General features: G+C 54.4%; 3 protein-coding genes, 1 long non-coding RNA gene and 2 other non-coding genes across 12 annotated transcripts in view; 3 read left to right on the plus strand and 3 right to left on the minus strand.

The window, feature by feature from the left end:
* The window catches only part of EIF5 (eukaryotic translation initiation factor 5), an 8,043-nt gene extending 1,781 nt beyond the window's left edge, over positions 1–6,262 (minus strand). The window contains exons 1-12 of one of the 2 annotated variants that reach the window (XM_047080028.1): positions 6,247–6,262; positions 5,902–6,112; positions 4,741–5,020; positions 4,555–4,636; positions 4,110–4,282; positions 3,688–3,799; positions 2,717–2,859; positions 2,298–2,456; positions 1,612–1,773; positions 1,164–1,328; positions 761–895; positions 1–418 (exon numbers count right to left, since the gene is read on the minus strand). The exon at positions 1–418 is cut by the window's left edge and continues 1,781 nt beyond it. In XM_047080028.1, coding sequence (XP_046935984.1) covers positions 329–418; positions 761–895; positions 1,164–1,328; positions 1,612–1,773; positions 2,298–2,456; positions 2,717–2,859; positions 3,688–3,799; positions 4,110–4,282; positions 4,555–4,636; positions 4,741–4,812 — 1,293 coding nt within the window. In that variant the 5' untranslated portion in view covers positions 4,813–5,020; positions 5,902–6,112; positions 6,247–6,262 and the 3' untranslated portion in view covers positions 1–328. Of the gene's footprint in view, positions 419–760; positions 896–1,163; positions 1,329–1,611; positions 1,774–2,297; positions 2,457–2,716; positions 2,860–3,687; positions 3,800–4,109; positions 4,283–4,554; positions 4,637–4,740; positions 5,021–5,901; positions 6,174–6,246 lie in introns of those variants that run through there. The other variant, XM_047080029.1, reaches the window with a different exon arrangement.
* LOC124512704 (small nucleolar RNA SNORA28) lies at positions 3,227–3,350 on the minus strand. Its single transcript, XR_006962221.1, has one exon. It is a non-coding gene; the product is annotated as a small nucleolar RNA SNORA28 (small nucleolar RNA).
* Positions 6,263–18,407: 12,145 nt separating the features above from the next.
* On the minus strand, positions 18,408–18,710 carry LOC124512232 (thioredoxin-like). 2 transcript variants are annotated; one of them, XM_047079730.1, is made up of 2 exons: positions 18,561–18,710; positions 18,408–18,512 (listed from the first exon to the last, which is right to left on the minus strand). In XM_047079730.1, exons 1-2 carry the CDS (start codon positions 18,708–18,710, stop codon positions 18,408–18,410), a joined length of 255 nt encoding a protein of 84 aa, XP_046935686.1. The 2 variants fall into 2 exon arrangements, with proteins under 2 accessions (XP_046935686.1, XP_046935685.1); XM_047079729.1 differs by having other exon boundaries at positions 18,408–18,710.
* Positions 18,711–32,904: 14,194 nt separating this feature from the next.
* Positions 32,905–49,617, plus strand: LOC124512495 (uncharacterized). Of its 5 annotated transcripts, XM_047080031.1 has the most exons (13): positions 32,913–33,230; positions 34,721–35,034; positions 37,163–37,724; positions 38,205–38,325; positions 40,228–40,320; positions 41,223–41,323; positions 43,041–43,133; positions 43,474–43,606; positions 45,125–45,238; positions 45,501–45,656; positions 46,090–46,214; positions 46,784–46,878; positions 48,950–49,617. In XM_047080031.1, exons 2-12 carry the CDS (start codon positions 34,806–34,808, stop codon positions 46,857–46,859), a joined length of 1,803 nt encoding a protein of 600 aa, XP_046935987.1. In that variant the 5' UTR covers positions 32,913–33,230; positions 34,721–34,805; the 3' UTR covers positions 46,860–46,878; positions 48,950–49,617. The 5 variants fall into 5 exon arrangements, 2 of the variants coding, with proteins under 2 accessions (XP_046935987.1, XP_046935988.1); XR_006962118.1 differs by lacking the exon at positions 46,090–46,214 and having other exon boundaries at positions 32,907–33,230; XM_047080032.1 differs by lacking the exon at positions 40,228–40,320 and having other exon boundaries at positions 32,914–33,230.
* LOC124512738 (U6 spliceosomal RNA) lies at positions 33,785–33,891 on the plus strand. The gene has a single exon (XR_006962248.1). It is a non-coding gene; the product is annotated as a U6 spliceosomal RNA (small nuclear RNA).
* Positions 49,618–49,903: 286 nt separating the features above from the next.
* LOC124512301 (uncharacterized) lies at positions 49,904–50,959 on the plus strand. Its single transcript, XR_006962097.1, has 2 exons — positions 49,904–50,208; positions 50,442–50,959. It is a non-coding gene; the product is annotated as an uncharacterized LOC124512301 (long non-coding RNA).
* The last annotated feature ends 17,188 nt before the right edge of the window (positions 50,960–68,147 follow it).

Below are 68,147 nucleotides of genomic sequence, written 5' to 3' on the forward strand. Positions count from 1 at the left end.
GTCATTCAGAGCCAAAATCTTAAGAATGACCAAAATCAAATCTTTATTTTTTAACTGTATAAATGTGATCCAAATGTGTCCACCACTAATTTTTCAAAAAGAAACATGCTATAAATAAGCAAACTATATCTGCTCACTGGTATGTGTATGGACTCCCTAGATGTCTTGTTGGGCTTAATTACAGACCACTCACAGCAATACATTTTTAGTAGAAAGTGTAGCATGATGTTAAGCCATTTTAGCTTTTGCACATACATGTTGCACTTCTGGCTGATGATGCAGAAAGATTTGCAGCATTACACTGTTAAGCTGGGCTGCACCCACCCCTTTAAATGGCATCAATATCAATGTCATCATCCTTGTTGTCAGACTTCACAGCTTCAACTTTAGGTACACTGGCAGTCTTCGAATACACCACCTGATAAAACAAATTTTTCACTGTAAATTTTTATCCCAATAAACCTATTTATAAAAGTAATAATAGTAGTACAAATCGATGGTCAATAAGAAAAAAAAACTACCCAAACACAGCCTTTATTTTTTCTAAGTTTTTGTCATGTGAAAACCAAGTTCTCTCTCTCTATGGCCTAACATTTGAATTTTCATACACAATTAGCCCCTCTATACTCAACCTGCTGTTACCTTTGAGCATTCATAGATTATTGCCAATCAAATCGAGAGATTTCACTTACCAAAGATTTTCAGTTACCCAAGACTGCCATTCTAAACTTCCCAAACCCCCACCTCTAACACTATTTACCTCAATATTCTCATCTTCATCATCTTCTTCACCACCAGAAGATTCCTCCTCTGCTTCCTTCAACCATTTTATAAACGGTTCCGCTTTGACACGAATCTCTTTGGCAAGGTCTTTTGAAACATATTTCTTAGACGCCTAAAAAATGTTCAATACAATTTCCTTAGTTGAGGAATCTAAAAAATAATTTTTGAGTCACTTATAGAATTGCCCACATTCAGCTCTTTGAAGGGACTGGGTCACATCCTAATCTGGACTCAACGCCAGGTGGGAATCACCTACGGGTTATCCCAGGGACAGTATTTCAGTGTAGAAGTATTAGAAGTTACTTCTTCCAAAAGAGCCCCCCAACAGCGGTCGACACTTCTCATCTTGAAGAGACTGTTTATGTATCTACACTCCCCACCTTTTCTGACCAGCTGATGATGACTTCTTCTTCCAACAGATCTGCATCATACATCTCCTTCAAGATATGGGGAATCTTGGAAATGAGCTGAGCTTGATGCATTGCTACCACACACTCCAAACCGTGAAGAAGGTACCGTTGAGCTTTTTTGTTGTTGTGACAAAACTGGAAATAAACACGTTGGCATTAACAATTTTTCAAAGAAGCACTAAAAGTACAGTAATCGTCCCAGTATCATTCCTTAAAGCTCTGGCCTTCAACAGTGATTCAGTCAACCCTTAAAGATCTGTGTGTTATTTTATCTATAAGGGGCTAGGTACAGCATTTTCCAGATACTCCCGTGCTTGTGAGGTAGGTCAATCATTTCCATTTTTAGTATGACAGAGAACAACGTTCCCAGGGTCACCCAGCTCTCATCTTATTTATGAACCTAAAATAATTTGCTTACTCGTAGGAAATGGCGCCTGTATTTCTTAATTTGTTCTCTAATCTTCTCATTAAAAAGAACTTCAGTCAAAACAAGAGGGCCCATGGCTTTTACATCCAATCTTTCTGCTTCAGCAACAATTTCTTTGTCTGATGAGTCAATAATACCTTCTTCTTTCTTTTTCTACAAACAAAAAGGAAGCAGTTCAGTGCACTGGAGACATATCTTGCTCCAGAGATGCTAGTTAGTAGTTCCAACTTTCAAGGACCTTTTTCCTAATTTATTATAGTTGCAGGACTTACTTATTCACATTTTAAAAATTTATCTACTTTGATAAAGTGCAAGCGGGGATAGGGGGAGAGAGACAGAGACAGAATATCTCAAACAGGCTCTGCACTTGAACTCATGAAAAGATCATGACTTGAGCTGAAGTGGAACGCTGAACTGAGCCACCCAGGCACCCCAGTTTCAGTACTTTTCAATGATTATGTGCACGCCAAAGATAGTACCTGGAACCACTTTCAAGAAGTTTTTGAGCAAAACATGGAAAAAATAAACCTGGCACTGGAGTATTCGAAAGACAGCTTGAGAAAAAATTACTCGCCAAGTAACCAGCTTAGTCATAGATACCTTAAAACCCAAGGCTGGAAAAAATTGATTTCTTGATCGTGTAATTGTTTAACTGCTCTTGAAGCAACTTGCTTTACCTTAACAAAATCAAACAGGATATTGACCCGCTCTTCAACAGTCCTTTCCAAATCATCACTGAGTGTCAGAACTTTCGCATGGTCACTGATTTCATCCATTCTGCGTCTTTGAGCTTCCTCAGTTGTATCCTCCCCCCAATCATCATCCTCCTCTTCTTCCTGTTAAAAACAAGTATGGTTGGTCAAATACCTTAAAAATACAAAAAAAAAAAAAAAAATGCCAGATTTCTAGTCATGTTAATGGCATCAGGTTCATTTTCCACAAACACACATCAGGCTTTTTTAACCACAGGATCAGGAACCTAACATACTGTCGCAATGTTGTAACTATGACCAGTTTCATTCTCTTTGCCCATGTCACCCAAGCATTGTATTTTACACAACTTTAGCGCCTACCATACCATCAACTGTGCACTCACCACAGCATGTGGAGGAGGACTGATCTCATTTGGTGGTGGTGGTGGTGGGGTCTCACTGCTGGACATGGAACCATTTTCCTTGTCTTTGCCCTTCCTGTTTTTCTTTTCCTTTTCTTTCTTTCCTGTACCACTGTCACTATTCTCTACAGGAAAACCAACAAAGAAGTGAAAAATTACTACTACAGTGCGTACAACACTCCATGGTGTCTCATGAACATTTAAAACCTTGCCCCCTTTTGCTTTGGAACGTTCCCCTCAGAAAACCATACACAAACACAATGCTACTTAATAATTCTAAAAGGACTCATAAACCAAGTTCATCTACCATTATTTCATATGTGAAAACACTCAGGGTAAGAAGAGAATGTCCCCCAAATACTAGAAAAGATTAAGATGTAGTGCCTCAGAAAGAACAGGTAATTAAGTGAAAGTTGGCACTCCTGACCCTCTCTCCCCCCATGAACCTGAACAAAGGCTTATCTCAACCGCACTTTAGTTAACGGTTAGAACGCTGTTTAAGTCTATATAACAGTCGGTCTCATGGAAGAGACCACTGGAATAGGTTAGACTTTCTTGCTATAGCAAGCTCAAATTGTATCAGACAACTTGGATCATCTGACACAGAGTGTTGCTTGCAATGTTCTAAAGCCACTCAAGCTTAAAAAGCGAAGACCCCAGTTCACAAAACAGTATTCCAGAAGTAGATCTTTTGCTGGGATCCCAACAGTTTCTTTTATAGTATCTACTTCTCCCGTTCCAAAAGAACAGATCTTAAAAACCGACAACAACAACAACAAACCGAACAAAGAGTTTAACTGGCAGTCTTTCAAACTCATAGATTCCACGTAACACGGTACAAAGATTAGAAATCCCTTATATTTTAATTTTGTAACACCAAGAAAGCTTCAGTTTTGTTTCCAACATCAGTTGCTTTTAAGCTAAAATCTTAGAAGTTCATCATGAACACTTACCAGGTGGGTTTTTGAGAATGAACGTGCAGAGTTTATGATGTGTGTCAAGCATGCCTCGATAGCCACAGGCTTTACAAGAATTACCTATTGTTTGCTTCTTTGGATTGACATGCTGCCAGAAAGGAAACAAAGATTAAAAACAAGTATGTCATCTATGATAAAAAAGCAGAAATTCTTCAAGTAACAAGGTGTTGAAGTATCTGATGGTAACTCCAGCTTAACATAAAAACAGTATCTTTTACGAAAATAATCTACGTACAAGAGTATGAAAGTATTTTAAAAAAATGTGTTGCTTCTGGTTTTTACTTCCAATGAAGTTGTTTTGCCTTCTCAGGAACAGAACTTGGTGGAATCACAGAACTGATCAGAAAAGCAGATAGGTGACTTTTTCTCTTATTGACAAAACCCTCAAGAACACTCACCAGATCTGTTTCAGGATTCTCACACTCAGGACAGAGAACAAATTTTTTAATGAATCCATCCAACATGTCTTGCAGCTTATTCGCCTCATGAGATCCATTGACAATGTAACGGTCATTCTTAACATCAAACTGGGTCTGTGCTCCCAGCTCACAACCAAAATATTTGGTGGGATCTATGGGGGGAGAAAAAGTTCTGTTAACTAAATCTTTGGCTACTCATTCCTCCTTATACAAATGTCACTCTTTACACTTTTATGTGGAGTTAAAATGTGTTGCTTGGGTAATTTTATCTCCTAACAGCAACTAGTAAATCAGTTGTTTTTCACCCCCAGGATTCCACTTAACCCCGAAACTAATTAACATACAACTGAAACAAGACACCCACAAAGTTTGTCATTTCCATATTGATGTTTTTTTCACACTCCTCCTAAGAGGCATTACTTACACGTTGGAGGCCGATTAAGCGCCTTTGCAACGTCAACCATGTTGACTATAACTGTCTTGATACCATTTCCTTTGCCCTCAACCTAAAGAAAAAAAGAACTTTAATTTTGCATTATCTGCCCCAGAAGCTGCAATCTTTCAAAATCTACAAAAAGAGCTCAGGCCTCATTACGAAGATCGGGATTACCTTGGCAATCAGACGGGGCATCTTGTAGCGATAGAACTGGTCTGACACACTGCGGTTGACATTGACAGACATTTTGGCTTATTAGTGGCTTTATCAATAAGATGAAGAGATCTTTGATTGCAACTTTTTGGTATCTTCTGTCTGGAGAAGAAGGGATGACATAAACGACTGCAAGAGTTCTCGGTCTCTGACATGAAAAAATTTTCGCCACTGAGGCTGTAAGCTTCTTGTTTGTATGCTATGTTTCCCCAATACAGGTACCAATGGCTGCGCAACAGCTCTGAAAGAGAAAGAGAACACACAACCCCCCCCCCGACGTTTAACGGGATTCCCGCGCGAGGACACCTCCCTTCGCCTAATTCTGCTACATGAGCGCACCCAGCTCACGTGGGAAGCGGCCAGCACCCCATCTAACACAGAACACCTGTGGCGGCATAGCAGGCCTCCACCTGGACTAGGGTGGGAGACGCCGCGCTGCTCCAGCGGCCGCGGGCTCGCACCACGCCGAACACACGGCCCATCGGAGGTCCGCTTCCGTGCAGCGGCCATATTTCAACTGCCGGGAGACCGAACCGAGGCCTGCGCTCTGCAAACCTAGCCCGTCTCGCGAAGAAACTTCTCAGGTTCCCTCCCCCACCCCCCACGCCGAGACGGAAAACTACGGACTCGTCCTCCGGCACCGGGCGCTCGCTCCACCCCCACCGGGAAGCGCGCGCTCGCGGCCGTGCGCGCGGACTGCGAGGCGGTGACCGAGCGCGACCTCGACCTCTCCTCCCCGGCTCCGCTCCGGGCCCCGCCGGCCGCGCCGCCGGCCTGCCATGTGCGCCGCCCGGCCTCGGCGCGGCGGGGGAAACGAAACCGGCCGAGGGGCGCCGGCCCGGGCCGCCCCCGCCCCCGAGCGAGCGATGACTCATGAATGCAGCAATTAGGCCTGACTCAGCCCGCGCGGCGCGCTCCCGCGGGGCGGAGTGGGGGGCGGGAGAGAGGAAGGGGGGAGGGAAGCGAGGGAGGAAGGGGGGCGGGGGCCGGGGCGGAGGGCAGGGCGCGGGGGCGCGGGGGCCGCGGGGGCCCGCCCGAACTGCGCCACACGCGCGCGGGTCACGCGGCGCGCCGCCATCTTGTGCGGCCGCCATCTCCCCGCCGGCCCGCCGGCGGACTCACCGTTTTCGTCAAATAAAGACATAAACCCAACGCTGCTCGCCCGGGACTGGGATGAAGTGAGGCGCGCGTGAACCCGAGTCCGAGGAGGGGCGGCGGAGGCGGCGGAGCAGCGCAGCGAGCAGCGGCCGGGCCAGGCGCCGCCGAGCAGCGGGGAGGGGCTGTCCCAGCGACGTCCGGGGTCCACACCCTTCAGCGCCCGGGGCCTGGCGACCTGGCGCGGAGAGACGGCGCCGTGAGCCGCGGGCGTCGGGGCGCCTTCCCCGCCAGCCAGCGGCCCGCGGGGGTCGAAGGGGCGGGGAGGACTGGGGAGGGGGCGCGGGGCCGCCGCCCCTCCACCGGACTCACCTCTGGAATGTTCTCGCTCTGACTGAACAACGCCGCCGCCGCGCTCAAGCTACCCTCGGCCCCTGCGCCCGCCCCCCGCGCCAGGCCGCACGGCTCATTGGCCCGAGGTGCGCCCGAGCTCGCTCATCATTGGTCCACGTGCCGCGTCAATCGCGTCTTTCTCCGCCCCTCCTGCTTCCTGAGGCTCCGCTCGCCGCCTCAGCCCGCCCCCATCTCCCGGGTTCGGCGTTCCTTCCTCTGTCCTCCCCTCCCCCCCGCCTTTCCCAGAGGTCTTCGCGGTCTCGCGAGAGCAGGCTGGCCGCGGCTGGGGGCCGGCCGCGGGGCCGCGCTTTGTCGGTTTGAGCGACGGGGAGGGGGAAGATGGCGGTTGACTCCCTTCCCCCGCCCTGGCTTCGCGGTGTTCCCACCGAGTTCCCCTCGCGGCGGGTGCGCGGCCTCCCCAGTGGGTTCCTAGCTGCCCTTTCGGTCCCCTGGGGACGCCCGTCGTCGGTCCTCGAGGCGGAAGTTGTTCCTCCTCCCTGCTCCTTTAGGCCAGGGCAGATGGTGATGATTGGGGGGCCTGGCTCTTTCATCGCAAGTGCTGTCTTTTAAGGTCCGATGCCGGGGTCCATGTACCCGCGGCGACGGTGACTCGCCAAGACACCATTACAGGGTCGTGCGGCCCGTAGCCCGCCTTTCTCGCTCACTCCACGGCTCCCCAGTCCCCGGCACCAAGCCTGCTGGGGCTAGGCACACCCGCACACCCGTTTTCTAAAGAGGGAAACACCAAATTAGTTCGTGACTCCGAGACCCTCCGGAAAGTGCGTCTCGGAGAGGTCTCCGTGTTCTCGTGCTCCACTGTAACTTTGCTCAAAACGAGTATCACATTGGGTTACCACTCCTGGAATCCACTCCACAGTTTATAAATTGTGACTTCCTTGCTAGGCAAAGCATAGCCCAAAGCAGGTGTTCCTAATGAGGTTCCAGAGCGGTCCCTCTGGAATGGCTATTTAGAGCTTCTCATGTTTTCCTCCTTTTGAAGTGATTACAGAAACTCTCCCATTCTTTCAAAAACTTAAATTGTGCTTAAAAGTTTCAGTTGCTACTGTAAAAGCGATCGAGTCCATCCTGAAATTTGCAAACATAGTTGTTGTTAGCCAAGAGCCAAATAATGGAGCCACGGGCTCTAATCTGCTTTCTGTGGTCTCCCCCATCTGAATAAAGTAGCTACGTTGTTGACATGGTGAGGTGGATAAGAGTCTGCCCTTTGTTACAGAGCTGTCAAATATGCAAGAAGGTTGGCACTGAAAGGTATGTTGATTTTTATTAAAGTAAATCATGATTTACAAGCTTCATAAACCATTACAAAATTTTTTTAACATGTATTTAATTTTGAGAGAGGGAGAGAGAGGATCCAAAGCGGGCTCTGCACTGACAGTAGAGAGCCCAGTGTGGGGATGGAACTCACCAACCGTGGGATCGTGACCTGAGCCGAAGGCAGACGCTTAACTGACTGAGGCTTTAAAATTGACAATGTGGGTGAGGAGGTTAATAAAGGGAAGATCCAGAGTTGAGAGAAGTGATCTGTGTCCTTGGTGCCAGAGCTTCTGTTATAACCACCCAGTGTATATACATGGGGGTATGATTGTTAAAAGAAATGCATAATGCTTTATGGGTACCAGGTTTCCCATCAGGTAAATGGAAAAGGTAGATCCCAAACAAGCTGCTTCTGGTTCAACATGAAATATGCCTTAGCAGCATTGAAACATCGGGGTTTTTGCATAGCTGCACGCGAATGACCTTATTTTAGAAACTGTTGGAAAAGATGGGCGTGAAACTAGTCTGAGTTAAGAGGCCTGCCTTCTCAGAAGTATTTTTTTTAAGTTTTTATTTTTTTATATTTAGTTTTGAAAGAGAGAGTGTGACATGAGCGGGGGAGGGGACAGAGGATCAAGTGGGCTCCGTGCTGACAGCAGGGAGCCCGGATGTGAGGCTCCAACTCGGTGAGATTATGACCTTAGCTGACCCTCAGAAGTATTTTTTAATAAAGCTAAATACGAAGTGATTTTCTTTTTTGCCATGTTTGATGGTTTCGTATTTAATTTCATTGAAAAAAGTTTGTACTAATTTTAACTTTAATTTTTAGCAGGTGTACCACTCATTTGTATCTAATCAGGGACAGCTCTATTTTTATTTTTTTGAGAGAGAACAAGTGGGGAAGGGGCAGAGAGAGAGGGAGAAAGAGGATCCAAAGCAGGTTCTGTGCTGACAGCAGAGAGCCCAATGGCGGGGCTCGAACTCATGAACTGTGAGGTCATAACCTGAGCTGAAGTCGGACACTTAAACAACTGAGCCACCCAGGTGCCTCCTGTATTTTTATTTTCTCAGGCTCCACACCCAATGTGGGGCTTGAACTTATGACCCAAAGATCAAGAGTCACGTGCTCTACTGACCAAGCCAACTGGGCACCCCAGAATTTTACTTTATTTTTTAAATTTACTTTTTTAAAAGTAGACTACATGCCCAACATGGGGCTTGAACTGGGGATAACTTTGTAAAATTATTCTTGGGGTGCCTGAGTGGCTTCGTTGAGTGTCCAACTCTTGATTTAGGCTCAGGTCATGATTCCAGGGTTGCATGATCGAACTCCAAGCTCAGCGTGGAGCCTGCTTGAGATTCTCTCTCTCACCCTCTTTCTCTCTCTCTCTCTCTCTCTCTCTCTCTCTTCCTCTGCCCCTCCCCCACTCACTAGCTCTCTTTAAAAAAAAAAACAATTATATGGGGCGCCTGGGTGGCGCAGTCGGTTAAGCGTCCGACTTCAGCCAGGTCACGATCTCGAGGTCCGTGAGTTCGAGCCCCGCGTCAGGCTCTGGGCTAATGGCCCAGAGCCTGGAGCCTGTTTCCGATTCTGTGTCTCCCTCTCTCTCTGACCCTCCCCCGTTCATGCTCTGCCTCTCTCTGTCCCAAAAAAAAAATAAACGTTGAAAAAAAAATTATAAAATTATTCTTTTTTTTTTAATTTTTTTTTAACGTTTATTTATTTTTGAGACAGAGAGAGGCAGAGCATGAACGGGGGAGGGTCAGAGAGAGAGGGAGACACAGAATCGGAAACAGGCTCCAGGCTCTGGGCCATTAGCCCAGAGCCTGACGCGGGGCTCGAACTCACGGACCTCGAGATCGTGACCTGGCTGAAGTCGGACGCTTAACCGACTGCGCCACCCAGGCGCCCCAAAATTATTCTTAACCATACCTTTGAATGCTTCTTAGAGCCTAAGAATTTGCTAAGTGCTTTGGATACACTATCTTATTTACTTCTTAGTCCCTATGAAGAATTTTTGTCCTTTTTTAAAGAGTTTTTGGTTTTGTACTCGATACAAGATACCTTTCCTAAAATTTTTTTTTAAGTTTATTTATTTTGAGAGGGAGCAAGAGTGCACATGCACACAGGGGAAGGACGGGCGGGGGGTGGGGGGAGAGAATCTGAAGCAGGTTCCTCCCATTCAGTGCAGAGCAAACTGAGGCTTAGAGGAAAAAATTTGCTCAAGATCATATACTAGTAAGTGGCAGAGCTGGAAATTAAACTGAGATCTGTCTGACCCCAGAGTCTGTTCCCTTAACCATTACATGACACAGCCTTCCCAGGTAAATACAAACATACACAAAACTAGGCAATTTACATGTGAAGTCCCATTTAATCCTTTGACAATCACGTGAAGTAGTGTTGTTATTCCCATTTTACAGATGAGGAAACAGAGTCAGGAAGGTTAATTTTCTCCAAGTCACCTGCCTAATAAATGGTGGACAGCGTTTGAACTCGAGCTTGACGCCAAGCTCATTGCACAATTCTGCTTCCTACTTCTGGCTCTCCGCCTCATCTGGCTGTATTTACCCCAACCAGGTGCTCGCAGTTTGCTAAGTAATGGGCAGCTGGTGCCTATGAAATCTTTGTCAAATGAGTGCCTGAATGATGCCTTTCAGCACTTGCCTTGAAGGGCAGACATGAATAGCTGCTGAGAAGGTAAATTGGTAAACTGGCCTTCTGGTTCAGATATGGGTGTCTGTTTTGTTTAGCATGAATTTGCCCCTCGAGAAGATCAAGTCTGCACGGACCAAGAACCTTGGTGTTTCTGAGCTGTGGGCCACGGAGGGGCCCAGGACATTGCCCTCTGTGATGAGCCATCTGGTTGGACAGCGGGCCTCTATGACATCCTACTCTCGGCTATCTCTAGCCTCCATCGCACCGTTGGAGCAGAGCTTAGTTAGGCAAGTTCCTGTCTCCCCTGCTGGAGTAGGAGCTATAGGGGATTATGCGTTGTTTTTCTTCTGGCAATAGCCTGTCACAGGGGTGTGCATAGAGCAGACATTCAAAGCTGCTAGGAGGGAACTGAAGGTTATCATGAGTACAGAGGTGGTAAAGGCGTTGGCTATGTTGAAAGCTAGTGTCCCAAACCAGGGTAATCTAAGGCGCCCAGGTTAATAAACATTTTTGAGTTGCTGGGATACAGGCCCCGCCCACATCACAGGCCCTGCCCAGGGGCCTTCTGTAAACAAATAGCAGCTCTCTGACTCCCACTGAAGCTCGTCCCCACTCCTGAAATCTCTGACCCTCTGGGCAGGATGTCTCCCTGCCTTTGTGACAGGCCCCTCCCACCCAATGCTTCCACCGCACCTCTGGCTTTCAGATGGCACTTTGTTGCATCTGCCTGTTTACTGGTCTGCCTCCCTCATTAGGCTGAACGGCTTGTGGTCAGGGGACCTGTCCTTGAGGAGCGCACGGAGTCAGCTACAAAGGGGACAGAGGCAGGAGGCAGAGGTGTCTACGAGGAAGAGATGAAGTGAGGTGTCACTGGAGACGGACATGATGTCGTCTTGCTCCCGAGCATCTGACTCCAAGCGGAGCCTATCTTCTGTCGTTCCTGGAAAGAGAGAAAAAAGTACACGATTGTATTGATTCAGTAGATGGCGGGGAAATGTGGATGACTTGGAGAACAGGCTCTGCTCTTGGGTTGCTTGAGTCTTGGTCGCCGGGAAGCCACACACAGTACAGGGCGGCAGCTATGCTGGTCTCGTCTGGCTTGCCTCAGGTCCTGTCTTCGGGGAAACAAAGTGTTTGGCTACCTAGCTGCACCCTCACCTGCTCAAGTCCGGTGGCTGCAGGAAAGGCCTTTGCTCAGACTTCGGGCCCTGCTGTGGGAGGGCACCACAATAAAAGGCCTGGGGGAGGCCGAGGGGCGTCCTGCGGCCAGTTGTCCCGCCGGAGACCCTGCGATTCCCGCTGACTCCTGACAGCCGTCTGCAAGCCTTTGTGAGGGGGCATCTTTGCATGTTCCCACCTCTGCCACACGCTGTCCTCTTTAGTTGTGAATCTGGCACATCTTTTTTTTTTTAATTTTTAAAAACGTTTATTTATTTTTGCGACAGAGAGAGACAGAGCATGAACGGGGGAGGGGCAGAGAGAGAGGGAGACACAGAATCGGAAACAGGCTCCAGGCTCCGAGCCGTCAGCCCAGAGCCCGACGCGGGGCTCGAACTCACGGACCGCGAGATGGCGACCTGGCTGAAGTCGGACGCTTAACCGACTGCGCCACCCAGGCGCCCCAAGACCTCCTTTTTTTAAAGTAGGCTTTACACCTAGCATGGAACCCAATGTGGGCCTTGAACTCACAACCCTGACATCAGGACCTGAGCCGAGATCGAGTTGGACACTTAACCGACTGAACCAGGCAGGCGCCCCTAGACCTAATTTTTGAGTACAAATGATCTATCCTACGTTCCAGACTCTGTATTTTTTTATTAAAATTTTTTTTAATGTTTATTCATTTTTTGAGAGACAGAGTGTGAGTGGGGGAGGGGCAGAGAGAGAGGGAAACACAGAATCCAAAGCAGGCTCCAGGCCCTGGATGGACAGCACAGAGCCCGATGTGGGGCTCAAACTCACAAACCGCGAGATCATGACCTGAGCCAAAGTCGGACACTTAACCCATTGAGCCACCCAGGTGCCCCCTGGACTCTGTATTTCTTAAAGGATGCCTCTCTTGCTTATCTGTGCAGGACTTGGTTTCCCGAAGCCCGTGGTTCTCAAATAGAGGTAAGGATCAGAATCTCTGGAGGGCTTATTGAAACACAGATTGCTGGGCCCTCCCCAGAGTGTGAGAGAGTAGGTCTGGGTGGGGCCCAGAATTTAGATTTGGAACCAGATCCCCTGGTTCCGCAGGTGCTGCTGGTCCCCGGACCACACACAGCCCTAAGGCCAGGGGACCACATGACTTTGGAGCTCAGGTACCTCTTTTCCTTCACCATGGATTCAGCAGCTTTCTTTTGAGTAATCCCCCGAGCCCTCATTCAGACAGTTTGTCTGGGAATCAAAGTCAAGAAGAACAAAATCGGTGTCTCAGTGACTGTGTTGCCGTTGTGGTGCCCAGGCCGCTTGGAGAAGTTTCGGGGCCGGCTGTCGGAGACTTTGTGTTGTATGCACCACGGCCAGGGGCCTCACAGTGGTTGTCCCAGTGACACTGTGCCGCTGTCACAATGCGGCCACCCATGTTCTCTCACTGGCGTGCCAACACCTCATGCTGTCCCCTCCTCTTACGGTTGGGGAAACCAAGGCTTAGAGGGAGGATTTGTCTCAAGGCTGGGGCTGGGGTGCTGATGTCCAGCTGTAGGGTTTTTCCCACTGTCTAGGACCTCATTATCCTGTTTGGCATATCCCAGTTCTAGAGTTTGCTCCCCTTCCTTTGGCTGGATTTTAATTGCTCCAATGCTCCTTTTTAGACACATGAGAGGAGGCGGGACCCAAGGGCTGAGGGTGTATCTCCTCAGGACGCTGACCTGCTTCAAGCAACCACTGTGTATCGCGCCTGCGGCCGAGCAGGACATTAGAGACGCAGGGGGCCCCTGCAGGTGCTGTACCCACTTGTACGCGTATGGTTGTTTGTGGGCGCTGGGGAGATGTCACCTGAAAATCTAGATTTCTGATTCTGCAGGAAATAGGAAGCCCTGGCAATGCTGGGATATACCCGTATGTGGCCACGCCTCTGTCGTTCAGAGCCGAAGGTGGGGCATGAGTGCTCGCAGACGGCAGCCACCGTGTCTCTGTGCAGGCGTGCACGTGGCCCATACCTGTCCCGTTCACTCCTGTTGCCTGCCTCACCTCCGCGCTGGCGTTCGCGCCTCTGCTCGTTTCTTTCTTCCTCCAGCGAACGTGCATCAAACGCCATCTGTGTGCCAGCTCGAGGGAAGTTAGACGTTTGAGACCTTGCCCTAGTGTTCTAGGGCCGCTGGAACCAAGTAGCACAGACCCGGTGTGAGACAACAGGTTTCTTCTCCCCTGGTTCTGGAGGCCAGAAGTCTGAAATCAAGGTTCCGACAGGGCTGTGCCCTCTCTCTGTGCCTGGCGATGGCCAGCCGTCCTGGATATGCTCTTCCACTTGCTGTTGGTTGGACGCAAGCGCTGTCTCTGGAAGGCGACCCTCTTCCCTCTGCGTTGTCGCAGGGCGGTCTCTCTGCGTGTGCCTGTCTCTGTGCGTCTTCTCAGAAGGATGCCAGACATGTTGGACGTAGGGCCCGCCCTACACCCTGGCCCAGTATGACCTCCTCTTAACTTGATTTCATTCGCAGAGACCCTGTTTCCAGATAAGGACTCATTCACCTCATTCAGGATCCGGACTTCCACGTATCCTTTGGGGAGATAGAGTTGAACTTGCGGCTGACATTTAAAGAAGGACCCCAAACAACTCCAAATGTAAAACCTGGCCCTGGCTCATCACTCATGTTTGGGAGACAAGACTCCCGAAGTGTCAGCAAGGACCCGGTGGCTGTCTGCCTTCCTGGAGCACGAACAGTGAGAGAGTCCCGTGGCCTCAGTGCTTCATGCACACCGACCACTTAATCCCTAACACAGCCCTCCTAGGGAGATTCTGTTGGCCAGTGGAGAGGCCAACTAACTGAGGTGCAGAGAGGTCATACAGCTTTGCCAAAGTCCCTGGGGAGCAGAGCTGGGGGTGTGTGTGTGTGTGTGTGTGTGTGTGAACGACAGCGAGTGCCAGCAGGTTGTTTCCCGTTCTCTTTAGACCCTTGGCCCTTGTGATGGGGACAGGTGAGGCTAACCTTTGTCTCAGCTGCCATCACAAAACCCAGTGCTTACCTCCTCTATCATCCCCCTGGGGCGTGTGCTGCTCTGTGACTTCCCAGGGCGATTGCAGGGGGCTTTGGGCATGATGTAGAAAAGGTCTGATTACTTTCTTGATCCCTAAACTCCCACTTGCACAAGATTTAGTCCATATTTAGGGTCAGTTTCCTGCATCTACTGGCAGATGGAAGAGCCATCCAGAACCCATAACAATATGCTCTAAATAACGTTTATTTTGTGGTACTGATCCATCTGAGTAAATATAGTTAGTACCAGATGGGACTTTTGCAATCTAGAGTTCTGAAGGCAAGAAAGGATTCGTTTTGAGTTTCCTTAAATTAGGTGAGCAGTTTTTTTCTTGGGCTATCAACCCCCACGTTCAACATTCCCAGCGTGACATTTTGTACTGTTATACTTGGTAAGTAAAGCTTAGCTATTCTGAGGTTTATGTGCCAGGAGCCTGTGCTCAGAGTTCCCTTTTTAGTTGCGCTCATAAAGGCTGCTCACATGTTTGGGTATTTCGTGCAGAAAGAAGTCTTTCGGGCTAGGTCATTCTCGGTTAGGTATTTACAAAGTTCACGGCTATTTTTAACACACACCTCTGCTGCCTTAAAACCACAGTCAGCATTTAAAGCCATGACTGGCTTCTCTCACTTGGCATGATGTCTGCAAGGTTCACCCATTGTGCTAAGTGAAAGAAACCAGTCACAAAAGGACAAATGCTGCATAAGTCCACTTAGATGAGGTTCCTAGGGTAGGCAGATTCATGGAAGGAGAAAGTAACGGTGGATGCCAGGGGCTGGGGGAGGGGGTAATAGGGAGTTAGCGTTTCCCAGGTAAAGAGTTTCAGGTCGGGAAGATGGAAACATTCTGGAGATGGATGGTGGTTTTGTAACAGTGTGACTATACTCAGTGCCACTGAACCGTATACATAAAAATGGCTAAAACGGTAAATTTTATGTTGTGTATATTTTACAAAACAAAAAAAAATCCTATAATAACCTAAGCAACTCTATGTAAATGGATACAAGTGATACAATTGATAGAAACCTCACATGCCTGCGATTAAATATGATGCGTATCATAAATACTGACAATCATGCGTATTTATATGAAGTTTCTTTTCTGTTTTGTGCTTTTCTTTATTTTTCAATTTAAAAAGTTCCCCAGAAGATATAAATTTTAGCTAACTCTGTGACACTGAGCCCGTCTTAGCATTTTGAACTGCGATTCTCCTGTAAAACAGGTGGGGGGGGGGTTAAAGACAAGAAATTTACTCTGCGGAACAGTAGAAACCAAAGTAGATGGAAGTCACCCCTCAGTAAGATTCAAGTGGTAACAGAATCAAGTGCAACACCTTCAACTCCTCAGCCTCCCAGGGCAAGAGTTGTCAACCCAAATCCTCCCAGGGCAAGAATCCTACACCCACATCCTCCCAGGGCTCTCCAGCCACCCCCCTCCCCCCCTCAGGTGATCACAGCAGGGCTTCAGGGCTGTGAGAGGCACTGAGGAACCACAGGGACTCCGGGAATAGAAATATAAAGGCATCCACATTCAACTAAGGAAACAAAACAAAACCAAACTCCATGCAGGCCAAACAAAACTCAAAGGGATTGTGTCTGGCCTGTGGGCCACCAGTTTGCAATTTCTGCTTCAGAGTGAGAGACTCTTGGATCTGGGAGGGACACTGGAGGACTTTTTGTCCTCATCCCTGCTTTTCCAAAGAAGAAACCATGATGAAGTTATGCATTGCTTTAGAAAGACCTGGCCTAGAATTAGCTACATCTTAGACAACAATTTTAGGGCTCTCTTCTTCCTCAATGCTGGCTAGAAATTTTTTTTTCTCATTTCTTTATTTCAAATTTTTATTTTTGAGGGAGAGAGAGAGAGAGAGGATGTGCGTGTGAGTCAGAGAAGAACAGAGAAAGAGAAAGAGAGAGAATCCCAAGCAGGCTCTGCACTGTCAGCACAGAGCCCAATGGGGGCTCAAACACATGAACAGTGAAATCATGACCTGAGCTGAAATCAAGAGTCAGATGCCTAACTGACTGAGCCACCCAGGCACCCCATTTTCCCCCCCAGATAGTATATCATTCCAAGTTTGAATTTGAATCTTTTCCTTAAACATAGATAAATTGATTTAATTTCATCTTACTGCACAAATGAAGTTCAGTGCCTAGTATTTTTCTGTTTGAGTGATAGCTGCCACTTTCCAACAAACTCCAGCACTTAATGGCCAGCAGAAATTTTGATATGCATACTATGTGTCTCCCAGCCTTTTCAAAATTGCAGTTATTTGCGTGTGGGCCTTTGGATAAAAATGCCAAAGGAAGTTATCAGTGGACGTTTTCATATATCTGATACTGCTGACCTTCTAAGATATATAACAAGTTTTGAGAAGGTAGATTTTTCTTTGGCTCTCTTGTTAACATCCGTTGTGAGAATTTGGATTACGTTAGGAGAGCTCTACACCAGGGCCATGAACTCGCAGACCTAGGATGAATACGGCCCCTGTAGATGTGTTATGCTTTGATCATCATTGTTTTGGGAGGAGGGGGATGAAATGGCTTTAGGTCATCATGTGCTCTGGAAGCTCCCCCAAGTAATGACATCTTCCTCTTTGAGGAACATACAGCCCCTTCCTGGCCATTGAAGACATGTGAGGTAGCGGTCCATCTTATTTGAGGGAGATCACAGTGCAGTGCTATCAAAATGAGGTTCTCCGGGACACGTGTTCAGAAGTTGAGTGTATGGGGCACCTGAGTGACTCAGTTGGTTAAGTGTCCGACTTCGGCTCAGGTCACGATCTCACAGTTCGTGGGTTCAAGCTCTGTGTCGGGCTCTGTGTTGACAGCTCAGAGCCTGGAGCCTGCTTCGGAGTCTGTGTCTCCCTCCCTCTCTCTCTCTCTCTGCCTCTCCCCCTCTCATTCTCTCTCTCTCTCTCTCTCTCTCTCAAAAATAAAGAAACATTAAAAAAATAAAAATAAATAAAAAGAGTGTTGCCTGACCTTGCCGGGTTAGCCACGTGTGCGGTCAGCAGACTCTTCCCTTTGGACAGGGGATAGGTCTGTTTAGCTGCCCTGCATCTGGCCACGTGCAGGAGTGTCTTGTGGCCCTTCAGCCCAGAACATTGGGAAGCCATGTCCTTGTGGAAGGGGTGAGCCCTGATGAATGGCAGACGAGACCCCCATACATCTAGAAATGGAATTCACAACCGTACCAGTCCAGCCCAGTAAGCATACGTGGAGACACCCCCACTGGCCCTGCAGGGGTCATCACTGAAAGTGATGATAAGGACACCATAGTCTATTTGTCCAGCATCTGCCAGGCAGTAGGTTCTGAGCAAAGTTCTCACGGGTAGGAGGTCAGAGGCCATGTTACTAACAAGCGCTGGCTCTGAGGGGGAGTTCGGGTGACCCCCTCGGCCCAGTTTGCTCAGAACCTCCCTGGTTTTAGCAGTGAAAATCCCTTATCCTGGGAAACCTCTCAGTCGCAGGCAAACTGGAACAGTTTGTCACCCTGGGGAGGGGCACACGTTTTACCTAAATTACTTGGTATAATATAAAGTGGGATGGGGAAAAATATGGGCCAAAAGGACTATTGAGATCAAGTTCTGGGAAGTGCTGTCCACCCTCCAGGCAGCAACCAGAGAGCATTTGCTTAAATTTTACTTTTTATCTCTCTCTTTTTTTAAGATTAAAAAATGTTTATTTAGAGAGCGAGAGAGCACACACATGAGGGAGGGGCAGAGAGAGAGAGGGAGAGAGAGAATCCCAAGCAGGCTCAGTGCTGTGAGCGCAGAGCCTGACGCGGGGCTCGATCCACGAACCGTGGGATCATGACCTGAGCAGAAATCAAGGGTTGGACGCTTAGCAGACTGAGCCAGCCAGGTGCCCCATTTTTTTTTTTTTTTTAGAATTAATATTTTATTGTCACTTATAATCAGATGGCAGTTGGGTATATAGTCTTCATACTTGATCTTTCCTTTTTGTAAATAAGAAAATATCACAAGTTGTCAACATCCAATGACTGGTTATGTTTTCAGAAAACATAATCAGATTAATTCATTAATGGTAGCTTCAAGTTTCTCCTTATCAGCTCCAGAAAATTCACCCACCTTCTGTTCCTTTTTTAAAAACGGGAGGGTTGACTTCACACTCTGAAGCAACCTCTGACAGTCACCCACGTCTACTTCAAGGCACACCACGTTGGGATCCTTCTCAGAGAGGGGATGAGAGATGGACTTGACCATTGTGCAAGGCCCACACCCTGTGGCAGAGAAGTCAACTACTAAAGTGTTCCCCTCACTGTTCAAGGCTTCCTGAAAAGCGTATTTGCTCTCGATCTGCTTCACCATTTTGGCGGCTGGGGTCTGACAAACGACCGTAAGGACCTATGGAAGTGGATCCTAAACGCGGCCAGAGCTCCAGGCGCCCCACGTTTTACCTTTCGGGAGCAGCTTTAGACTCACAGTGAAACTGAGCGGAAATTAGAGATTTCCATCATGCCCGCTGTCCACACACAGGCACGCCTCTCCCAGTGTGGACATCCCACCAGGTGGGACATTTGTTTCAATTGATGAGCCCACATCGACGTGTGGTCATTACCCACGTAGGCCGTAGTTCGCTCTGAAGTTCACTCTTGGGGCACATCCTACACAGAAGAGCATTTTTAAAAAGTGAGATGCAGCAGAAGGAGCAGAGTGACCACAGTCCCGTTCTGTGAGCTGCATGTGTGCACGTACTGGCTGTCACGGAGAGCGCTTCCCTAATTGGCCTGGGGTGACAAGTGGTCACGAGACTCTGCTTGGGTGTTGAAGGGACACGTTGCGTGTCAGTTTGGAGAGAACCCAAGGGCTTTGTGGGGTTGTAAGGAAATCCGAGATTGAATGGAGAGTCAGGAATATGGCGGGAGGCCCTGGGCCTCCTGCTAAGGGACACTTGGCTCTTTCTCTCTCTTGCCCAGTGGAAATTGCCCAAGGTGGTCCCAGCACGGTGTCAGGATGCCTTCAGGAGTCAGGCTCTGCCCTTGGCCACTTTCTCTCTCTCTCTGTTTTTTTTTTTTTTTTAAAGTTTATTTATTTTGAGAGAGAGCCAGATGCAGGGCTTGAACTCACAAACCATGAGACAGACCTAAGTTGAAGTCGGGCACTCAACCAACTGAGCCATCCAGGTGCCCCAGCCACTTTTTCTTTTAAACCCACGGAACACAAAGTGACCAGGTGACATCATTTTGGCTGGTTGAGCTTGGTTGCCTTGGATGGGGCTGCCGCCCTCCTGAATACAGGATCTCTGCTGCCCCCTGGTCCGGCCTGGATGCCGTGCATTCTTCCGATGATGTTGTATGCTTTCTCTCTGGCCTGCTGTCCCTTCCTGCTCTGGCCATGTCCCTCCTGGAAAATGCCTACACCCCATCCCCTCCCCTCCAATGAGCCTTCTTTTTGTGCCTGTTTATGGACTGTCTTTGGGGAGCCCCACACCTGCCTGGTGGTTTCCTGCTGTTCCTTTGGGAAACACAATTGCTGATTACCCTCCCAGCCTGAACACTAGAATTTACTGCTTCGAGAGAGACGCATACCTTTGAAAACAAAAAAAGCCTATTTGTCGTGCTTTGTCCTCCCAAGGGCAAATAGGGTAACAAAGGAAAGGAAGGACCTTCTGCATCTTTAACAGGTTGCTCTGCCCTGCGTTGGCGCTTTGTTGAGTGATGAGTGTTGATGAGGTTTTGGGGTGATGGTGGGGGGTCCGGAGCTGACGACGTAGAGAGAATTCTTGAAGACATCTTTGGTGCAAAAAAGGTGATTTTATTAAAACGGGGGGACAGGATCTGTGATGTGCTAAGGAAGACTCCTAAGATGCCCGAGGCCTTGCTGTTGTCCAGCTAAGGTGGTTTTCCCTCTAGTAAGGCGTTAGCATCAGGATGTTCGCAGGTGCCTGGAGAAATGTTCTACTCTGTCTTGGTCTGAAGTATCTGTCAATGGGCTGCAGGTTATGAGGAAATTTAATTTTACCTGCCGTTTCCTTCTGGCCTTTGTTTCCCCTGTCACTATGGAGGGGTGATGTTGGGGCTCCTCTGAGAAGCAGCGGGGACTAAAGGTTTGCACGAGGGAGATGTCCGTGGGGGAGAAAATAGGGGTGCAGGTGCCGAGGGCGGGAAGAGCGGGGACAGCCATGCACACTGGACTCCGGGGTAAGGAGGGAAGGCTGGTGACTTGGAGGGCCTGTTGCCTCAGCAAGGTCTGGCGTGGCCATCAGAGGAGGCCTCGTGTCCTAGGAGCGGGCCTGCCCGCACATCCTTGCTGCGCTCGGTCACGGCTGGTGGCAGCCATGGGAAGCTTGGATCTCAGAGCTCGGCAGCTGTGCCCTGGACCAGTCACCTTCCCTGGATTTCAGGGTCTGCGTCCTTACAGCCACCACATTCTTCTGGGCATGACCGGCCTGGACCTGTCCCCTCGCCCCACCTCTGTGATTACAGATGCAAAGATGAAGGAGAACAGTGCCCCTGACCGACGCGTTTGTCACAAGCCCCCGCCTGCTTCTGTGCCTGTGTCCTCTGCTTTGGAGGTCAAGCCCCTGTTTGACGGGTGTTGGGGCTAAAGAGAAGGTGGTTCTTTTGCTGCCGTGTAGGTCCCAGCAGAGAGAAAATGGAAAATCAGGTCATGAGATCTAGGAAAGAATGTAGGTCAATTAAAGTTTAAAGCAGAGACGTTTCTGCAGTGGCTCCGTGAGTCAGCATCGAGTCTGGGGGAAGTGCCACAGGCACCTGAAGGCTGATGGGGTCTCGCGTGGGGCCAGGGCCTCCGGCGGGTGCCGGCAGCGTTGTCCCCACTGGAGGGAGCAGCCCAAGGTTGCTTGCAAGTTTTCATGCTTTTAAGCTGAGTTGAAATTCATCACCGAACACCCTTGACTGCCTGGGGAGCGTCCTAACTCAAGCTGGGAATCTGGGCCAGCTGTTTATAAGAACAGTATTTGCTGAGTGAAGCCAGCAGGGCAGACAGGGAGTGACTTCTTGGAGGGCAGGAGGGGGTGGGAGGGAAGGGATCTGGCCACGAGCTCATACTTTCGACAACCTGCTCTGTGCCGTGCCGTAATTTTTGCTCTCTGGCGCTGTGGAAGCCTCCCCGCACCGCACAGAAGGGCAGCCCAGCTCTGCTCCCGGAAAGGCTTCCCCGTGGACAGGGCAGCATGGCAATGACAGGAACCCATCGCATGGGTGACTTAGCTGTCACCTGCAGCACTTGTGGCCAACCTCTGCCCCACCCAAAACACACAGAAACGCACAGGGACGATTTGTCTGAGCTGGGCCTGGGTTCTCCGCAGCGGCTCTGGGAGGCCCTGCTCCGGGCCACGGCCACGGCTCGGCCCGGGTTTGGGCTCTGCTGTGGGCTGGGCTGTGTTCACATCTACCAGGCTTCGGGACACCTCACGTCCCAAAACGTGGTAACAAAGGAAACAAAGGAAAGGAAGGACCTTCTGCATCTTTATCAGGTTGTCTTCTTTCTGTTTTTTAAGCACCAGCATCTATGCTATGGGCTGAATTACCTCCCTCCCCAGATGCACAGGTTGAAATCCTAACCCCCAGCACCGCAGAACGTGACTGTATTTGGAGATGGGGTCCACACAGGTGTGGTCAAGTTAAGAAGGGGTCATTAGGGTGAGTCCTGATCCGATAGGGCCGGTGTCCTTATTTGTTTATTTTTTTTAGTGCTTATTTTTGAGAGAGAGAGCACGAGCAGGGGAGGGGCAGAGAGAGGAGACAGAATCTGAAGCAGGCTCCAGGCCCTGAACTGTCAGCACCCAGCCTGATGCAGGGCTCAAACTCATTAACCACAAGATCATGACCTGAGCCAAAGTCAGACGCTTAACCCACTGAGCCACCCAGGTGCCCCAGGACCCGTGTCCTTATAAGAAGCAGAGATCAGGACGCAGACATCAGGACACAGACATGTACAGAGACCATGTGAGGACATGGGGAGAAGATGGCCATCAACGTGCCAGGGAGAGAGAGGTGTCAGGAGCAAGCCACCCTGCTGAGGCCCCGAGTGGATTTTTGGCGTCCAGAACCGCTAGCATACGAACTCCTGTTGTGTAAGCTGCCTGGTCCGTGGTGCCTTAGGTCAGTCCTGGGAAACGAATGTAGCCCCCGTGTCTTGGGTAACTTAATGAGCATCCGTGGAATGAGCGAAGGTAGAAGTGATCTTGAGTAAAACTGCTGAATGCTGGGTGTCACTCTGTAGAGGAGGCCCTGGGGAGAAGTCACTCGTCTAACGTCAAACTTGACATTCACAGCAGAGCTCACGTCCATGGGGACCCCCTCCTAGGCAGAAGCTTCTCCCCAGGTTTCTTTTTTCCTGGGCAAGGGAAAGAGGTTGACCTGAATCCTTGCTTTCCACATCTCCCTCCAGTAGAAGTTCTGGTCCACGTTGTGGGGGGTGGGGGGGAGAGCGGATTTCAGCATGCGTGAAATAATGCTGTCCTCACTCTCCATGACAGGTGTCCTCACCGTCTGCTAGTGTTGGAAAGAAAGCACTTCTTCTGTGTGCCAGGACTGAAGAGTTACCATATTACTGGGGGTTTTTAAAAAATTTTTATTTATTTTTTAAGACACACACACACACACACACACACACACACACACAGAGTGTGAATGGGGGAGGGGCAGAGAGAGAGGGAGACACAGGATCTGAAGCAGGCTCCGGGCTCTGAGCTGTCAGCACAGAGCCTGACACGGGCCTCGAACCCACAAACTGTGAGATCATGACCTGAGCCTAAGTCAGACGCCCAACCAACTGAGCCACCCAGGCACCCCTATTAGGGTTTTTTTAAATTAATTTTTAAAAAAATATTTTATTTTTGATAAAGACAGAGCATAAGTGGGGGAGGGGCAGAGAGAGAAGGAGACACAGAATCCGAAGCAGGCTCCAGGCCCCGAGCTGTCAGCACAGAGCCCGACCCGGGGCCTGAACCCACGAACCGTGAGATCATGACCTGAGCTGAAGTCGGACGCTCAACCGACTGCGCCACCCAGGCGTCCCTAAATTAATTTTTTAATTTGAGTGTAGTTGACACAATGTTACATTAATTTCAGGTGTGCATGTCGTGACTGGACAACTATACATTATGCTATGCTTGGCCACAAGTGTGGCCACCTGTCACCGTGCATTGCTATTACAACACCACTGACTACATTCCCTATGCTGTGCCTTTTATTCCCATGACTTACTCACTTTGTAACTGGGAGCCTATGTCTCCCTCTCCCTTTCACCCATTTAGTCCATCTCCCACCCTCCTCTTCCTGGCCACCATCAGTTTGTTCTCAGTATTTGCAGGTCTGATTCTGCTTTTTGTTTGCTTATTCATTTGTTTTTAGATTCCACATGTGAGTGAAATCATATGGTATTTGTCTTTCTCAGCATGACTTACTTCACTTAGCATTATACCTGATAGATCATTCCATGTTGTTTCAAATGGCATGATGTCATCCCTTTTTATGGCTGAATAATAGTGTGTTTGTGTGTGTGTGTGTGTGTGTGTGTGTGTGTGTGTACATGCACGCACACCACACATCTTCCTTATCCATTCATCTATTGATGAATTCTTAGGTTGTTTTCATATCTTGGCTATTGTAAATAGTGCTGCAATAAATATAGAAGTGCATAGGCATTTTGAGTTAGTGTTTTCATTTTCTTTGGGTAAATATGCAGTTGTGGGATTATTGGATCATATGGTATTTCTATTTTAATTTTTTGAGGAACCTCCATACTGTTTTCCCCAGTGGCTGTACCAGTTTACATCTACTAGGGAATGTTTTGCTTGTAATTATGCAATGGAAGTATTTACAGTAATTAAATGTATAGTTTTAAAGGTTTAAGAGTTTTTACTTGACCTCCCTTGTAAATGAGACTAAATACCAAAGACCCCTTGTGATTGTGAAAATTGACTGGATTTATTTAATTTATTTTAATTTTTCTAATGTTTATTATTGAGAGAGAGACAGACACACAGAGCATGAGCAGGGGAGGGGCAGAGAGAGGGGGAGACACAGAATGCGAAGCAGGCGCCAGGCTCTGAGCAGTCAGCACAGAGCCCGACACGGGGCTTGAACTCACAGACTGTGAGATTATGACCTGAGCCAAAGTCGGTCACTCAACCAACTGAGCCACCCAAGCGCCCCTAAAAACTGACTGGATTTATAAACAGCATAATAAGATTTTTAAACTGTTTATAGTCAAAAACCAGGTTTTAAAATGTAGTATTTTAGCACATTGAATATTTGTTTAAAAAGCAGAGTAACTGTGCCTAGTCATGTGTGCGCACCACAGTCATCTTTAAAAACTCCCAAACCTTTTGCGATGGTGTGCCCAGGCCACTGGTGGGGGAAGTGGCTCACTGCAGCTAAGGGGGGGGTGGGTCTTGGCAGGGGAGGGGTGGTGGCTGTCCAATTTGGGTACAAATTCTTCCACTGACTTTGGTTTCCCTGCAGAAGGAAATGCTTCTGGCCCTGTCACCTAAGGCAATGTCTTCAAACTGGGGCCTCTGACTCATTAGCAGGCTGTAATATTGGGTTGCAGTATTGTAACCAGCATTAAACAAATGGAGTAGAATTAAGGTTTCCAAGCAAAATACAGGACACCCAGTTAAATTTCAATTTCAGTTGCAAAACAAATATTTTTTTTTACTGTAAATATACCCTAAATATTGTGTGGGATGTACACATACTAAAAAAAAAAAAGTCAGTTATTTATTTATCTGAAATTCAAATATAACTGAAGTCCTGTATTTTTTTTAATGGGCCAAAGATCTTTTTTATTTATTTAAAAATTTTAAAAGTGTTTATTTATTTTTGAGAGAGACAGAGTGGAGCGGGGGAGGGGCAGAGAGAGAGGGAGACACAGAATCCGACAGGTTCCAGGCTCTGAGCTGTCAGCCAAGAGCATGATGCGGGGCTGGAATCTGTGAACCACGAGATCATGACTTGATCTGAAGTCAGATGCTTAACCGACTGAGCCATCCAGGTGCCCCTCGGGATCCTGTATTTTTAAATGTTTGTTTGTCTGTTTATTTTGAGAGAGGAAGAGAGAGTGGGGGGGGGGAGGGGCAGAGAGAGAGAATCCCAAGCAGGCTACATGCTGTCCGTGCAGAGCTGGACACGGGGCTCGATCTCATGAAGTGGTAGATTTCATGAGCTGAAATCAAGAGTTGGATGCTCAACTGAGGCCACCCAGGCAGCCCAGGAGTCCTGGTTTTTTTTTTTTTTTTTTATTACTAAATCTGGCAACCCTAAGTAGCATGGAGTAGAAAATACCAAAGGGGGCCATATACATGTATATAGGCAAGTATTGGGACACATTGGAATGTAGTTCCTCCTGTGAGCTGGAGCCTGCGGTGGGAAAGCCCTGTCCTGGCACTTGTGCGTGTTACCTGCGGGACAACCGCAATGGCGTTTAGCAGGGCCTGCTGTGTAAGAGGGGGCACCTGGGCTGCTATAATGACCACCGTCATTCTGTGCTCTGCCCTTTTTTTTTTTTTTTTGGAAAGGATTTTAATTGAAAGAACTCAGAGCCTTCAAATGTTTATGGAAACATTACTCAGAAAATGTCCCCCGTTGATCAGGCTCTCACCTGTCTTCTGAGGGGAAGATCTCAGTCCCGCTCTCCGGGTCTCACCTGGGTCGAGTCGCCACCAGGTGGGCAAAGCGCCAAACGCCAGCGGACGCTCCCAGCCCCGGCCACCAGGTGGCGGCACGCGGCCGCCGTCTCGGCGGAGATCGGGTGTCCGCAGACTTCGCTTCCCGCTCGTGTCTCCGGTATTACTCGCGGCGGCTCCGGGCCGAGGCCTTTTCTCATCCGGATTCTGCAGCCGGCCGTGCAGCGGCCCCGACGTGTTCCCGAACCCGGGAGGGAAGCGCGGTGGGGGGCGCCAGTCCCGCGGGTGCGGCCGCGCGGCCGCGGCTCCCGGGGAAGCCAGCGGCGCCGCACCCGCCAGCCCGAGCCCGGCGGCTGCGGCCCGCGACAGGTGGCGCCCCGCGGTGCCCAGGCCCGGAGGGCCTCCCCGCGCTGCGCCCTCGCCCTCGTTCCGAACCCGCCTCCGAGGGTTCGCAGCTTCCTCCCCACCCGCCGCCCCTTTCCCTTGACCTTACTTTTGAACTTAAACTCTTCACGCGGTTGGTGGCCCCCAAATGGGTAGACTCCTCGACACTGCCGAAGGGGGTCCGTCTCGACGTAACGTTGTGCTTTTTGCCCCGGGGAAGAGGCCATCGCCCCTTCCTCGTCTCCTGAGTATGGGGTCCCAGCCTCCCCGCCCCCCCACCCCTTCTCCCCCACCCCCCACGTCCTCTCTCCTGCCCTGGTGATGAGTGTCAAAGCTGTTGGACTGTCTCCCAGTGGAGGAAGAGGAGGTGGGGGGCTTCCGGGGTGGGTCTGTGCGGGTGCACTTCGAGGCTGCTGGGGACCAGGAGTGGACACTGCGCCCGGGGGAGGCCACAGCCTGCGCCCACACCGGCCCTCTTGGGGGCTCCACAGGCACGGACAGCGAGCTCTTCCTCCCGGGAGCGAGGGTGGGTGAGGACCGCAGCGTCTGTCCCCATCCTCTGGGCCCCACGCTCTGTTTCTTTAGGGTTCTAGGAGAGAGACCAGGCGTTGCCGCAGCCTCCGGCCACAGGGCCTGAGCCGGATCCGTCGGAGTCAGAACAGTCGAGGGAGAGCTTTCTTACTCCAGGTTGGACAGACTGATCCTGGGCTCTGTGGGGTTACTTCCTGTGTTCCCACATGCACATGGCCTCCTCTCCCCCCAGCCAGCTGCTCACGCGTGGCCCCCTCGAGTGGCAGGTGGCCGGCCCACCTCAGTCAGCAGACCCCTGGAGGGGAGGGAGTGGGGACAGACACAGGGGCAGGTTCTGAAAGGGCAAGTGGGCATCTCGATGAATAGGAGGATTTTACAAGGGGGACGCGTTGCACGATTTTGCTGGCTTCCTGGGAATTTAGGATGTGGGAGAGATTATCCCAAAGTCATTCTGCTTCTGCGGACAGTGGGGCTCCGAGGGGCACCTGAGGGAGGGAAGACCCTTCTCTTCTGGCCCCAGCCCCGCTTAGGCAACACCCATGGGAGCAACCCACCACGAAGCTTCGTTTTTTGTTTTTGTTTTTTTTTTTTTCGTGGAACTATGATTGCTCATGGGGCAGAGGCGGACACCACTGGTCAGGCCCACTGCTCCAGAGAGGGGGCTAAGCCTGGGGAGTCGCCCAGCCCCAGAGGCAGAAGGGCTTGAGGGGCCCCGGCCCGGCCCCCACTCCAGCAGGAGAGGTGCTGTGGGAAGGCACACACCTTAAGAGGGGCCTCGGAGACTCTTTGATCCACATGTTCATTCATTCATTCATTCATTCAGCCAGTCTCTGCTGAACCCTGAATGCACGAGGCCCTGCCGGGCACCAGGACTCAGGAGCCAACCCAGGCCCGATCTCACACAGCTGACGAGTCTTTGGGAAGAGGGACGCTGAACGGGTAGAGGTAGAGGTCAGGGGCCACGAGGCACACATCTGGCTCTTGCGCTCTTGTCTTGGGGGCCTCCTGGAGGAAGAGGGGGAGAGTGAGGGAAGGGGGCGGGCAGGAGCTGTGTGGCTGCAGCGCCGAGGGGGGCAGGTAGGCAGGGAGGTGGGATGGGCCAAAAGGTCTTCAAGACTTCAGTCCTCTAATAAATGTGACTGAGTCCTTGGGCGACAGGAAGCTGGCTGAGTAGGGGTGAGTTGACCAGATCTGCATTTGAACAACAAGACCAGCCCTGGAAGGGAGCAGGAGAGAGCCTGCCTGCTGTCACGGATCTGCAGTTAGGACGCTTGGATGGGGCAGTGGCAGGAACAGAGGCAAGCAAGCAGATTTCATACGCTTTGGGAGGGAGGATTTTTTTAAGTTGTATTTATTTATTTTGAGAGATGGGTGGGGGGGGGGAGGGAGAGAATGAGCCGGGGAGGGGCAGAGAGAGAGAGAGAGAGAGAATCTCAAGCAGACTGCACTGACAGCTTGGAGCCTGAGGCAGGACTTGAACTCATCAACCATTAGATCAAGACCTGAGCAGAAATCAAGAGTCGGATGCCTAACCGACTGAGCCACCCAGGTGCCCCGGGAGGGAGGATTTTGTATCAAGGGGTGTGATTAGCAGCACTGGGGACTGGCCGGCAGGGTATCTCTGTCCAGAGTCAGATGGGAGTGTGTTTCTGTCCTTGACGACACCCTCATCTCTAGGATTCCCTTCAGCACTTGTTTTATCCACTAGTGAAGTCTTTTCTATTCGGAAACCTTTATTCTGTGGGTCAGGGAGCCAGTGTAGAATTTGCTGCTTACTAAAGATATTTGTTTCAGCTGTATAATCAGTAGCTGGTAAATGTTCAAGGGTGTGTTTGGGATTCCACTGGGCTTATTGTAAAGTGGATTCAAGAGAAAATTCCATTTATTTCCTCACAGAAGGGAACGGTTGAGTAGGCCGTGGTCCGTCCTTGGAGGGCTAAAGAGGATGTACCCACGAAAAGGAATGGGGACTCTCCCTGTAGATGACCACAAGTCAGCCTTTAGGATGCACTGTTTTGGTTGGCAGAGTAGTAACGGTCAAGGCGTAAAGATATTCTCGCCCTAATTCTTGGGACGTGAATGTGCGACATGGAGAAAGGGACGGTGCAGGTGTGATTAAGGGTGTCCAGTGGCATCATGAGTCCTTCAAGGTGGACAGCCTTCCCCACCTGTGGTCGGAGGGAGAGAGGTGATGACAGGTTAGGGATGCGATCCTTCCGGCCTTGAAGACAGAGGAAGGTGGGCCGCCAAGGTGACCTCTAAAAGCTGTGTGCGCGCTGCCCTTGGCTCTTTTCCTTGAGTTGTGCGTCTCGAGGTGAGCCTCATCGCCGTCAGTGGCTGCGGGAGTTCCAACCGGTCTGACTGCTGTAGACAGTTTATTAGGCTGGTTCCTTCCAGGTGCGTTCCAGCCTGTACGTGGCTTCAGCTTTTATAAAGGCGCTGAGGTCCGGATTGTGGGGGGGCATCTGGATCTGTCAGGATATTGAAGTTTTCGTAGTGGAATTGCTAGGGCTGAGGGTGCGTGCATTTAACACCTTCATGGGTCTGGCACATCCCCCTCGCCCCCCTGCATGGGAACCACGCGTGGACGGCGGGGTTCTAAGCTCCACCATCTGGTGCTAGAAAAGGAGGGGCGCATCGCTCCGATCTGTCTGGTGAAGCTAGTTGGTAAAGGGAGAGAACAGGCCCCGGAGGGTTGGGGGGAAGGGGGAAGCCCTCAGGCTCGTGGGGACGGCGCCCAGCTGGAGTTTTTGCAGCGGCTGCCGCACTCTGTCCTGAGCTCCCCTGAGCTGTGGCCACGCCGGTGGGGTTCTGAGCAGCTGGCTCAGGCTGGGGCTTTCCTGGGACCCCTTCGGGGTGGTGCCCAGCAGTGTGGAGGCGAGGGGACCTTTAGAGAAAGCCTGCCTCTCCCTCCCGGGGGTGCCAGTGTGAGCTGGAGTCCAGCAGGGGCCTGTGTAACCTGCCAGGCGCCCCCTTGAACTAGAGAAGAGGGAGGGGACATTCCACTCGGGTGGGCAGCTGTGCTGGGACCCTGGGTAGTCTCGTAAGAGGCTGGAAACCCCATGAAGAGGGCGTTTGTTGCCTCACATGAACTCATCTACTAGGATGTGATTTGAGGGGGTGGGGGAGACAAAGGGAACTTCCAAATGGTTTCTGAGAAACTCCAGAAAAACAGGAAAAGCGAAACAGAAAGTGAAACTTTGGGATTCTTCGAGATTTCTCTCCAGCCTGGCAGACCCACCTTCTGTCCCCAGGAGGCTCCTAAGCTGGGAGTTGGTCAGTTTACGGACATTGTACGGACTTCCCTTCAGGCCGTGGGAGTATCTTTCTGGTTCTGGATGCTGGATACAGCATGCTTCATATTCAGAGCCCAAAAGTCTTTGCATCAAGAAAAAAAGGATTCTCTGGGAGCACCCCCCCCCCAGCATTTCTAGGAGGAGAAGCTCTGGAGTTGCCTGTGGGGCTGGCTCCCCCGTTCTAGCACCTTCCAGCTGCAGGGCCTCAGGCCATCTCCTTGTCTCACTGCATATCTACAAAGTAGCACCTGCCTCATGGCACCGGACAGGGACCCTGTTTTGCAACACGTGGGGAGGGGGATATTGTGGTGTGTGTTTAGGGCAATGCCAACATCTCTGCACGCTCGCTGTGTTCTGTGAGCTCTGTGTCCCTTAGTTCAGTGTGGATATGCGTGTGTTTCCGTCTCTGTGAGCAGGAAGTAGGAACACAGGGAATGGCAAATGAGCCAGATGGTCCTCGGAAACCAAGGCGCTGTCCTAGAAATGGAGGACTGTTCTAGAATGTTGAATTGAGTCCCTAAGGACAAGGCTCGTGGGAGTGTGCTGTGGAACCGGGTTCAGAGAAACATGGGACCCGTCCGACTGGGTGGGGGAGGGGATTTGAAGGGGCGAGGGCGATCGTGTCGCAGGGAAGAAAGAATTCTTCTCTACCTCGGGGATCTTCCAGCTCGACTCAAGACTAAGCTTGGGGCGCCTGGGTGGCGCAGTCGGTTAAGCATCCGACTTCAGCCAGGTCACGATCTCGCGGTCCGTGAGTTCGAGCCCCGCGTCAGGCTCTGGGCTGATGGCTCGGAGCCTGGAGCCTGTTTCTGATTCTGTGTCTCCCTCTCTCTCTGCCCCTCGCCTGTTCATGCTCTGTCTCTCTCTGTCCCAAAAATAAATAAACGTTGAAAAAAAAAAAAAAGAAAAAAAAGAAAAAAAAAGACTAAGCTAACGTGAGATGGGTCAACAGGACAAAAAACCCAAAGTTTTGTTCTGTGTGCACGGAGGCCTAATATAAAACTGAGACCTAAGGAAGAGACCCAGACGGGTCTCTTTTAGACTTTCTGTACTTTTAGACAGAGAAGCACTAAATTTTGAGAAGTTGGCAGGATAAAGAAAACAGGTGTTTGGGAGATTTGCTTATTTGTTTGTTTGTTTGTTTATTTATTTAAATTTACATCCATCCAAGTTAGTTAGCATATAGTGTAACAATGACTTCAGGAGTAGATTCCAGTGATCCAACCCCTACATATAACACCCCGTGCTCAACCCCACAAGTGTCCTCAATGCCCCTTGTCCATTTAGCCCGTGCCCCCAGCTACCTCCCCTCCAGCAACCCTCAGTTCTCTATATTTAAGAGTCTCTTCTGTTTTGTCCCCCTCCCTGTTTTTATATTATTTTTGCTTCCCTTCCCTTATGTTCATCTGTTCTGTGTCTTAAAGTCCTCATATGAGTGAACTCATATGATATCTGTCTTTCTCTGATTAATTTCGCTTAGCATCATACTCTCTAGTTCCATCCACATAGTTACAAATGGCAAGATTTCATTCTTTTTGATTGCCGAATAATACTCCATTGTGTATATATACCATATCTTCTTTATCCATCTATTGATGGACATGTGGGCTCTTTCCAGACTTTGGCTATTGTCGACAGGGCTGCTATAAACATGGGGGTGCGTGTGCCCCTTCGAAACAGCACACCTGCATCCCGTGGATAAATGCCTAGTAGTGCAATTGCTGGGTCGTAGGGTAGATCTATTTGTAATTTTTTTGAGGAACCTCCGCTCTGTTTTCCAGTGTGGCTGCCCCAGTTTGCATTCTCACCAGTGGTGTGAAAGGGTCCCTCTTTCAGTGTCTGGGAGCTTTGACTAGTAAAGAATTCTAAGTGGAATTTGGACCGAGGTACGAGATCAGCAGAATATAACATGGTTGTCGCTACGGCCTTCTTGGCTCTAGATTTTCTGTCTCTGGTGATAAGGGTGTTGTTTTGCTTCTCAGTACCGACGGGACACGTTTCATGTGGGAGGTTTACATCCTGCTTTCTGGGGACAGGGGAGGGTCTCAGTGACCTTATACCGGAAGCTTCCCAAGCAGCTTCAATGTAAAATAATCAACACGCCATTTTGGCGGCCTGCCCTCGGCCACTAGAGCGTGGAGATGCTGAGTGCTTTGGGAAGTCACCCCGTGAAGCTGAGGAGAGAGGGGAGGCTGTTCCCAAGGGGGTGTGCTGTAGGCAGAATAGCGCCCCCCAGCGATGCCCGCCTGACGGCTCCCCCTTCCACCGCAAAGGGGGAGCGGAGGATGCGACAGAAATAAGGTTGCTGATGAGCTGACCTCACAGAGGAGCCCACCCTGGCCTGTCTCGTGGCCTGATGCCATCCCAGGGTCCCTACCGGGGGGAGAGTGAGGCAGAGCTGAGACCAGATGAGAGCCAGCCACTGCTGCATCTGCAGACTGGAGGAAGGGCCTGTGAGCCTAAGAGCGCGGGCAGCATCAGGAGGGTGGTAAAGCAGGAAATAGGTTCCCTCCCAGGGCTGCGGGAGGAAGGAACACACCCCAGAGACGCCCAACCAGATCTCTGACCTCTGGAACAGCAGCAAAGAAAACTTGCAACTTGCATGGTTTAGGTCGCTAAGCTGGTGGTAATTTGTTACAGTAGCAACAGGAAATTCCCATGGGATACATGGGGTCCAGGTAGGGGACTCTGAATGTATCCTCGGAGCTCTCTGGCTAGTGGTTAAAGCTGCCATCTGGGTTGCTGCAGATCCAAGTTTCCATGTTGGATGCAGGAGACAGAGCTGGCCTGTCAAATCAGGGCACGGGGGAGGGGACACTGTTTGGTAACCACCACTAGAAAGCAGGTTCTCCCCACGGAGAAAGACGGCACCGGATCCCTACCTCACACCACACTGGACAGAAGCCGCTCCAGGGTTTGGGCGATGCCGCTGGCAGCAGTGTCCCCGTGAAGCCTCCTGGGAGGCGAGCGGTGGCTTCTCGAGGATGCCACCCACCTACTCGGGCAGTGAGCACGTCCAAGGTACGTGAGGCTTTCGGAACCACAGCGGGGATACTTCCTCTGTCGGTGAAAAAGAAACCAGAGCTACAAACTGAGAGCAGGGACTTGAACAGACACGTGCACACATGTGTCCAGAACACCATCATTCACAGTAGCCAAAAGCCACCCAAGGGTCCACGGACAGATACGTGGACAAACAAAGCGGGTCTATCCATACGATGGAGCATGATTCTGACACCTGCTACGTCAAGGATGAAACTTGAGGACATTAGGCTAGTCACAGAGGGATAAACACTGCATGGTTCCACCTATGTGAGGTCCCTAGAGTGGTCAGAATCACAGACACAGCAGGTAGGGTGGTCGCCGGGAGCCGGGGCCGGGGGAACAGAAGTTCACATTTAACGGGGGCCGTTTTCGTTTGGAATGACAAAAAAAGTCCTGGGGATGGATGGTGGTGATGTTTGCAGACCTTACTGGAAGGGTGTTGCTCAATACCCCTGACTTGTACACTTACAGATGGTTCGAATGGTAAAGTTTATGTTGTCTGTGCTTTGCTGTAATAATAATGAAAAAAAGAGCTCTCACTTCAGCTGCACATGCATTAAAATTGGAATGACACCGAGAAGATGAGCAGGGCCCCTGTGCAGGGATGACACAAATTTGGGAAGTGTTCCGTATTTTTAAAGCCTGTTTAAAAAAAAAATAGCTATGAGTAATTTCTTTGTTAATGACAGACTTTTTTTTCAAGTTTGTTTATTTTGAGAGAGAGAGAGAGAGAGAGAGAGAGAGAGAACACAAGTGGGGGAGGGGCAGAGAGAGAGAGAGAGAGAGAGGGAGAGAGAGAATCCCAAGCAGGCTCACACTGTCAGCACAGACCCTGAAGCGGGGCTTGAACTCACAGTGAAATCATGACCTGAGCCGAAACCAAGAGTCCAATGTTCAACCGACTAAGCCACCCAGGCGCCCCAAATGACAGACTTTTAAAAAATCTGAACAAGTGGGCGCCTGGGCGGCTCAGTCGGTTAAGCGTCCGACTCTTGATCTCGGCTCAGGTCACGATCTCACAGTTTGTGGGTTCGAGCCCCACGTCGGGCTCTGTGCCGACAGCATGGAGCTTGCTGGGGATTCTCTGTCTCCCTCTCTCTCTGCCTCTCCCCCACTTGCTCGCGCGCGCTCTCTCAAAATAAATAAACATTCAAAAATCCAAACAAGAGTTTATTCTCACTTTTCGACAGCAACGGTGGGGTGGGAGTGTGGTGGTGGTGGTGATGGGGGTCCGCTGTGACCACAGGCTTCACGTGCTCTGCCTGACTTCCCGGCCTTTGCTCCGACCTGGGGTTGGCTCAAGATGTCAGGGAAACATTCCTGGACTAAACAGTGAGACTACCACCTCTTTGCCCTGGGCAGTGAGATTTGGGGACTTCTCAAAAGCATAAACAGCCATATTTTTAAACACAAGAGGAAATTTCTCTGGCAGTCACCCACTTCCTCCTATTTCTTTTGTTCGGCAGAGAGAGAGAGTAACACGCCCCGTGACTCAGAGGCCGTGCCAGGTGTCGGTGGGGCCAAGCCGCTGCCAGGCACAAGAGCAGTGGGATGGATCTAGTCCACAGGAAGGTCTTCTGGGGCAGGAGGAAATCCAGGCTCGGAGGGGAAGAAGCTGGGAGCGAGTGTGGACAAATCCTGCTCGCTGAGCCTCAGGGGCACCCGAGACGACAGCCCAGAGGCCATCCTTTGAACCTAAGGAGGATTACCGGGTTTCTGAAAGGACTGCACACAAACAAAGGGCCCCAGAGTGTCATTCCTCTGGACGAAACCTCCCAAGGTATGGGCGTCGTCTTTGCATCTTTGTACTGTTTCCCCATCTTTTGCTTGCTCACTCGGCCTTTCTTTCAATACGAACGGCGTGCCACCCTCCTGGGTGTCACTCAGAGGGTTGGAGGGCCCCACGAGGGAGGGGGGCCGGCTTGCTCACCATCACCCCCCGCCACACGACAGCCGTCACGGGGCCGGGCTGCTAAGCGCACGGGGGCTCTGACGCGTGCTGGGGAGTGAGAGAAGCCCCAGAACAGAGCGAACCGGCCCGGCCCGACCCCACCAATATTCTTGCTAAGAAATAGCAACGCAGTCGAGACCTCAGGACGTTATAAGGGCAGGTCTTCTGTTTTGGGAGGGGGGGTAGGGGGGGCGGATTGTGGCCCCCTGCCCAGAAAAGAGCCAGGTTGGTGTGGGATAAACCGGAATCCCATGTTGGAGGGAGAGGGGCAAGTATATTCTAGGCCAGTGCTGCCTGAGGAGATCGAGTGTGAGCCGGGCGGTGATTTCAAGTTCTCAGGAGTCACAGGAAGCATTGAAAAAGAAACGGGTGAAATTAACTTTAGTAATGTCTTTTCTTCAGCCCAATAGAGCTGAGGTAGTATTTCAACATGTTTCAACGTTCAGTCGGTATTAAAATTAAGGTATGCTACATTCTTTTTCTTCCCCCCTGCTAAGTCTTGGAAATCTGGTGCGTGTTTTACGCTGACAGCACAGCTCAGGTTTGACGTTTTCAGTGCTCAGTAACCACGGGTGGCTCGGGGCTGCCGTGCTGGACGGCACAGCTCTGGAAGGAAGGGGAATGATGTCCAGGTAGCCCCTGCACCTGGTGACAGCACAGAGATTCCAGGGGTCACGGTTCCTATTTCCACATCCAATCTAATTAATTACTGTCCACAGGGAGCCATCTATGAGAAGTAGACAGGGAATCTCCACCTTCAGAATAGTTCAAGGCTGTCAAAGGCCGTCCTGCTTGGGGCAAAATAATTTCCATCCCACATTCCACTCCTCCTCAACTCTTCGTATTGTTATAAGTTCAGCTGCTTTCGCTGAGACGCCCAACAAACAGTGGCTTAAGATAAAGCAAGATAAAACGTGCTTCTCTCGTGGAAGATTTGGGTAGGTGGTCCAGGGCTCCTCCGCGATCAGGGACCCAGACTCCTCCATCGGACCCCTCCACCATCCTCCACATGGGGTTCCTGTCTCGTGGCCCAAGACGGCTGCCCAGCTCCTGGCATCACACGTTCATTCTTGCTACGAGAAAGGAAGAATAGGAAATGGGGGGAGGGGCATGCGTTCGCCCTTGACGACAGGAAGGCATTCTGCGCCCCAACTTGAAATATACCTGCCTTCTCGTTCTGAAGCTTCCAGGGAGAATTTAAAGTTCAAAACTGCCCCTCCAAGTTGAAGTCCATAAGAATCAGTGTCCAAGGGTTCAAGTGCTTTGGACAGCCCTGTCTCCCGATTCCTCTCTCCCATCTGAGTCTCATCAGAGCCCGCCTCCTGCAGCTACAGGCTGCAGTGTCTTGCTGACGCTCCTCTGGGACCCAAGGCGGAATTCTCGCCTTCGCATCCCTCCCTCCTGGCAGAGGACCAGCACTGTTGGCACCCCCTGGGAACCTGTCCCAGATGCACATTCCAACCTGGGCTTCGGCGAGCCCTCCACGTGGTCCTGATGGGCATTCCTTTGACACTATTTCCTACTACCTCTGTTGGACCCCCCTGTCCGTGCCTCTGGTCGGGAAAGCGCCTTTGCTGCCTCAATGTCGGGTTGACAATGCACCGCTGATGAAAGCGCAGACCGTGCATCGCCCTGGGCGCTTAGAGGCTCATGGGAAGGAACCGCTCGTGTTAAGCTTTCCTGCTGCAAGGGGGACACGGTGGAAAGCCTACCAGTCTTCTGCGACCCTCGTACAAACTCGTGCCCTGCTGATCCTGACTGGCCGCAAGGAGCCCCGTCCCCAAAGGCTCTTCAAGCCACTGCCTCATCTTCGTGCGTGGCTCCCCTGACACCAGCTCAGCCCACACCCACCCTACTCTGGGGAAGAATCCTGGGCGGGCGCCCCTCCCCCTCCCCGGTTTCCCCCATTCTTCCGAGTCCCTCCGCTGAGCCATCCTTTTGGGTTCTTTTCTTCCAGGCTTCCAACAGTTGGTGCAGGAGGGGAAGTTTCTGGAAGCCTACCTGAGCGTCTCCGCGTCAGCATGGGAAGGGCAGGACCGCGGCCCCCAGTACCAGGCTCTGGCCCAGAGCATGTGGCAGGCGGTCCAGCAGGCTCTGGAGGGCATCAGGCTCGGCCGGGAGCTGGAGCTGAAGCTCCAGGCGGTGCTGGACACTGTGGAGTACACACAGGACAAGCCCCCGAGCCCGGAGGCCGGTACCCTCGAGGACGGCACAGTCGCCACCTGGGGCAGTCAGCTGGAGAGGCTGCTGAGAAATGACGCTGAGGCCCGAGTGCCCACCTGGGACCCCAGGGACAAGCTGGGCCCTTTCCTGGAGAAGCTAGAGGAGGCTGTGAGACAGGGCCTGGGGTCGCTGAGGGCGAGCCGGCTGGGGGCCCGCCTCTGGACGATCTACAGCACCTGCTTCCAGGAGGTCCTCCTCAGCCGCCTCTTGGAGCTCAAGCACTCCTGCGGCGCCAGCTGGAACAGCTGCTGCGCGCTGTATGCCTGGGGCAGGACGACCTTGTTTGGGCAGCTGGGGTGAGTCCTCCTGGAGGAGCTTGGGGTCCTGGGTGAGGGCCCCCAGGCCAGGGCTGCGGTCGACACAGAGCCTTTCGAGGGGCCACCTGGGCAGGGCTGGTGGCCGGAGAAGGCAGCTGCAGCCCCAGCCCGGGGGACACACGCATGTCAGTGTGCTTGTCGTGTGTATGTGCCGGTGCGTTAGCATGTTAGGGTGTGTTTGTGTGTGTGTGTGTGGGGGGGGCTCACGGTCCACACTTGTGTGTGACCAGAGACTGGTCTACGCCAACAGAGCCTCTGGCTCTGGTTTCTCAACCCCAGCTGCCCTCTCTAGTCACTGGGCCTTGTGCAGGGGCGAGGGGCGGGCAGCACAGGCTGGGGAGGGGGCGAGGCCCGGCCTGGAGTCCCCTGCCCTTAGCGCTGAGCTGTCCTCCACAGCCCAGTCCCTCCCCCAACCCCAGCTCAGCTCTGTGCCCCTCGCGGTTCCTTCCAACCCGGCAGGGAGACGCTTCCGAATGCACCTTCCACCTCCCAGAAGCCCACGGCCGGGTACCTCTTGGACTCCATGATGTTTGTGACCTGGATGTCCCAAGTGCAGAAGAAGCTGGTGGGGCTGATCCAGGTAAATGGGTCCAGGAGTCTCCACCACCCGGAGGTCTCCTTGTCCCACATCTGGCTGGGGGACAACAGGGAAGGGGATGGGCCAGGGCGGGCCCCGGGTAGGGCTGCAGGGGCGATGCCGTGCCGATTCTGGCCCTTGAGCACTGTCATGTGGGAAGTAACCACGTGCCGTGGGTCTGAGGTGTGAGGTGTATCGCGGGCCCAGAGAGAGCACGCCAGACCAGAGGTCACTGTCCTGGCCAGTGAGCGCAGTCTGGCCACTTCCACGCCGGTGGCTACAGAGCAGGGCCAGCGAGCCTCGGGTGGAAAGCCGGCTGCCCCAAGGTGGGTGCATACGGTTAATCCTTGGCAGACGGAGAGGACCTAAGGGGACGTCGCAATTTCCTACTATGGTCTTTTTTTTTGTTTTAATGTTTATTCATTTGCGAGAGAGAGTGTAGGTGGGGGAGGTGCAGAGAAAGAAGGAGACAGAGGATCTAAGAGGGCTCTGTGCTAACAGCAGAGAGCCTGATGCGGGGCTCGAACTCACAAACCTTGAGAGCATGACCTGAGCTGAAGTCAGACGTGCAACCAACTGAGCCGCCCAGGCGCCCCTATGATCGCTTTTAACAGACATGACCTCCCATAACGGCATCCCTGGCCGTGGCACAGACACGTCCAGTGTCACGGGAACCGGCGGAAGAGATGTTTTGGGATGCAGGGAAGCTTTCTGCCTATCTCAGCTAACAGACCGAGAAACTAAGCTTTACGACCGTGAGGCAGAGAATCAGTATTGGCCTAACGGGAATTTTCCAGTAGCTGGTGCGCAAGTGCCCGGCCCTTTCCTCGCCGGCAAACTCAGGGCTCTGAGTTTTGAGGCCCCTTGTCCTTCACGGCTCTCCCCAAAACTGTGGCGTCGCAGTTTGGGCCGGGTCAGGGAAGACGGGGCTCCTCACTCCTCGCTGTTCCACGCTCCAGCCGTCAAGGGCTGCGCTGCGGTGTCCGGCGGGCAATTCACACAGGCAGCCAGAGCGCGAGCAACGGTGCCGCCTTCCGGGTCGTGGCGCGGCGATGCCCGCGAGAGGCCTGATGCCGGGCACCCGTGTCGGGTGAGGGCTAGCAGCCGCCGTCAGTGGCGTCGGGCAGGCAGCCAGACATGAGCCTCTGGCAGGGCTGGGAGGGAAAAGGTACCGAGGGCTGAGCTGGTGGAGACAGTCAGCTTCCAGGCTGCCCCTTTCCGCAGACAGGAAGGCCATGGCCCGCCAGGGGCCTTCAGATGGAGGTACCTGGGCTAGGAAGGAGACCCAAGTGGGAGTCTGGGCAGCCGACCTGAGGACACCCCCCTTCCCTGGCCGCACTGTGTCGGCCGTGTGGCCAGCCGGGTGAGGAGGACGGCTTCCCCTGGGGGGACCTGCTAGGGACAGCCTCTGTCACTGCCTGGGGTCGGGCCTGAGAGGTCACACTCAGGTTTCTTCTGGCCGGGAGCTGGTCTCCAGGGCCCTGGGGCTCCCTGGTGCAACCTGGTCCCCAGTGGTCCGTGGTCCCTGTGTCCCCAGACTGCGTGTCTCTGGACCCTGGCGGCCCTCTCAGCTCTCAGCCCACGCCCGCCGATGGGCTCTGCTGTCCGCGAGTGGGAGCTGCCCATCACCCCCAGGCAGATGAGCGGTCGGGGGTGGGAGCGATGGCCTGGCCAGGAACGAGGAGGAGAGTGTATCTAGACGCTGATGCACAGAGGGCCGGGGGCTGTGAAGGGGAGGGTTTACTCAGAACTGGGTCCCTCGTTGGTGGGCGGATTTCAGGCTGCTGGTCAAGGGGGGAGTTCCTGGGCGGGCTCTGGTTCTTACTCGCTCTCCTGTCCTCAGTTGGGGCGGAGCCCTGGAGAGAAGCCTGGGGATCAAAGTTGCTTTTACTGTTTTCTGGGCAGGAAAGGCTGGAGGAGACTCTAGAAAATGTCCTGATCTGCGATCAGAAAAAGTGGGCTCCGTTCTCCCACCCAACGTTCCTTGAAATCTTCCAGGTATTCGCCAGAGTCTTTCCGGCCCACCACGTGGGTCCCTGGCCCCTTCCTGAGCGCCCCGCCTGGTGTGTGTGGGGGTGCCTGGAAGGATGGGGTGCTGGGGGGCGATGACTGACGGGTGGCCGGGCGCATGTGCAGCAAGGACGGTGTCAGTGACTGAGGGCGGCAGGCACAACAGATGGGGTCCCGGTGCTGGGCTGCAGGGCGCATCTTCTGGAGACAGGCCTCCTCCTGGAATGTCTCAGCTCACGAGACTGCCCGGGGCCTCAGGTAGGATCTGCAGAGAGACCAGTGTCTGGGGATGCCTCGACGAGAGGGTCAAGCAGCCATGGGGGTGTGGGATGTTTGGCCTCGGAGGAGAGGCCACCCCGTGTGTGGGGAGGGGGAAGGGTTTTTGTTGTTGTTGTTGTTGTTTTAAAGAGGATCTGTGCTGGGAGTTTCTGTTGCTTCTCTTGACTGCTCAGAGTTGGAGGGAGAAAACATGTTATGCATCCTCAAGGCCTTTATGCCAACAAGCCCCGTTCAGAGTGTCAGGTGGGGAGCTGGCAGCTTCGTGGGGGGGGGGGGGAGGGTGGCGGCAGCCTCTGGGCCAGACAGGAGAAGCCTAGCCACGCGTGGGGATGAGGAGGTCGTTCAGGCTGTCTGATTGCAGGCTGATTGGAGGGTTCGAGGGAGAGAGGCCTGCAACTCAGGTGGGGCCCGGAGGGGTAGTGAGGGCCTGGCGGGAGGCGTCTGCTCTGTGCCACCGGCAGCGGGGAGAGCGGCGGAGGGGTGTGGGTGCAGCTCCCGCGCGTCAGCCCTTCCTATAACAGAGTTGGGGGGGACACGGTCTCCCAGGGTCCGCCGGCTGTGTCATTGGTCCCTGGGTTCCCCCCTGAGAGGCCACTTGCTTTGACTGGCAGCTGCTGGAAGAAGCTATAACGGCAGCAAGACCCATTGGACCATCGGTCACTAGCCAAGTTCAAGCCATGGTTCTGGAAATATTTTCAAAGTTTCTGAACAGGTAAGTGAAAAGGTGGTCGTTGCCTAGAGAAGGAGGTACGGGTGTCTGGGTCCACAGAAGCCCAGTGAGAGTGCTAGCCGAGCCTCCGCCCGCGGGCCACCGGGTGCTTGGCCAGTTCCCGAAGCAGGGCTAGGGGTGGGCACTGGCTTTGGGTGCCCCCAGTCTGGCCTGCTCCACCTCCCGCCTGGCTCTGGAGGCAGCCCCTGTGTGACTGCGGAGACGTCCCATGGTGGCACCTTCTGACACGGTGTCTCCGGCCTCCCGTGGCTGTCAAGCTAGTTCCATGGAGGGACTGCAGTTAACTTTTACTTAATTTTAGTTAATTGACCTTTAAACACCACCTGGGGCCGGGGCTCCCGTACTGGACAGCAGGACTGGGAGGAAGGGGGAGCCCAGCAGGGCGGTCACGAGCATGCAAAGTCGAATTCTGTCTTTATCTGAAACTTCATGTTTTGCTCATTCTGGATGTTTTGGATCGGTTTTGATTTTTTAAAATGTTTCATCAAAATATTATCTTGGGGCACCTGGGTGGCTCAGTCGGTTGAGTGTCTCACTCTTGATCTTGGCTCAGGTCATGATCTCATATTTCGTGGGATCGAGCCCCACGTTGGGCTCCGCACTGAGCCTGGAGCCTGCTTGGGATTCTCTCTCTCTCCTTCCCTCTCTCTCTCTCTGCCCCTCCCCCCCAATAAATAACTAATAAAAAATGATCTTGGTTACTAACCTTGGCCAGGGACCTGGAAGACTGCCCGTGTCCCCATTTCCTCTGCTTTTCACTGTCAGAGTCCCGAGCCACACACCCAGCTCTGTCCCAGGCTAAGGATTTGGGTGGGGACTCTGCCTCTTTCCCGACGGGCTGGGGCTGGGCTCAGTGTTGCAGGGTCCTTGGGCCCCTGTGATTAAGAAGCATGCCTTGGGCACAGCGCGGTGTAGACCACATCACGAGGCCCCTTTCTCCGGAGACTTCAGAAGTGGCTGTGTTCACCTGGGCCAGGCTCCACAAAGGGTGACTGTGAGGCAGGTTACTTAAGAGAGGCCAGGGATATGGATTGTTAGGTGGAATCAGCCAGGTTTTAAATGTTTAAGAAAATGTTCCTGGGCCGCCAGTTTGATCTGTGTTCTAGGGACTCAGACTCGTGAGGGCGCCCCTTCTGTCCTGCTGTTGGGGAGCCAGGGGTGTGTGCTGTCCCGGAGCCTCCCCCTACTCTCTGCTTTGGAGCAGCTTCAGTGGCCCAGCCCGGGCGTGGGGTGCCGGCCTCCCCTTCTTGAGAGCACCCCCAGGCCTCAGCCGACGCTCCCAGGGCTTGGAGGGCACGGCCTCGTCTGCCCGCCTTCCCCTTCACCCGCCGGGGAGGGAGGGCTTCTCAGATACAGCACTGACGCAGCTCCAAGTCCACGGGAAAAGCCACCCCCATCCTGTTCTCAAGCATCTGCCACCAGCGGTCCTCCAGGGCATTCGGTGAAAATGTCTTTAGGAAGCATCTGGCTGCCGGGTCTGGCACGGAGCCAGCCCAAGTAAACCCCGGCTGCCTTGTCAACATCTCGGTCCCTGCAACCCACGTTTGTGGTTCTGTGAAGGAGGCGGCCTGTGGGGCTGGGGCTGGTGGGCGGGGCCTGCGGCTGGTGGGCGGGACTGCGGCCGGTGGGCGGGGCCTGCGGCCGGTGGGAGGGCCCTGCGGCCGGTGGGAGGGGCTGCATCTCCCGCTTCACCCCGCAGGTACCAGGACAAGGCTGTCCACTTCCTGCAGCAGAACGCCACTGCGGGGGCCTTCCCCGAGGTGCACGTGCTGGGAAACTGCTGCATCCTCAGGTGCGTGGGGGCGTGACCCGGGTGTGGGCGGGGCCGGTGGCCCCGGCAGGCTAGGCAGTGGACGATCCGGATTTGCTGTCTTTTGTGAAAAAAGTGGGAGAGGAGTTTTCCACTGTACCTTTTGCATTTTAAGGCACGTGGATACAACAGTCTCTAAGTACAGAGAGAAAAAACAGTGGGATGGGATAGACAGCAACGGCAGCAGAAATGAGGGAGCGTCAGCCTCCCATCTGTCCCAGGGTGCACAGAGGCGCAGGGGTGTGGCCGGTGTGCTGCAGCTTTGGGGCTGTGGCAGGGCTCTGGGCCAGGCCCCACGGACCCCCTTTGGTTACCCCAACAGGAAAACGTGGCAGGAGCTGAGTCAGGCATGCTTTCCACCTGCAGACCTGGTGACCGCGGTACAGGGTGCCATCCACGCCATTGAGAGCCACAGCCGGGACCACCTCCTGCTTAGAGTCAGAGCCCTGTGCCAGGTGATGCCGTCCCCGCCCCAGCACTGGCGTGGGGTCTCTTCTCCTAGAAAACCTAGGCAGAAGGCGCCTGCCCGTGTCTCCCTGGACTTCTGCCCAGCCCAGCAGAGCCTTTGCTGGGGAGGGACATGGCAGCGATGACAGAATGGGCTAGAGATGTCTCTGGCCAGCCACCCCCCCCCCCCCCCGCCTTCCCCAGCTTGCCTTCTCTGTCTGCAGCAGAGGGGCAGGGCCAGCTTCCCGTCTGACCTGAGGTAGGGGTCCTGTCCGATGAGTGGGCTTAGCTTAGCCTCCCTGCCACTTTATGAGGCCTGGCCCCCTCCTCATGGAGGGTACCTCCCTCTGTCCCCTCTGGCCAGACCTGCCTCTTCCTTTCTCCACCTGTGTGATTGCTCTCCTGCCAGGCCAGTTGAGGCCTGACATTGGCTCCCCTCTCCCCACCCTGGCTCTGACCGGGCTGCATTCCCAGGCAGGTGAGGTCCCTTCACTGTGTCCCAGAGCCGCTGTGCCTGCCCGGCTTTGTCTCCCCCTGAGCTGCGGCTGCCACACCAGAGGATGAGGTCCCTGAGGATGCCCAGAGGCTGACCCTGGAGCCGAAGCCCTGAGAGGGCGAGGTGGCCTCCTAGGATGTGGAAACCACAGGAGGGAATTTTCCATACAGATTAGGGGTTCAGGGCCCTGTCCTCATGGGGGCCTCCTGGGTGGAAGATGGGAGGTACTGGTGGTCGGTCTCCACTCCTGCAGTTCTAGCCAGCGGTTCATTTTCCCCCTGGGGACCGGCTCCTGGGACAACTGCCATTGGATTTTCTGCAGAGTTGAGCACCTGGCAAGCCCTGGGGAGGTCTGGTCCTCCCAGGGTGACCAGCAGCCTGTCCTTGCCTCTCCCTGGGCTGTGGCAGACATGGCTTCAATCCCAGCATTCCGTTCTGCTCTGGCCCGATTGGAGCCCCGGGGTCTTTCTCCACACAGAGCTCCAGGCAGGCGGACCTCATGGATTGGACGTTGGCACCGTCTTTTACAGATGGTGCCGATGAGGCTGCGTCTGCAGACGGGGCGCTGGAGGGCTGGGGTGTAGCGGGGACGGGACTTGCTCAGGTACCCTGGTAACACCGAGGAGGCTGGCTTTGCCCCTCTGCCCATCCTCTGTGGCGTCCACTGAGAACTGAGCAGGCCCCAGTCCCGTGTCTTGGGAGTCTGATCTGGAGGGAAAGCATCATCGAGGTCTGGTGCCAGGCCAGTCCCGTGGGGACAAAGGGGAGAGATGCGGGGGTACTCAGGAGGGCTCCAGGGAAGAGCTCGGGTCAGGGGCTGCAGTCTGAATCTGGGGTGCTTTCAGAGATCGGCAGGAGGAGGGTAGACAGAGCTTTGGGACAGACAGTGGGTGAGCTTCTGGCCCAGGACTGTGCCCTCAGTGGGGCGAGGCGGGGGCCCAGAGGCTGGAGGAGACCGGCAAGGGTGGGAGGGAGCACGGCCGGCCTGGGCACCGCGGGCCCCCGTGACATCCGACCCTCCTGTCCTCAGAATCTGCTGAGGGGCCACTTCGGGAGGAAGGAGAGGGATCTGGTCAACGCTCTGCAGTCCCTGTGGCAGGGCCTGGAGGGCTGTCCCAGCCTGCACTCCACTCCCGTGTATGAGGTAGGAGGCCGATTCGGGGGGACTGACTTGCTGGCGGTCACCCTGAGGAGCTGAAGCAGGCACCCCTGGAACCCGGCGGTTAGGGGTTCGATGTGGCTGGTGGTGGGGACAGGCCCTCCGCAGACCCGTGCTGGAGGAGTTTGAGTAGCATCCGCCTCCCCGCCCCCCCCCCCATCCCCGAGGGTGCACCGCTAAGGCCAGCCAGACAGTGTCCTGGGACAGCTTTCACTCGGGCCTCTCCATCTTGTCTTGTGGAGAGCAGAGCATCATGCAAAGTTTGCACACGGTGGTCTTTGGGGAGTACGTCCAGGCCCTGGCCACCCACCTCAGGATGCTGGCGCCCAGGAAGTGGGGGAGCCTGAGGATTCAGGTGGAGACGGACATCTGGAAGTTGGACAACATCTTCAGGAAGCACGGGGTGAGCCGTGGACCCCTCGGGTAGGCCAGGTGCTGGGAGGGGGTCGCTTTGTCCTCCCTTTCCGGTTCTCGTCTCTCCCGGCCCCCTGCCTGGGCCGGGTGTGCTGTCCTCGCCCAAACCACACTCAGACCTGCTGGCACTGGGCCTCGAATCCCACACACAAGGCTGGGGCCAGCTGCTTCCACGGCGACACTGTGAGATAGGGTTGGGATGTCGCAAGCTGGGGGGAGGCAAGCCCTCCCAGGACAGGTGTGGGGAGCTCAGGAGGTAACTTTGGCGGGACCAGGCAGCTCTGACCAGCAGCGCCCACCCTGGGGCCTGAGGGCTAGACCTGGGCTCTGGGCCTGCAGGTGGGTAAGGGGAATGGGTCCTCCGGAGAGACAGGAAGCCGGGAACACAGGGCCCATGCTCACGTACCAGCTGCTCCCGGCAGGGTCCCGGCTTGGCCATCCCAGAGGAACCCATCCTGGGGATCTTCCAGCTCAGTGAGAACAAGGGCAGAGAGACTGTGGATGATTGGCTGGCCTCCTTCAGGGACAGATTCCCAGGTTATCTGAGGTACGAAGGAGAATAAGGAGCTGGGGAGGGGTTGGTAGAGAGGGGGACGGGTGAGCCTGCGGAGGTGGGGTACTGCCAGGGGCCCCAGTGGGGGCAAGGCCGCACCAAAGCGTGGGCCCCTGGGTATGGAGGGTCAGTAGCTGCCAGAGACTGAGAACCCTAAGCTGGAGTCTCACAGCTCATTGACCCCTATTCCCAGAGAGGGAAACTGAGGCCTGAGAGCAAGGGTCTGGGCAAGGACTTGCCCAGAGTCCCCAGCAAAACACGGCAGGCAGTGCAGGACCATCACTCACCTGGGGTCTTAAGGGAGGCTGGTCTCCCTGCCACCCTCAGAGTGCTCCCATCCTGACCCGTTCCTAGAGTTCCCAGGGCTCCCTGGTAGGTCGCCTAGGGGTCCCCGGAGGGAAGGGCGGGTGGAGACTTGGGGAATGTGCTAGTGTCCCAGTCGCCCTGGAAGATACTGCTCTAGACTTCATTGGTGGGCACTCCTGGGTACGCGGACCCCGTGGTCACAGGTGCACAGACCCAGAGGCTCACAGGTGCACAGAAGCTCTCTCCTCGCTCCCTAGCGTGCAGGACCAGCCATGCAGCTCTGTGGACTCGGAGGTTGAGGTCAAGGGAAGATCCTGCTGCTGCTGCTGCTGATGCCCCAGCTCTGCACCAGGTGACTGAGGGTGCAAGTCTCCAGAGCATCCCTCCAGGGGAGGCGATAGGGCAGGGTCCAGCCCTGGGCAGGGTGGCCAGGGCCGTGGCTCTGGAGATGTGGAGGGAACCAGGTCAAAGGGCACAGCCGGATCAAGGTCCAGTTGCCGTAGCAGATGTGGCATGGCCAGCCTGGGTCCCGCACCTTGTGCTCTCGAGCACAGTTCTCAAATGTCTTGATCTCAGGACCCCTTTACTCTGAACAGTCACTGAACTTAAGTGCTGTAGCTTACGTGGTTAAATCTAAGAGTTACCACATTAGAAGTTAAAGCCAATAAATATTTAGTAATTCATCTACAATATTGGTTAAAATAGTAATTCACCAAAATGGAAAATCAGTATTTATTAAATCACTAGAAACAAAGTAAATGACAATATATTATTTATATGTGAATATATAGATTTGAAAATAAATTAACATTTATACAGAATAACACTAATTTAGGTATATGAATTTATTAAAAAAAATAAACCCATAACATGTTAACATTATGGCAAATAGTGATTTTTAAATGGAGAAATTAAGTATTTTCTGCAATAATAACAACAAACTTAACAACATGGGTGTCATTGTTTTATATTTTTGCAAAATCTTTGTCTGGCTTACCAGGAGACAGGTAGATCCTCATTTATTGGCTACCGTGTTCACTGTGTTGTGACATGTTTTGGCTGGAGTATATAAGGAAGGTCCAGCCTCTCATAGACCAGTTACTATTGGGGAAAGAGAGGGTATTTTAATGCCTCTTTTAGGAAATCATGGCCAGTCTGCTTTGATATCACACCTTTCCTGGACAGGTGGTAGTTTATTAAAGATTAGGACGTACATTCTGAAACCAGCTTGATGAATTTTATGAAATTTGCATGCTCTGTTGTAGTAAAGCCCCTCGGTCTACTTTGCACTTTGAAATGGCTCTTCTACCCATATGTGATTTTGTAGCATAGAGTGTTTGTCACCTGGCAAACACAGGTTCACACAGTGATGTGGATCTAGATGTCAGCATGCTTTATCAGACCTTGTCCATAAAGCACCTTTGTTAACATAGCTATCAGTTTCATCAGGAAAGTCTATAGCTGTTGGGAATCCCAGGCTCACAGTGGAAGACACAAGTTTTCCAAAATCCCAATTTTTGCTCGAGAGCTCAAAATTTTATCATTGGCAACAAACACCATCAGTTGTTTACCTTGAAGTGGCCAGCTCACATCATTCATTTCCAAGAACATGCCATCAACAACTGAACAGTCTGTCCATGGGTCATTCTTTCAAGTAAAAGTGGTGTTCCATGAAACAAGTAGCTAGTTCAGCTTGTAACTCAAATGTCAATTGCACAAGTGCTTTTCCTCAGGGCGGCCATTGTCTTTCACTGTGCAATACAAGGGCCAGGTATGAACTGTGTATTTCTGCATGTGGGATCTTAAAAATTTATGCATCACAAATTTTGTGTAAATCACAAATTGAGATTTAACAAGAGTAAGTATTTTTACTCTTTTATCAGCACTTTTTAAAGAGAAACTGGATTTTTTTTTTTTCCTGTGGGTACATGGTGGTGAAGGACACTAGTAGAATTTGGTGCCACTGCTTTGGTGTGGGCCAAGGTTCTAGCAACTTTATCCGCCATGGCTTTTGGGCCATTGGTGTTAAGTGTCCACTCAGCGAAAGGGGCATATGAAAAGTTTTGACCTCACAGGTTACCTGAAGGATCTCAGGTCCCTGGGATTCCACGGAATATATTTTGAGAACCACTGATCTAGCTGCACTGGGCTCTTCTCCTGCCCATGTGCCTGCTCTTGGTTGACTCACATGAAATTGTTGATATTTGGTCAGATTGTCTCTACATCTTTGTATGTTCTGTTCCACCTACCTGGAGTGTCCTTCCCATCTGTCGAAATTCTTCTTTCAGGCCGCCAAGTCTGTTGCTCATTTTCTTTCCCAAGATGCACATCACAGTCTTCCTCTGGCCAAGAGCTGTCTTGTCTGTTCATTGGCAAGTGGCTTGATGGCAGAGGACCAACCACATTTGTCTTTGTCCCCCCAGGGTCTGGCAGAACCCTGACTGCCCTGAACAGAGGTGGAGGTGAGCAGTAGCTTCAGGGAACCTCGGGCTGTGGAAGTTGTGTGACTCCAGCAGCTACCTAAGGCAAAGGATCTGGGTGCCCCTGATCCCAGTGCCCACCCAGTGGCCACTTCATAAATGACAGCCTGATATTCAGGAGGAAGCCAATCCTTCCGAAGTCTGGACTCTTCTATCAGAAGGAATGCCTGGGGCATTTACCCTGGAACCCAGCCACCAAGCTATAAGGTAGGCCAGGCCTTTTGGGAGGCCACGTGCAGGTGTCCCAGCCAGCGACTCTACTGAGGACCCAGCCAGGGCTATGGACGTGAACCCCAGATGTTTGAGTGAGGAGAGCTTCAAGATTCCTGCAGCCCCAGCTGCCGTCTGATGTATTATCAGAATTAACTTGTGTCTGCACACCTGGACACTTGCCTGGTGTGGAGACCCCCACACCTGGTGTCAGAAGAGCAGTCGCAGGAAATGTCTTGGGTGGACGTTCAGGTACCGCTGCCTCCGGGCTACGTGAATAAATCGCAGCCGACAGGCCTCTGGTTAACTCTAGAGTTGGAAGCAGTCATTTCTCTTTTTCCTTTTTTTTGTCCTCCTTGTCCTCATTCTCCTTTCTGGAAAATTAAAGAGTAGCTCCTGTACATCTGTGTTTGTGGTCTGTGACCTCGACCTTGCATAGGAATTTAAACACCGTGTTTAGCGGATCCCCTGGGCTCAGATAGGTAGTATTTTTATATATATTGTAAAAGAAATGTGCAGTTTGGGTCTGTAGTTCCTTGTTTTAATTTTATTTATTTATTTTGAGAGAGAGAGAGCACGCACAAGCAGGGGAGGGGCAGAGAGAGAGAGAGAGGGAGAGAGAGAATCCCAAGCAGGCTCCATGCTGTCAGCAGGGAGCCCGATGTGGGGCTCAAACCCATGAACCCTGAGATCGTGATCTGTGGTGAAACCAAGAGTCGGATGCTTAAGCGACTGAGCCACCCAGGCGCCCCTGGGTCTGTATCTCCTTTTTGTCTCTAGAGATGTTGAAGAGTTTTCAATTAAAATTTCCCGGTGGAAGGGTCTTTTCATTTTTAAGACCTGGTTTCGTTGCATGATACCGTAGAATGCTGCCTATATGATTTCTATTTCTTGGGACTTATTCAGCCTGTAGCCCTGATCATCCCCGTCCTCGACCCCAGCAGGCCTTGTCCACAGGCCACAGCCTGGCCCCTCCCTGGGACGCTGCTCAGGTCAGTGTCCTTGCCCCGGGAGGACCCTCAGCTTGGTGGGGAGGCCCAAACAATCAGGAACATAGCCACCTCCCACTGCCTTTTTTCCAACCCTGGCCCATCCCGAGTCCTTTGAGTTCCCAGAGCCCCCCGCTCAGGTCCCGCAGGTCAAGGTGAGCCTGGGGAAGGGGGCTGTCCCTTCATGAGCTGGGGTGGGAAGTCTTTCTTCCTTTCTTTTGTCTCCTGGTCTCTAGACCAGCAGGATTTTGTGGTTGTGCAGAGTCCAAAACTGTGCACAGTTTTCGGCCTGGAGTCCAAAAGGAGGAGGACCTCACGTTCCTTGCGTCTGAAGAAAGAACTGGCTTGTTCGTCCCTGGTCCTCTCTGTCCTCCGGCCCTCCTGCCCAGCGCTGCCACCTGCTGAAGACAACGGCCAGGCTGCCTCCTTCCTGATCTTCCACCGCTGTGGGTCTCGGTCCCTCCTCTTCCTCTCTCCACCCGGAGAGCCCTCTTTTCTCTGACTCGGGCCCAGGACTGTGTCCCTGGGGTTGTTTCTGAGCGGGCAGGGCAGGACCATGGCTGGGAAGGATCGGGAAGCCCTGACATGCTTGGTCTAGGAAGCAGAGCCCTGGGGACAGCCAACGGACCAGCCACACTTTCCACCCCTTTGGACCCAGGGCTGGACCATGGGGAGAGGGTGCTGGGCACTGTGCCAATCACATTACGTAAGCAAGCAGTCTAAGAACAAAACAGAATAAAAAGTTGAAGCCATACGTGTTATTTGAAACCGGCCCAGACCGGTGCTGGGTAGCAGCAAACACTGATCGTCTCCTAAGAACAGTGTCTTCATTCTGGCTGGGTGTCAAAGTACTCCGACAGAGGTGGGGAGGGGCAGATGGGGGGAGAGAGAGAGAGAGAGAGAGAGAGAGAGAATCTTAAGCAGGCTCCACACTCAGAGCAGAGCCTGATGTGGGGCTAGAACCCACGACCCAGGGGTTCATGACCTGAGCCGAAATCAAGTCGAACCCTTAACCGACTGAGCTCCCCCAGGGGCCCCTACAAGGAGTTTTGGGAGGACAATGAACTCCATGCAAAAATCAGCAAGCACACGGGCGAGACCCAGCAGGAACAGTGGACAGCGGGCGGGCTGGCAAAGACCTGGCTCTCGGCCACCCCGTGTATCAGGCACGGACTGTGGAGCGCAGACTAATCGTGCCGGAAGAAATAAATACAAGCTCGGAAATATCTATAGGGCAGATGCTGACTCCCCCTCACTGGGGATTCCTTGTGGCCTTAGGGAGGCTCCTTTGGGACCTCTTGGGGAGCAGAGTCACCGGTGTCACAAGAAAACCCTGTCCTAACATTTCCCCTTTCCTGAGCCTTCCGCGTGTTGCAGAGGAAGTTCATAGCTGTCTGCCTCATGTACAGCAGGACCCTGATGCAGCCTCCAGAAATGCATTAGGACCGGTCTCAGGTGCCCTTGCCAGGACGCTGGTCACACGGTCACAAGGGGATGCTCCTATGTCAGCGGAGGCCCCATACCCACTTTACGCTCTGCCCCAGCCTTTGGTCCCAGCACGCGGGTCCAGTCCTACCTGACTTTGCCCAGTCCCTGCGGGCACACGTTTGCCAGACACTGCAATTCCTTCCTCGGATAAGCTAGTCCCCTCGAGTCAAGACCGACGATCTCGCTTTGTCCCGACCCTGGTTGTTGGTCTGAAGGCATGAGGGTTGGAGAGAATGGGTGTGATCTTCTGAGACTGCTGCCGGAGGCAGGGGCTCGTATCTGCCAGTGGCAGGGTTCAAGTTCTCAGAGCCACCCCCCAGACATCCCCGTGCCAGACCCCAGGTGCCCCGATGTGGGCCCCGACGTGGACGTCAAGACAACGCATCTTCCTCGTGGTTCCGTGGCAGAACACACGGCCCGGAGCTCTCCGCCCAGTCCGCTGCGGCCAGAGGGAAGAAATGTTTAAGGCAATGCTGCCACCAAGATGTTAAGACCTCCAGCGCCACCTCTGTGTTCACCCCCTTCGCGGACGTTCCCCTCGGGCCAGCCGAGTCCACCCCCAGCTGTGGGGGCATCACCCCTGCATCGCGGCAGCTTGAGACTCAGCTGGCCGGTCTCTGCTTCACCAGCTGAGGACCTTCTCAGGTGCCACAGAACGTGCTTGCTCCACGGCCACGGCACCCTGGAAGTGCCCAGGCTTTTACAGTCACTCCCAAGGCTTCCCTCAACAAATAGGCAAGGACAGTCTGGTGGCGAGCAGCCTAGTTTCTCTGGAACACTCCACATGGTACTTCCCAGGGTTCCCAATGGGATGAGCCCTAATTGCCAATGAGTGGGAACCCACTCACCGGTATACTTTGAACGGATGCTGGAGGTCAGCCTAGGATCTGATTTTAAGGGTGGCAGAGCTGAAAATGCGACAGGTCTCTTACACCAAGGATGGGGCTCTGACAGGAACAGAATGACCTGTAGGCACAGATGGAGATGTTTGGAAGGATGGGCCTGAGAATCATCAACCCCGGATTCCTGTGAGCCTGCCGCAGAATCGAGGGGGCCACCCCTGTCCCCGACAGTCTACGGAGCCTTCACCTGAGGCTGGTAACTTGCAAGGCGTCGCTGGGTCTCTAGGTCCGTTGAGGCCCTGCCTTGTTACGTCCCAGCTGATAAACAGGATTGAATAGAGCCCAGCAGGAAATACAGTCCCTGCTCTGGGCTGGGGGGCTGGGAACTGCTTCCTTGCCAAAGGGTTGAGGCACCCGGTTGAAAGCCAAGCCGCTGGCTGACTGCAGAAGGGGCCTGCGGACGCAGCTTGAAACCACCAGGGCAGCGTGAGGTGGGGACTGCCGTGAGCCAGGTAGAAATGAGCGAGAGGGGATTTGTCTATTTGTCCTTGTGGCTCAGTTTTCCTTCAAGTATGTTGAAGCTCTTACAGATGCATAAACCTCATCTGTTATGTTATGTTCTCTTGATCAATAGACCTCTGCTCTTTTTATCTCTGATAATAGTCCTTTTTCTGACATCTATTTTATCTGATGTTTTAAGAGCCATATGGCTTTCCTTTGGTTTGACATGGCGTATCGTTTTCCATCCTATTGCTTTCGCTATATTATCTTCATATTTAAAGTGGGCTTCTTATAGATAGCATAGAGTTGTTGTTTTTTTAACCAAATCTGACGATTTCTGCCATTTCACCAGGGAGTTCAGACCATTTGTGTTTCTGTGATCATGTCCTTATCGCCTCTTTCATCTGTGTCATTATTCGTCTGTTTTAACTCGTTGCTTCCTCTTATCCTTATGGGTTCTTTTTTCCTATTTGTTGAATGCCTGATACTGGGAAATCAGATGACAGGAAGCTTATCTTTTTGGTGCTGGTTATTTTTATATTCTGTAAATTTTCTTGATTGTTGTTCTGGGAGGCAGTTAACTTACCTGGAAACAGTGAGATCAGTTGGGGACTTGCGTTTAAGTTAAGGACCCAAGCAGCATTTAGTCCAGGGTGAGTTTTCCCCGCCCCTGTGCATCTACGCCGAGTCAGGGAAACAGAATGTGTGCACCTGTTCACCAAAGCCGGGGCCAGGGACGTCCCCAGCAGCACCCTCAACCTCACGGCCATCATCAGTAGATTGGACAAGAAGTCTGCTAGACCCAAACAAGGGCATATGGTTCAGCAAAGGGAATGGATGGACGACAGCTGTGCACAGCCCCCTGTGGAATCCCGCCAGCTGAACTCTGAGAGATGCCAGACACGAAAAATCCGTGTTGGGACGTGCGCATCCCTGCGGATGACGGCCGAGACAGGTGACACTCATTCTGGTGTTAGAGGACATCACGGAGCTTACCCACGGGGAGGACAGGAGAGGGATTACCCAGTGGGCTTCTCGGGGGCTGACACATAAGTGCTCGCTCTGTGCACTTACAGTCCGTACATATTTCTTCAACCATGTTACACTTCACTTTCAAAATTTGACTCACACAGTTTTATGGAACGGCTCCATGTAGAAATTGCCCCATCCCCAGTTGCTGTCCCCGGATGTTGTCAGGGCCTAGACCACAGCCACGCCATCCAGCTTTGATCTTGTGACCTATGGCACAGCTGAGAAGGAGTGAGGCCCTGACGGTGAGATGCACTCACGAGATGTGCTCGTGGCTGGCATCGGGGGAAATAACAGCAAAGCCAGGCTGGCACCGGCTTCTCTTTCTAAACGCCCCCCCGGCCCCCACTTTCCCTCCCTGGGGTCAGCTGCCCCCTCGGCACCTAACAACCTACCCGGCACGGCTTCCTGAGCAAAGCTCTGGCAAACAAGGTGGCCATCATCCTGGGTCTACACTGCGAGTTGTCGCTTAGCAATTCTCTTTCACGACACCTGTTTGTCTCTTCCTGGGACAGCCAACGAGCAAAAGAACAGAGAGACGTGGGGCGTCCTCTCAGCATTTAGGAGACAAAGATCAGGGACGGCCCGTCAGAGTTACAGCAACGGGCAGCTGCGAAGGACCCATCAGAGCCACCTTTCTGGGGCCCATGTGACCATCTACGGAAAGCAGGGTGACTCCAGCCAGGAACTTGGTGAGGGAAGTAATTAGTAGCAGGAGGCTCGGGGACCGGGGGGACACAAAATGGTGATTTCAAACTGCTAAAAAGCAAAAAACTCATTGGAAACCACTAGATGTAGAATTTGTTAAACAACGTAGGGGGACTCCCCATCCGACTCGGAGCCGGTCCCCTGGCTGGGAGGGCACGTGGGTGGGGCGACAGGGTCTCCAGGCAATCCGGAAGCCCCGAAGCTCCAGTCACGCCCAAAGCTGGAAGAGGTTTCTGAGGGGGAACGATCTGCCGCCATGCCGAACACCGTGTCGCTCACGAATGTCACTTCATTTCTCAAACACACCTGGACGCAGAGACACGAATAGGAGCGAGGGAGGCCTGGGGTTAAGGATCTGCTGTCTCGAGAGGAAGGAGGGATTCCGGCGGTTCATCTGAGACATCTCTACTGGACTGCATGATAGAGAAGGATTTGGCACGACAGAGCCTGGGTCACAAGCCTCACCCTGAGGGTGTGGAGCCTCAACAACGCTCAGGCTATGACCCAGAGCCATGGGCGCCCGCATCACCGGGGGCTTGTACACGAGGCGCCACATGGGTCCCGCTGGAGAGCACGGAACACTTGGAGGGCAAGGACAGAGCCCTCCCTGGAAGGACCTTAAGGTCCACAGAGGCAGGAAGGGGCAGGAGCTGGAGGGCAGGTCAGAGAGAGCCCCTCACCCAGTCTGAGTCTGGGAGAGGGGAGGGAGGCAGCTGTAGGCAGACAGCTGGTCAGCGGGGCCCCTGGCACGAAGCCACCGAGGTCCTGGTCAGGCTGGCAGGGGGCTGGAGGGAGGCACCTGCTGCCGGCCTGTCCCAGGATGGTACCTGTGGCACCTGTGAAGGTGGGTGGGGGCCACCTGCTCCTTGCACCGGGCCTGACACAGAGGGCCCTGGTGTCCGAGTCCAGCCACCTCCCCAAGGCCGGCCTCCGTGGGCCTCACAGCTGCACTCCCTCACTGGTGGTGAGCCCCATCCCCGTCGGGGCCCAATCCTGGCCCGGGGGGGGGGGAGAGGTAAGGAGCTCAGTGTGGGGGCTCAGGGCTCCCCGACCCGGTGGGCCCAGCTCTGGCCTGCCCCAGGAGTCTCCTCCTGGGGTGTCTTCACTTCCATTTCTAGAAGCCTGGGTTTCAGCTTCCAGAGCGTGGTGTCTGGGGCCCCATCCCCACCCGGAGAGCTGGGGGAGCCCTCGCCAAGTGTGATGCCCTCCGCCAGCTCCATTTCTGACTCTCCCTGTGCGTCCCACGGGTCTCCGTCCTTGTCCTGGAGAAAAGCCACGATGCAGCTCAGGTGGGAAGTCCCCTGAGCCTGGCCCTGCTCTCTCCCGTCCCTGGGCCCCCCACCCCGGCACGTGGACCGGGCCCAGCCGGAGGGCAGAGCAGGGTACTGAGCGAGCTCAGGAGCTGACTCCCTATCGGGCAGGGCCTGGCGCTGGGCGCGCTGCAGCACAGGCAGGGGGGGAAGGCGGCTGACCTAAGGGCAGGATGTGCCCCTGGCTAGGAGGGAAAGTACCCACTGGCCCCGGGGGCAGGCTCTCTGACATCTTAGATGCCCCCCACTTGCTGTGGGGGCTGGGGAGGGCCTGGTGGGTTTGACCTAGAACCTACTGTGAATTTCGTGTCTCCGTGTTCTGCAACCGGCTCAACAGGTGAGTTGAGCCGACTTTCCAGGGCCGGTCCTTTCTGTCACCGTGCAGGTGCCCTTGCTGGGGTGCGCTTCCGGTCTTGGTGCTGGGGCACGCCCCCCACCGCTGCTTGCCCTTCCTTCTGCTGGGACCCCGCGGACCTCCGGACCCCCATGCTGGCCACACATTACAATCGCCTGGGCAGCTCTGGAAGAACAGCTTCTGTCTGCTTTGGCCTGAGCCAACGAATTGGGGCTCTCTGTGGTTGAGGGCTCCAGGTCCTCCAACGAAGGTCTCGGGGGGTCCGGGCCCAGAGTCCTGCTTTACTCCTGTGGGCAGTGGGGGGCCCCTGGGGGCTGTTCCCGGGCGGTGTGTGCTCCTCCTCTTCCCCTTCCCCCGGGTCCAAGGTGCCAACAGTCCCTTCTGGGTCACACCCACAACTGCCTGGTTCTCTCCGCTTACTTTCCTGAGCCTGAACGGGTGGCATTCGGACTGGGTCGTTTCCTGCTTGACCCCTGTGTTTTGGGGTTCGGCTATAATGTCTGGGACGGTGTGTGTTCCTGTACACAGGCTGTGTTCATTCGCCGGGGGTTTGGGCCTGCAGGGGCCCTGCCCCTGTCATCACGGCCAGGCTGGTCACTGGCTGGGCGGGAGCCGTGCCCTCCCATCTGGGGATTCCTCCTGCCTCTCGGTCTCTGGCACTTTGACAAGGATGTCCACTGGTCTCAGGGGCTCTTGTCTGCAGCCTCTGTGTGGTCGCTGCTGGTCCTGCCTCCGAATGCTGTCCTCACTTGTCCCTACCCTCCTCCTGTCTGCTCCCCGCCCCTCCCGGGCTCTGCTCCGGGGCACCCCTCAAGACTCCTCACCCCGATGTCTGCCCTGAGACTCTGTGCTCCATGCCTGGGACCCTCGATGCTTCTATCCTGGACGCACCCTCCAGAGACCAGTCCTGTAAGGTGTCTCACCCTACGGGGACTCTAAAGAGGGTCCCATGAATCCAGTCACCTGGTGGACCGCAGTCCCAGCCCAGCACCTGCCCACCTACCCCCACCCCCAACCTGGTCCCTGCTGGCTGTGGGCACCTCTCTGTCCTGGGGACAGGATGGCTGTGACTAGGCGGGCCCAGGTGGCAGGGGGCTCTGAGGGTGGGGGCTCCAAGCTGCAATGGCAGCGCGGTTCTTGGGGGGCTCCTTTGAGCCATGAGGTCTCCCCACCCTTCCTTGCCATGTCTTTGTGGCTCCTGCCCCTTCCTCGTGTCTGTGACCCTCAGCAATCACCTGCCCCTCTCTGAGCCTCAGTTTCCTCATGTGAAGTCACAGGGTGGGCTCTCCTCTCCCAGGAGTAGCTGCAGGATCCCCCGTGGTGGGGTCAGACCAGGGCCAGGCTCTGCCTCCCCTTGCTGACCTGCCTGTGCCCTGGTGCCCCTGGCTCGCCCACCCCTGCTCCATGACCTGTCCCATGTCCTCTCTGCGGGGTAGGGTTTTACTCTGCGACACTCCCCTCAAGCTTGAAGAGGCCTCCACCCTCCCTGAGGAGGGTCTCCGGCCCTCTCCACCCTGACTGCTCCAGGAAGAAACACAAGCAGCACCTACTGGGCCAGGACCATCCAGGGCTCTCGGCCTGTGGTTCACTGAAGGCAGCACTCCTAGGTCCCGTGTCCCAGGGGCCCGTGGGGCCAAGCCGCTCCCCACCCCTGCGCTTTCATGGAGGCAGGACTGGGGTCCAGCCACCATGGCGGATGAGCTACGGGGCCCCACGAGGCATTCAGACATGGGTCCCGGAGGTTGTGGACCACCCCGGGGGAGGACTCCCTTCACATAGGGAGGAGAATGGGTTGGTGATAGAGCTCGCCCAGCAGGTCCACTCAGGCTCCACCCAAGGACCACCTGGCCCTTCCTGACCCGAGATGGGGACACTGAGGCCCAGATGGGGACACTGGTGTCTGGTCCGTCCCATCCTAGGACATTGCTGCCACCTCAGTTCCCCACCTCCACCACGTCCACCCTGGACCTGCTTTTCTTGGGTGTTTGGAGGGCTCAGAAAGAACACCTGCTATGCCAACACTGGACGGCCTCCCCCCTCCCTGTTGGTCCACCGCCTGCGTCCGGGGCCACAGAAGCCACTTGCCTGGACCCAGGCAGGCTTGGCCTGGGAGACTCGGGAAGTGACCTGGCCTGTCCCCCTTCTCACTCTCGTGCTGGGGAGGCCCCGTTGGGCTGGGAGTTTGGTCTAAACATACTGTGGGGGTGGCTCCTGGCCAGACTCTGGGACCTGGGCCTGCAGAGGGAAGGTGGCTCCCGAGGCCTGGGTGCTGGTCACTGTCCCAGCTGGCCACCACCACCTCCGGGCTGCTTGCTCCCTCCTCCCAACCCCTCTCCCCCACCACCTCTGGGGCCCTGCCCTAGTTCAGGCCTCGCCTCTCGCCTGTCCATTCCTGGTTCTCCCTGACTGCCCACCCACGTGGCCTGGTGTCCTGGCCAGCCCGTGGCCCCTCTCTTCAGAGCAAAGCAGCTCTGCGGGTCCCGGAACCTGCCCGTGGCTCCTTCCCTCTTGGACGCGTCCCTGCCACTCTGGCTGCCTCGGCCCCTCAGGCCTGGCTGGGATGACACCACCTCCTCCAGGAAGCCCTCGGTTTGCCTCTCCCTCCCACCCGCACTGGCCTCTCTACGCCTGAACGAGCACCCCCACAGCCTCTCCTGTTCCTGGTGCTCAGCACGTGTGCCTCTCGCTGGGCCATTCCGGGTCCCTCCCCGGTCGGGTGCTGCTCCTTCCTGCGTGCAGGGCTCTGAGGCTGCGGCCCGGCGGCCCCACCCTTCCCTGCAGAAGCCACGTCAGGGCAGGCAGGGGTGTGGCAGCGGTTGGGGCTCTTCGCCCCAGACTTCCCTAGTGCACACCCCAGTGGGCGGTGGTGCTGACACCCGGGGGCTCAGCACCAGGCCCACCCCCCCCCCCCGCCCCCCCAGCTCTCAGCACCTTCCGAACCCCGCCTGGAGTACACCCTTCCAGGCTGCATGGACGCCAGGGGCCCGCTGTGCAGTGCTGGCTGGGCCAAGCCGGGGTAGGGGGGTGGGGCAGACGAGACCCCCAGGGGCCTCCTGAACAGAGACCCCAGCCCTGAGGGCCTGCCATCTGGGGGAGGGGAGTGGGGCTGAGGTCCTCCGCGTGGCCCCGAGTCCACGTGACACTTGCCTGCTCCGAGAGCCTTGCTGTGGCTCGGGGGCCTCGCCGTCAGGGACACACGTGCTCCGTCTGGTCCAGAGACACCCTGCGCGGCTCCCAGGCCGTCACCGCGCTGGGACCGAGTGCCGGCTCCGGTTGCCAGGATCCTGTCACCTCTCTCTTCCTTCGCGTCCCATCGGTGGTGTAACTGCTCCCACTGGTGGAAACTCTAAGAAAACCTCTCAGGACGGCTTCCTGCCCCGGCTGCGCCCTCTGTCCTTCCCGCGAGGGTCGTCCTCGTCGGCCTGCGCGTGCTCCTCCCGGACCTCCCACGGCCCCTTGTTTCTGTGGGGTCGGTGCCGATGCCCCCACTCTCATGCCTCCTTTTCTGATTTGAGTCCGTTTTTCTGAGTGCATCTAGTCAAGCGTCTGTCAAGTGTGCTGCTCTTTGAAGGAGCCAACTGTAGGTTCCACGTCCCGGTTTTCCCCTATTTTTCCATCCTCCCTGTGTACCTCCTCCCTTCTCCTGACCCTGAACCTGGGCTGTACTTCTCGCTCCTGAAGTCAGGTCCGCTGGCGGACTGGTTCCCCTTTTTCACACGGCGCTTACCGCACAGCACCCCCTCGGCCCTGCTTTCCCCGCACCCCTCACACCCCACTCTGCTGTGTTGTCCTTTTCGCTGGACTTGAGCTGGTCTCTGACTTCCCTGTGAGCAGCCGTGGGGAGGGGCTCAGGCGCAGGGGAGGGTAGAGGCTTCCGTGAGGCTTGAACCGAGTCTGGGAAACCGAGGAGCCAAGGGCCTGAAGACCACAGAGTGGGCCCCTCCCAGGCCTGTGGGAGGCTGGGGCCAGGGCCCCAGGGGGTGTGTCAGGGGCTGGGTTGGTTCCTGGGACAGATGCTGGGCCGAGTGGGGCGGCTGAGGGTGGTGCCTGGCAGGGGCCGTGGGCAGAAAGGGGAAGGGGCGTTGGACACAGAAGGGCCTTCCCTCAGGTCCCGGTGACAAAAGTTTATCAAAGGACAAAGGGAGTGATATGTCATGATTCCCAGGTGGAAACCTCCCAAGAGGAAAGGGGTCTGGAGGGGCTCGGAGCGGAGGCAGGGGTGCAGGGGTCCCAGGCACAGGAGTGGACACGAGGGACATGGGACGCAGTCTGAGGCTCCCTGGCAGGCTCCCCGCTTCATCTGCCCTTGAATTTTGGGTCTCCACCCCCCCCCCCCCGGCCCCAGGAGGCGGGTGGGGGCAGGCTCCAAGTGCACTGCCCAGGCAGCCCTGACCCTGAGCAAGGCCGGCCCGGTTCCAGCACCAGAGTGGATCGGGAATGGCCAAGGAATCCCTGCATTTCCTGGGACATGTCTTGAAGACACCCCCTCACTTGTGTGCCACAGACAGAAGGGCCTCCCTTGGGAGGTGGGGGAAGCCGGGGACTGCCTGAGGGGCCCTGGGTGGGGGTGGGGTGGGGTTTGGGCAGAGGCCAGGGAGGGAGGCTCTCCCAGCACCAGCCAGCTCTGCCTGGGCTGTGCTCACCTGGGGACAAAGAGCTGGCTCACGGGAGACTTGCCCCAAGATCTCCAGGCTGACGGGGAGGCAAGGCGGAGGCAGTATCAGCCCAGCAGGTGGAGACAGAGAGACCTGGTCCTGTGTCCGGGGCCCCAGTCCCCATGGCTGCAGAGAAGGGCAGAGGACCCTGCAGGGCCTGCGTCCCTAGGCCTGAGCCATTCTGGACCGGGACCTGGTGGTCAAGGCTGGAAGGGGTGCCTGGGCAGGGACCCTTTCTGACCGTGGCCCCAGGACCGCAGACTCCCCAGTACCCGTGCTCTGGCCCCACATCCTGCAGGCAGGGAGGGACCCATGTTTTACCTGCCCAATGGCACACTGGGGCATGGAGGGGTGCTGCCTGAGGCCCCCCCTGCGGCTCAGAGTCCAGCTGTGTCCTCGGCCGAGGCCCGGGCATGGATGGCGCCAGGACTGTTTGTCGTCTGTGCCCGGGGACCTAGCCCTGTGCTGTGCCCTGCCCACCGCAGACACAGGCTGGGCTCTGCTGTCGGGGCGGACCGAGGCTTCCAGAAGGAGATTCCCCACCGAGGCCCCACTGCCCACCAGGACACCTATGGTCAGCTCAGCCTGTGCCCCTACAGGTGATTAAGACTTTCTTTCTCTCCAGTAAGGGGGATGGGATCTGCCTCAGGGTGCGGGTGACACTGTCCAGGGAGGTCCCTGAAGATGGGAGGTTCGGGGCTCATCGGGGGGGCGGGGAGGGACTCTTGGTCCCCTGTCCTGTGAAGAGAGAGGGAAGGGCCTGAAGGCCAGGGCCAGCCCCTGCCTGTGCTGGGAACTGAGGTCTCCTAGGGCGTCAGTAACAAGGTTCCTGATGTGCTTACCTGTGGGGATTGAGTTTGTTTCCACGTTAGGAGGGGGGCGACCGTCCTATGAGGACAGAACCGGCCACACGTTGATAACCGTTACTCGCATGTGCCTTTAACAAAGTGATGTAGCGATGAACGTTCAACTCTCCCCTGTTGAGTTGTTTCGGTTATGCACCGGAAGCGTGTTCCAACGACCGCCCTTGAGCGACAGCCACCCGAGTGGCTGTAAGTAGTGACCTGCGGGGAAGGGCTTTCCGCGGGTAAAACAGGCCCAAGAAAACCCCACCCAAAGTCAGCAAGACTTTCAGTGCATTGGAAGTTTTTCCCCGAAATTCTGTCCCGCCACCCGACAGTAGGCCGATCTGCTCTTTATATGGTTTCATTTGGTTTCCACGCCTGGGCGGCATCACAGCGGCGAAGGGTTTCCTTCCAGAGAAATGCTCCCCCGGAGAAGACAAAGCCAACCCTCGTCAAAGGGCGTGTTGCAGAAACTGCCCCCACCTGACTCTGTGTCCCCTGGGAATGTGCTTCCCCGGAAAGAGCCAGGAGGCAAGGGCAGCGTCTCGAGGAAACGGGAGATGCGCTGGAATAATTCCCACAAGGACAAATATTCGGAACAGAAAATGAAAACCGTTTGCCCTCCATTTTCCTGTGCGGAAATACCATGCAACCCCCTCGCCCGGGCTGGGCTCAGGTCAAACGTCTGGGTACAAACGCAGAAAGTCAAGTCTCCGGGTCGGAATTTACGCTGTAAAGGAGGTTGAGCTCCAGACACAACTCAAGGGGTCGGCGGCCCAACTATCGGGTCCAAGTGCCTACAATCTGAGATTCCCAAACCTCCAGACAAAGCCCATGGCACCGCGCATGTGAGGGAACAGTGGTGTCCCCTTCTGGGGGGACGTGGGGACACGTGATCGTGGTCCTTCAGCCCCGCCCTCCCGTAACAAGTCAGGTTGGGGCCCCAGGGACCCCCTCCATAGGCTTCACAGGCACCGTCCTTTCAGATCCCCACGTGTTCTGCGTGAAATCTTTCCGTGAAGGCCTTGGGAGCAGTGGGGACGCTGAGCGTGCGTGACCGACACAAGCCAGGACACAGGTAAGGACCCGGTTCTGGAGAAGGTCCTGCGCGCAGCCGTCCTGGCGAGCTTGGGCAGCTGCGACAGCGCAGGGGGGACCTGGGCCGGCGCCCTGCTCGCGGCCCCGGATCAGGAAGCCTCTGGGCTGGCGGTGCTCTGCCCCGAGGCCATCGAGGCCGGTCCCGGGACGCCCCAGCGGGGATGCGGGAACACGGGGGACCCGGGACATGGGGACACGGGGCCTCGGGGGGCTCAGGGGCGCGCTCAGCGACCCGCCGGCCGCGCCACCTCCGGCCTCCGCGCCGGGACGGGGGCGGGCCCCGCGGGGGACGTGGCGGCGCCACCCTTCCGGGGCCGGGCGGGGACACGCGCCACCGCGCCACCGGGCCGGACGACGGGGGCGCTGATCCGGAGACCCGGGGCCGCCTCCGCCCCGGCTGCGCCCCGCCCTGGGTCCCCGGGCCTGGCGAGGCCGATCCGTCCCGGGGTCCTCGGCCCTGCGCGGCTGGGGCGCGGGAAGCGTGGCGGCGCGGGAGGAGCCGGGAGGCGGGGGGTCGGCCTGGGGAGCACGGTGTCCGGGGGCGGGGAGGGGGCCGCGACTCTGGTCCCCTCCCCACTCCAGCCTGCACGTCCGGGAGCGACCGGAGGGCCGAGTGCCCCGTGGGCGGCCTGGCCCCGAGGGGGCGCTCCTCGCGGACTCCCCCCCTTTCGAAGCAGGGCCCAGGGGCTCCAGGGCGAAGGCCCCCTGCCCCTCGGTGAGCAGCTGGCGGAGGGGTCACCGCGGCCACGAACCGAACCGAATGAGACGTTTTGCCCAGCGGGTGTGTGGAGACGAGTCCCGGGGCCATCCGGCCGCCTCTTTGCTTCTCCCCCACTCGTGGTTCCGGAAGCGCACACGTGGTCCGACGCTGGGTGTTGGACCCCTTGAGATGCTCCCAGTAGGAAGCAAGGGTGACCGCTTTTCCACCTGACCTTGTCACCAATGCCCGGCTCCCAGGCAGTGACCCTGGACGGAGAGCCCAGCATCAGGAAGAAATGCCACAGGAAACACCCCTGGTGCCAGGGGGCTCCCTGGAGGGACAGCCCTTCTCTGGGCCTCTTGTCATAGAGGCAGAAGTCAGGGAGATGGCCATGGGGGACACGTGTGGGGAGTGTCCAGGTGTGGTCCTGTGCCTGATGTCCGTGGGGCAGCTTGTCATGGGGGGGATCTTCTCCAGCGGCCTCACCCCCTGCGTGGCCAGCAGGACAGACCGAAATCTCAATACAGACTGAAATCCCCACCAGTCTGTCGCCCTGACCCTGGTGACTCCAGGACTCTGCAAAAGCCGGTATTTGTATTTAGTATCATGTTTGCTTTCCACATCCTTCATCTTTTGTGTGTAATGTCATTTCTCTATGTCTTTTTATTATATTTAAAAAATTTCTTTAATGTTCATTTATTTTTGAGAGAGGCAGAGACAGGATGCGAGTGGGTTAGGGGCAGAGAGAGAGGGAGACACAGAATCCCAAGCAGGCTCCAAGCTGTCAGCACAGAGCCCGATACGGGGCTCGAACTCGTGAACTGCAAGATCGTGACCTGAGCCGAAGTTGGCCGCTCAACCGACTGAGCCACCCAGGTGCCCCTCTCTCATGTCTTTCATGTACTAATCCGACTGGCTGGAAATAGAATGCCTGTGGCTCTGCTTGTGGTGGCCTGGCCCTAGTCTGTTCAGCACCTCTTTGGACCACGAGGGTGATCTGAGCGGATGACGGGAAGCCCCGTAAAGGAGCATCCCTCCAGAGAAGCCGGCACTGACTGCTGCTGGCGTCCTTAAGGACCTACCCACCTGGGCTCACTTGATATTCATTGTTCAGCTTGCTGTTTCCAGGACTTCTAAGGGAGGTTCAGTTTAAACCCAAACCTCTGTGAGGACCAGACCCTTGTTACAAATCTTAGGGAAAATCTTTTACTTTTGTCCTCGAAAGAATACTGGACGGGAAGAGGCGCCTGGGTGGCTCAGTCTGTTGAGCGTCTGATTTCAGCTCGGGTCATCACCTTTCACGTCACGAGTCGGAGCCCCGCGTGGGGCTCGGTGCTGCCAGCTCAGAGGCTGGAGCCTGCTTCGGGTTCTGTGTCTCCCCCTCTCGCTGCCCTGCCCCTACCAGCTCTCTGTCTCTCTGTCTCTCAAAAATAAAGAAAAACATTAAAAAATTAAGAAAAAAGAGAATACCGGACAGGACAATTTTTCTCCCCTGCTTTTGCGGATGGTTGGAAAACGTTCAAAATCACTTGTTCACTGAGGATATGGGCCTTCTAGGATGTGCAGCTCGTGTGGGGGTCCTGCTCCTAACTGGGAAGCTTATATCGCCTGAAAATCTTGCCATCTGTCTCCATGACGCCCCAAACCCTTGATGACAGAGGTTGTGAATTCCCCAGGGCGGCTGCTTACCGCTACCACTTTGGTTTTCAGCGGCTTCTCTGTTTGGGCCATTTCCCTTTTTCCAACATCGCAGCTATGCAAGAAAGCGTTTTGTAACAGTTCATTCAGAATTTCTAGTCTCGAAGGTTGTTCCCAGTTATCTCCCCTACTCTATGGGCAGAGAGGGAGGAACCGCGGGGCTTCGGGCTGAGTGCATCCACGCTCTCGCACTCGCTGGCGGAGGCTGTCCACGCGCGTTTGCGATATTTCCAGCAGCTCTCAGGGGGCTCCGTGTGTGTCCCCCACCCGGGGAGGTGTTCTCTGCACAGCTGTTCTCTGCAGATGCCGTGGCCGCTGCTTTGTCCCCAGGAATGCTGTTTCTCCTCTCTGCCTGGAGGTACCAAGATCCCAGTTCCTCCCAACTGGGAAGAGACCTGGAGGTCAGAGAGTCTCCGTGGGCTCGGGGCCTAAGGCTCAGAGGGTTTAAGACTCCTTAGCACGACAGGCTGAGATCAGGAGACAGGCCAGGAGACTGGGGGACGGGGCACACTGGGCACATGGTGTGAAGTTTGCTCCTGCAGGCCCCTCCCATAAACGTCAGGGCCGCGGCTCCCACTGGAGACAGATGATGGATTGACTGGTTTGCCTACCACTGGGCAGGTGAGTCCAAATGTGGGCTGTAGGATTAGGACGGTCCGTAGCGCAGCCCTCCGAAGCTATGCGCTCCAACTCAGACCTCATCTGTGATAAGGTAATAATTTTATTTATGTTTTCTTGAGTCCCTTGGACTTCTCTCTCAAGGGTCTGGGTCTTGGGCAGGAATAATGAAAGTGTCATTGCCTGGGCTCCTTCACATCCCTACGTTAAGCCCCGTATTATTCTCCGCCATGCTCCCCAGCCTTTTGGACACAGCCAGCCTCAAGGAGCAATTGTGTAGTGAAAAAGTCATAAAGCAGGATAATTAGGGTCTAATTCAGAAAGGCAAGAATTTATTCAGTTATTCAACAAATGGGGTCCGTTTTGCTGGGATGCATCATATAGTTTCATGAAATTCAGGGTGCCATGCAAACTCGCACAGTAAAAATCACGCACTCCAGGGGAAAGCAGAGTCGGGTCAGGACACTCAAAATATTTCATCAGCAACACATTAAAAACAGATAGGAACCGGGGCGCCTGGGTGGCTCAGTCAGTTAAGCATCCGACTTCGGCTCAGGTCACGATCTCGCGGTCCGTGAGTTCGAGCCCCGCGTTGGGCTCTGTGCTGACAGCTCAGAGCCTGGAGCCTGTTTCAGATTCTGTGTCTCCCTCTCTCTGACCCTCCCCCATTCATGCTCTGTCTCTCTCTGTCTCAAAAATAAATAAACGTTAAAAAAAAGAACAAACATTGTTAAAAAAAAAAAACACAGATAGGAACCTAATAAAAAGGATAGCACAGTGGAATACATTAAGTTGTTATTTTAAATACATTAATACAATAAGAAATATGGCCCTTTGTCTCAAAGGCCCAAAGAGCAGTGGACACGGGGAGGGTGCAGCTTTCGGGGCCGGGAGACGGGACAGCTGGAACACCCGGCGGGGGCGGTGCGCTCACGGGACGGCAGTCACGAGGCATCTGGGGGACGCGTGAGGGGAGCGTCTGTGTGTTCTGTGTATTCCCACATACCTCGGTCCAGCCGGTGCCGTTTTCCATGTTTACCTTGCAAAGAAAATCGCACAAAATGCAAAATTCACGCTATGCGGGCCTGGCTCCCTCATTCTTCAGTTGTGCTGGAAAAACTCATTTCCAAAGCCTGTGTCCCGGCAGAACCGTAGTCGTGGATTGTGCCAACCACATGGGAGGCACTGATATCTGTGCCAGGGGGCTAGCAGTGAGCGGTGTCGGGGGGCTAGGTCGTGGGAGGGACACAATAAGCGAAGGAATTCAAAGAGCGTTATGGGGGCCCCTCCATTCGTATGTGGAAAACTAACCCCCAAAGTCTGGCATTGGGTGGGCCCTTCGGGGAGTGATAAGGTGACGGAGACCCCAGAAAGCTCCCTTGCCCCCCACCGTGAGGACACAGTGAAATAACAGTTGTCCGCGAACCAGAAAACGGAACCTCACTGAATCCGCCAGTGCCTTGGCCTTGGCCTTCCCAGCCTCAGAACAGAGTCAGAAATGTTCGCTACGTCCCCCGATCTGCGGTAATCCGTTCTATCAGCCCAAGTGGACCAGGGCGGCAGGATAGTAAGTGACGATCTGCGGTAGGTGGCACTGCGGTAGTTCCCCACGGCCTGGGGGCTTTTGGACAGGAACCTGCTGTGTCACCAGTCTCCAGGCCAGAAGTCCCAGATCAAGCTGTCGGCAGGGTGGTTCCTTCCGTGGGCTGCGGGTGGAGAATCTGTTCCAGGCCCCTCTTCCTTAGCTTCCGACGATTTACAAGCCTCTTTGGCTTCTAGAACACCAGCCCGACCTCTGACCTCATCTTCAGGTGGCATCTCCCTGTGTGCACGTCTGTGTCCAAGTTGCCCCTTTCAGAAGGACGCTGGTTATATTGGATTAGGGGCTGTCCGTGGTCCAGCGGGACCTCAGCCGATTACACCTGCAACGGCCCTGTTTCCCAATGAGGTGACACTCCGAGGTACGGAGGGCTGGTGCCAATGAATATGATTGGTACCAATGTGCGTTCTGTGTATTCCCAGAAGTAAGTGACATTTGAGCAAAACACCTAAGTAAAATGAGGGAGTGGGCCATGCAGACATCTGAGGGAACAGC

Source organism: Lynx rufus, unplaced genomic scaffold (genome assembly GCF_022079265.1).
Source record: "Lynx rufus isolate CCGP_SWC_20201006 ecotype Redwood Valley unplaced genomic scaffold, mLynRuf1.p SCAF_17, whole genome shotgun sequence".
Lineage (NCBI taxonomy): Eukaryota > Metazoa > Chordata > Mammalia > Carnivora > Felidae > Lynx > Lynx rufus.

What these genes read in the sequence shown, in the direction of transcription:
- LOC124512232 (XM_047079729.1), bottom strand. Translation starts at nt 18,710, where the DNA reads ATGGTGAAGCAGATCGAGAGCAAATACGCTTTTCAGGAAGCCTTGAAC.
- LOC124512495 (XM_047080031.1), top strand. Translation starts at nt 34,806, where the DNA reads ATGGATCTAGTCCACAGGAAGGTCTTCTGGGGCAGGAGGAAATCCAGG. An exon ending in TCTGGACGAAACCTCCCAAG is followed by an intron (nt 35,035 to 37,162) that starts GTATGGGCGTCG and finishes CTTTTCTTCCAG; the next exon opens with GCTTCCAACAGTTGGTGCAG. An exon ending in AGATTCCCAGGTTATCTGAG is followed by an intron (nt 46,215 to 46,783) that starts GTACGAAGGAGA and finishes CTCGCTCCCTAG; the next exon opens with CGTGCAGGACCAGCCATGCA.